General features: G+C 41.5%; 1 pseudogene; it reads left to right on the plus strand.

Annotated features, from left to right (window-relative positions):
• The first annotated feature begins 7,329 nt into the window (after positions 1-7,329).
• On the plus strand, positions 7,330-52,122 carry LOC138225115 (arachidonate 12-lipoxygenase, 12R-type-like; annotated as a pseudogene).
• Positions 52,123-60,948: the final 8,826 nt, after the last annotated feature.

Raw genomic sequence — 60,948 nt, forward strand, 5'->3', positions numbered from 1 at the left:
AGAGTACTTAGATTTTAGTCCTAAATGATCTTTAAGTTAATTCAATGAATTTCTGTTTTAACTAATAACAATGGAATTGTTCCATGTCTTTGGAAATTGATTTAATTGTGATCTACAAAACCTGCTGTAGGGGCTCCCCTGGACACATCAGGTGCAAAGGCAGAAGTTTAACAAATAATTAACTGAAATGTAATAAAATTATATATGCAGAAAAAGCAAAAAGCAAAAGAAGAAATAGAACGCCTTAAGACAGTATATGGGAGAAGGGTGGGAATTAGTGTGGAGATTTTTGAAAGAGCATTACCCACCGAAAACAGATTGAAGAAAAGTAACAGCATGTCAGCTGAAGGAAACTGAGGATGTTTCAGATTTTACAGAAAAGGTTATAACTTTTTGGATAGTATACTTGGGGTTAGCCGATGAAACGGAAGTGAATGAAGATACTTCCACAGTAATAAAACAAATTTACCAGAGTGGCTTAAAACCTGATGTGGCCGAGAATGTACAACTATGCTTTCCTGATATTTCAGAGAGTGGAGACAGATTTTATTTAATAACTTGTGTAGCATGTTTGCAAAAGTGCGAGGGCTGCAAATGGGAGGTAAAAAGACTCCCAAGAAAAAGAAAAAGGAGCTGACAGTAATCAAAATTATACCCAGATATGAAGACTTGAATAAATATCCTGATTGGGCATATCCAGATGGGGGCTGTGTGAACTAGCTCTTTGGGAAAAAGGGGACAAAACCCCAAGATAAAAATACTAATAAACTGGTGTACAGTTACTGTAAAATAAACAGAGCATTTTTGGTACAATTTTAAGAAATAGAATTGATTTCACAGTTAAAGAACATGTCAGAAGCTGAAACAAGAGCCTTGTGTGAAATAATAGATTTAAAGGATAAGTAACCCCTTTGTTACCTCCGTAAATTTATCTCAGGATTTAAATAAAAGAGAAATAATCCTACAGTGTACAGTAATTGGTGTCCAGATTCCCTTGTTGGGGGACACAGGAGCACAGAAAAAATATGTGATATGAAATTTTCTAAGGGGTGGCAGGAGACTACAAGAGTAGGGGGCCAAGGGTTGTGTTTAAAAGAGATACAAGCTGCCACAATAAACTTGGGAAAAGATGTACAGATGCAGCCATTCAAAAAGCGCGGGCAATACCGCATTATTTTGCGGTACGCTGTACGCAGTCTACCGCGAGTTACCGGTAAATACCGCTAGCAAAATAATAGTATCCGGAATTTCCGCAAGGTGGAGCTAATAAAGCTCAACCTCTCATGTTTGAGCTGTCGCCATCAAAGTCTTTAACGAAGATATTACTAATAGTATTAATAATGAATTACCTTGGACAAGCTGTAAGTGTAAACTCAAAGTATTGCCCTGGTCCACATTCTTTTTTTCATTGACCATCTTTGTAAAAGTAACACCACAGCATTTCGCAATCACGCATTTTTTTCCAATCATGAAAAATACAGTAATTTTTGAGAATCGATTCACCATGCCTTTCACATGCTCATAAAAGAGATTGATTTAGGAACATAAACATATTACTGTATGCAAACTGTACTGTATACAGTATGTATTTTACCACTGAAGGGAAATCTTAGTGCCTGAGCATAAAAAGAATAGGAGCATACTGCAACGCGTGTGAAGGCCATAAACGATATTAATTTTGGAACATAAACATACAGTATATGGCTGGTCTCGGTACTTTAAAGAAAACATACACGAAACATGGTTTCATTATGACCAGAATCAGTCTTGAGATATTTTTAACTTGATTTACAGTATTTGAGAGGTATGTCTTGACACCGATACTACGTAAATACTGCTCACGTATATGTTTCTAGGTTTATATTATGCATTTCATACAGTCAAATTACTTTTGAGCAACTGATAAGAAGTGCGAAACGGTATGCCCAGGGCGTTTTAGTTTTCGTTTTGTTTTAATGCAGTTCAGTGGATTGATTAGAGATATCAAGTACATACAAGTCATTTTTTAAATGTTGTAGTTCGTCTTGTAAAAATGTTACGAGTACATCATCTGTCAACAATTACACAGGTTCTGTTTCCATATTGCGGATTTTGGTTACGTAATATTATTTTCTAATTTCACGTTGTGAATATATGATTTGGGCAAACAGAGCCGCAAAGAAGTACATTATGGGTTGTTGTTGTTTTTTGCAGTTTTATCTAGAACAAGCGATGCTTAAACCTTTGTCTGATTCTTGTGAAACTATCCAGACGACAGTTGACTTCAGTGATGTCACTGATGGGATGTTTCTAAAAATCCATCCACTGTAAAACGTCTTCTCTAGTTGTCCTGCATATGTATTCGCTAATGAAGCTGTGTGTTCTGAGCCTGGTTCTCTACATTTCTGTATGAACCAGCTTAGAGGGCTAAAAACAGCTTGTGTTTAAATTGAGTGTAAGGTAATTTATGCTTCTAAAGTCATGGTCACCATTTATTATTGTACTGTGCTGTAAACTTGTTCTGTGCCTAATTACATTATTTTATAGCTTTATCAAATCTGTACATTGTCTGTCGATAATGTTTCTGTAGTGCTTTTTCAGCCCTCAGCATGCGACCGCGCTGGTAGCGCTGTGGGTTAGGTTCCTGACTCCCATGTCACACGGTCTGTGGTTGAATCCCATGGAACTATGACTTTATTATAGGTTTAGTTTTTACAGGACATCACAAAGAAATAGGATGGTATAATTCTTATAATTGCTGAGTGATTGTATTTGCACAATGATCCACTGGCATCCCTGAAGTCTGTTTAGTCCATAATCTTCCAAATACAATCACTAAGCAATTATAAGAATTATATCATCCTATTTCTTTGTGATGTCCTGTGATTTTTATTCCAAAAATCAAGTGACCTCTTTGCTGTAGTTTTTTTAGTATTATTTATTTAGTATTAATAAAGAATAGATTTATTAAAGCCGTGCGATGTGTAAGCGGGATATGTAAAATAATGTTAAATAAAGTTTTTTATTATTGTTATAGAGAAACATGATCAGATTTTCCCTGGTTCAGAAAAAAGACGATTAAAATCTGTAATCTTTCCACTTGTATGTCATCGTACATTAACGAGTACAACCCCCCTCTCTGCCGGAGTGCTGGCTGTGACGAATTAAACCGGTTTCACAGGTATTTTCAAAGTAGGAAGTACAGTGTTAACTAGTAGCTAGGCTCCTCAATGAAATCGCTTTAATATGCTAATGCATTGGTGTAACAGTCCGGGTGTGGCAAGCTTCCAATGTCAACTCGACTCGATTGGAAGACAATGAACGTATTTTAGCCCTAAATGACTTAATAGCAAACATGGTTTACATAAAAGACATTTTTCCAGGAAAGTTTACAATAATACAATCTATAGTTGAAATCTGAGCCTAAATATAAAGAAAAAGCATTTTCAGAGAGCAATCACGCTGTGTTTATGTAGAAAAAGCGATTAGGTTTATGAGCAATCTAATTACCTATTCGCTTAAAACGTTATATAAAATAAAGTTTATTTAAAGATGAATGATAAGTGTCGCAGTTTAAATAATTTTCGTCATAGGGCTTGGACAGATTCCAAGTGCATTTTTGCAATTTACGTTGCATTGTCCAATGTGCTGTTATAATACAGTTTAGAATACAGTAAGTCTAAACTGTATCAGCTTTATATATGGGTTGCAATTTAGAAAAAGTCAAAAACCGTACTCAAAATGCAATTTAGAGCTTTCTGGCAAGAGGAGACACCCAAATTATAATGTAACATGCCACTGTTTGTGCATGAACAAAGTGATACTGCAATTTTCCTTAGATACGCGATTAAAAAAAAATTTTTTTTGAATCCCCGGCGGAACACATTCCATAAGAATCAGCGCTTTTATACAATATATCGCCTTTAAACACATATATTTAAACACATGTTTACGATTTAAATCAAAACGCGATTCAAATCAATATAAATGTTTATTTTGTAACGCATAGGTGACTATTCATTGTTATTAAAAAGACTTAAATTCGATCATGTTGTGATATTTAGAAATATAAATTTGTTTGGTGCGACTGAGGTTTTATTTAATCTCTGACCAAGGGAAACGTTTAATTTTTTCAAAGAAATGTTTGTTAAAAAATAAAGTCATAGTTCCATGGGATTCAACCACAGACCGTGTGACATGGGAGTCAGGAACCTAACCCACAGCGCTACCGGCACGGTCGCATGCTGAGGGCTGAAAAAGCACTACAGAAACATTATCGACAGACAATGTACAGCTTTAAAGCTATAAAATAATGTAATTAGGCACAGAACAAGTTTACAGCACAGTACAATAATAAATGGTGACCATGACTTTAGAAGCATAAATTACCTTACACTCAATTTAAACACAAGCTGTTTTTAGCCCTCTAAGCTGGTTCATACAGAAATGTAGAGAACCAGGCTCAGAACACACAGCTTCATTAGCGAATACATATGCAGGACAACTAGAGAAGACGTTTTACAGTGGATGGATTTTTAGAAACATCCCATCAGTGACATCACTGAAGTCAACTGTCGTGTGGATAGTTTCACAAGAATCAGACAAAGGTTTAAGCATCGCTTGTTCTAGATAAAACTGCAAAAAACAACAACAACCCATAATGTACTTCTTTGCGGCTCTGTTTGCCCAAATCATATATTCACAACGTGAAATTAGAAAATAATATTACGTAACCAAAATCCGCAATATGGAAACAGAACCTGTGTAATTGTTGACAGATGATGTACTCGTAACATTTTTACAAGACGAACTACAACATTTAAAAAATGACTTGTATGTACTTGATATCTCTAATCAATCCACTGAACTGCATTAAAACAAAACGAAAACTAAAACGCCCTGGGCATACCGTTTCGCACTTCTTATCAGTTGCTCAAAAGTAATTTGACTGTATGAAATGCATAATATAAACCTAGAAACATATACGTGAGCAGTATTTACGTAGTATCGGTGTCAAGACATACCTCTCAAATACTGTAAATCAAGTTAAAAATATCTCAAGACTGATTCTGGTCATAATGAAACCATGTTTCGTGTATGTTTTCTTTAAAGTACCGAGACCAGCCATATACTGTATGTTTACGTTCCAAAATGAATATCGTTTATGGCCTTCACACGCGTTGCAGTATGCTCCTATTCTTTTTATGCTCAGGCACTAAGATTTCCCTTCAGTGGTAAAATACATACTGTATACAGTACAGTTTGCATACAGTAATATGTTTATGTTCCTAAATCAATCTCTTTTATGAGCATGTGAAAGGCATGGTGAATCGATTCTCAAAAATTACTGTATTTTTCATGATTGGAAAAAAATGCGTGATTGCGAAATGCTGTGGTGTTACTTTTACAAAGATGGTCAATGAAAAAAAGAATGTGGACCAGGGCAATACTTTGAGTTTACACTTACAGCTTGTCCAAGGTAATTCATTATTAATACTATTAGTAATATCTTCGTTAAAGACTTTGATGGCGACAGCTCAAACATGAGAGGTTGAGCTTTATTAGCTCCACCTTGCGGAAATTCCGGATACTATTATTTTGCTAGCGGTATTTACTGGTAACTCGCGGTAGACTGCGTACAGCGTACCGCAAAATAATGCGGTATTGCCCGCGCTTTTTGAATGGCTGCATCTGTACATCTTTTCCCAAGTTTATTGTGGCAGCTTGTATCTCTTTTAAACACAACCCTTGGCCCCCTACTCTTGTAGTCTCCTGCCACCCCTTAGAAAATTTCATATCACATATTTTTTCTGTGCTCCTGTGTCCCCCAACAAGGGAATCTGGACACCAATTACTGTACACTGTAGGATTATTTCTCTTTTATTTAAATCCTGAGATAAATTTACGGAGGTAACAAAGGGGTTACTTATCCTTTAAATCTATTATTTCACACAAGGCTCTTGTTTCAGCTTCTGACATGTTCTTTAACTGTGAAATCAATTCTATTTCTTAAAATTGTCCCAAAAATGCTCTGTTTATTTTACAGTAACTGCACACCAGTTTATTAGTATTTTTATCTTGGGGTTTTGTCCCCTTTTTCCCAAAGAGCTAGTTCACACAGCCCCCATCTGGATATGCCCAATCAGGATATTTATTCAAGTCTTCATATCTGGGTATAATTTTGATTACTGTCAGCTCCTTTTTCTTTTTCTTGGGAGTCTTTTTACCTCCCATTTGCAGCGCTCGCACTTTTGCAAACATGCTACACAAGTTATTAAATAAAATCTGTCTCCACTCTCTGAAATATCAGGAAAGCATAGTTGTATATTCTCGGCCACATCAGGTTTTAAGCCACTCTGGTAAATTTGTTTTATTACTGTGGAAGTATCTTCATTCACTTCCGTTTCATCGGCTAACCCCAAGTATACTATCCAAAAAGTTATAACCCTTTCTGTAAAATCTGAAACATCCTCAGTTTCCTTCAGCTGACATGCTGTTACTTTTCTTCAATCTGTTTTCGGTGGGTAATGCTCTTTCAAAAATCTCCACACTAATTCCCACCCTTCTCCCATATACTGTCTTAAGGCGTTCTATTTCTTCTTTTGCTTTTTGCTTTTTCTGCATATATAATTTTATTACATTTCAGTTAATTATTTGTTAAACTTCTGCCTTTGCACCTGATGTGTCCAGGGGAGCCCCTACAGCAGGTTTTGTAGATCACAATTAAATCAATTTCCAAAGACATGGAACAATTCCATTGTTATTAGTTAAAACAGAAATTCATTGAATTAACTTAAAGATCATTTAGGACTAAAATCTAAGTACTCTTCAGCTCTCAAGAAACCTTTTTTACATCTATCTCCTTAATGTGAACTTAACTGATTTTGTGTTTAATTCGTCAATAAATTACAGCTGTTGCCAATCTTTAAACCAGATGACCTATAAGACTGCCTTTTATATGTATGAAGTCATAAACACAGACACCTGTGATGTCCTCATTAGGGTTCGTCAGCATGATACTAATAAAGCTGACAAATGAAATGGATAATTGGGCATTCAAATGACACTTCCCACATCCAGCTTTCTGGTTTGTGAAAGATTTAAAAACAATTTGATTGGAATGACATTTGGATTCGAACATCTTTTTCAAAAACTCTGAGAAGGTTCCATAGTTAAAAGAAACTACCTATTCTTAAAACATACCTTTACCTGAAATGTTGTCCTTATAAGTGATGACTGCATATGGTTACCGTAAGGCAGGTTCTGAGATTTATTTGACCATTTCATTCCACCAGTCTAGTGGAGCTTGACCTGGAAGGAATTGTGTGTCCCGGGGGGTCCTGGGAAAGTATGCAGTTTTATGAGAAATTCTACAATCATTGCAAACAGACAGATGTGTCAGGTACTGTATAATCTGAGTAATTGTTTTAAAAATGAAATCATCATAATAACATAATTTTATGCTGAACTACCTAATTTCCTAATGGGTAAACCATCTAAACATTATTTTGTGAGAATGGTCCAGTAAATTGCCAAACTGTATAAATGTACATTGCTTGTTGTAAAAGCATTAATAATGCTAAAATACAAAACAATCCACAATAATTATTAAATTTACAATTTTGTTTTATAACGCTAAACCAGGATCTATTGCCGGGGACATTTTTTGCCCTCAAGTATAGTTCAATCACCAGTTGCTCATAGAATATCATCTTGTAAGATATAATTGGTAGTCTAACTCCCATAACACAGTAACTTCTGACTTTGGCCACAGCAGCAGGGGAGAACTTGAATAAAATCAGAGAGCACATTGCTTAACAATGCAAATCAGTTAGAGTGCCAGTGTTTTTTTCTTGAATGTAAAACATATTTCTTGTTAATACAGAGAAAGTGCAAAGTAATTGGAAGGAAGACTGTTTTTATGCATACCAGTATCTAAATGGCACCAACCCCATACTGATCAGACAGTGCAAACAGATCCCCCCAAACTTCCCTGTTACCAACGACATGGTTTGTGAATTCCTAGAAACTTCAAACTCCCTTCAGGAAGAAATGGAGGTGAGTATGACTGTCACATGGATTAATGTGAAGCCATCCTAAATTGACTTCATTACTCTGCTCTCCTCCCCACTGATAGCTGATGTGTGGTGAGTGTTCTGGTGGTTCTACATCTAGACAGTTAGGAGAAACAAGGCAAAACTCACCCAGTCTGTAGTAAAACAATGCAGTTGAAGCCTAAATTCTCCAGGTGGTGCTGCACATTGGTGGTGGTGGAGTCCCCATTACCTGTAAAGCGCTTTGAGTGGAGTGTCCAGAAAAGTGCTATATAAGTGTAAGCAATTATTATTATTATAATGGATATTTTTGAAGAAGGATGACCTGTACATTTTGAAACATAAAAGGCTAAATAATAAAAAATAAGAGTTTTAAGTTTCCACCTTTTCTAAGATTATCTTTGGTAGTAAATGGATGTAAGTCAGCAACACCCAGTGAACCTCTTTTTCCTGCCCCCCCCCCCCAATCTCTGTGATGCCACACAGGGTGACACAAGGCCAGGTTATCCCATAAGAACAGAAAAGTCCATAACAGCCTATTTGGAAGAAACAGTTTGTGGGAATTTTCTCCTTTTCCTTTCTCTCTTACAGAAAAAGTGTTGTGTTTCAGCCTCTTTTCAGGCAGTTTGCCTCATTCTTTACCTTACCAGCAGGCCAACATACAGTGCCTTGCGAAAGTATTCGGCCCCCTTGAACTTTTCAACCTTTTGCCACATTTCAGGCTTCAAACATAAAGATATACATTTTTTATTTTATGTGAAGAATCACCAACAAGTGGGACACAATTGTGAAGTGGAACGAAATCTATTGGATTTTTGAAACTTTTTTAACTAATAAAAAAATGAAAAGTGGGGCGTGCAAAATTATTCGGCCCCCTTGCGTTAATACTTTGTAGAGCCACCTTTTGCTGCGATTACAGCTGCAAGTCGCTTGGGGTATGTCTCTATCAGTTTTGCACATCGAGAGACTGAAATTCTTGCCCATTCTTCCTTGCAAAACAGCTCGAGCTCAGTGAGGTTGGATGGAGAGCGTTTGTGAACAGCAGTTTTCAGCTCTTTCCACAGATTCTCGATTGGATTCAGGTCTGGACTTTGACTTGGCCATTCAAACACCTGGATACGTTTATTTGTGAACCATTCCTTTGTAGATTTTGCAGTATGTTTGGGATCATTGTCTTGTTGGAAGATAAATCTCCGTCCCAGTTTCAGGTCTTTTGCAGACTCCAACAGGTTTTCATCCAGAATGGTCCTGTATTTGGCTGCATCCATCTTCCCCTCAATTTTAACCATCTTCCCTGTCCCTGCTGAAGAAAAGCAGGCCCAAACCATGATGCTGCCACCACCATGTTTGACAGTGGGGATGGTGTGTTGAGGGTGATGAGCTGTGTTGCTTTTACGCCAAACATATCATTTTGCATTGTGGCCAAAAAGTTCGATTTTGGTTTCATCTGACCAGAGCACCTTCTTCCACATGTTTGGGGTGTCTCCCAGGTGGCTTGTGGCAAACTTTAGACGAGACTTTTTATGGATATCTTTGAGAAATGGCTTTCTTCTTGCCACTCTTCCATAAAGGCCAGATTTGTGCAGTGTAAGACTGATTGTTGTCCTATGGACAGACTCTCCCACCTCAGCTGTAGTTCTCTGCAGTTCATCCAGAGTGATCATGGGCCTCTTGGCTGCATCTCTGATCAGTCTTCTCCTTGTCTGAGCTGAAAGTTTAGAGGGACGGCCAGGTCTTGGTAGATTTGCAGTGGTCTGATACTCCTTCCATTTCAAGATGATCGCTTGCACAGTGCTCCTTGGGATGTTTGAAGCTTGGGAAATCTTTTTGTATCCAAATCCGGCTTTAAACTTCTCCACAACAGTATTACGGACCTGCCTGGTGTGTTCCTTGGTCTTCATGATGCTCTCTGCGCTTTCAACAGAACCTTGAGACTATCACAGAGCAGGTGCATTTATACAGAGACTTGATTACACACAGGTGGATTCTATTTATCACCATCAGTCATTTAGGACAACATTGGATCATTCAGAGATCCTCGCTGAACTTCTGGAGTGAGTTTGCTGCACTGAAAGTAAAGGGGCCGAATAATTTTGCACGCCCCACTTTTCATTTTTTTATTAGTTAAAAAAGTTTCAAAAATCCAATAGATTTCGTTCCACTTCACAATTGTGTCCCACTTGTTGGTGATTCTTCACATAAAATAAAAAAATTATATCTTTATGTTTGAAGCCTGAAATGTGGCAAAAGGTTGAAAAGTTCAAGGGGGCCGAATACTTTCGCAAGGCACTGTAGCAACGACCAAAGCTGCACCATCTGAGTACATCTCATACACTCAACATATAATGTACCACTAGTCACAGTATCACATAACAACATTATTCACAGTCTCTGGCTTCTCAATCTCACACCGCAGACACAAATCTCAGAACTCACTGTCACTTCATCCTCGTGCCCAGGGCTGTCCACTTGTAACTGCCACTACACCACTGTCTTGTGGCCTGGCAAATTCTGCATTCACACGTACCCTGTATCACTAACCAGTTCCGGCGCACCTCTTTTGAGAGACCTCACTGTCTCACACACAACTCGGAGCTGCTGGCTGACCTTGCATTCCACAATTCTGTGTTCCACATACCATCCTGTGAGAAGTAACACCTTTCTCATGCCTCCCACAGGGTAGCACAACACATCCTGGAGTCTAACCAGAGGCCTGTAGATAGACAGAAGCTTTCACCACTCTGTACTTCACTTGTAGCTTGAGGGCCTCTCTATCACACACCTACTCTGGTTCTCACAAGTTGCCAAAGGTCAGCAGCTTTCTTCACTCTGTACTTCCCTTTTAGAGTGAAGGTCTACTTGTCAACACTACCTCACTCTGCACCTCACTCATTAACTCACTCACACATCTACTCTTTTACACATATTTATTATTTTTAATTTACACATGTAGCATCAGTCAACCAAAAAAACAGTAAACCAAACTTTTCACTGTACTGTAACTTGAAATCCCGTGTCCAGAAAGTGAGGAGAAACAAGGCAGAACTCACCCAGTCTGTAGTAAAACAATGCAGTTGAAGCCTAAATTCTCCAGGTGGATGCTGCACATTGGTGGTGGTGGAGTGGAGTCCCCATTACCTGTAAAGCGCTTTGAGTGGAGTGTCCAGAAAAGCGCTATGTAAGTGTAAGGAATTATTATTTTTATTGTTATTATTGTTATTATTATTTTGTCTTTTCACCACCGAAACAACAAAACAATAAAAACAGCAGAGTCTCAACACTTGGTCTGTTTTATATGACTTTTTCTAGGAACTAAATAATAAACAACCTAGATTTGGGGTAGAAAGTCAACAAACAATACTTCTAATTTAAACCTGTTTTCCTTGACTTCTGATGACATCTTCCTGCTGTCAACTTTCTCCTTTCTTCACATATCCTTTCCCATAATGCTCTTAGAACTGGCTTTTTAAAGGGCTTCTGATTCTCTTAAAGGGTCTGTAATACCAATAAATCTTAAATATTCATTTATCATAACATCTTTGGACAATCCTGGCCAGGACGTGGTGGTGTGCAACCAGGGATTACTTGACTTGTGTAACTTATCAGGCCTTAGCAATCTCTCTCCCCCTCCAGTGTATCACACAGCTTTTTAGAGAGGGACAATTAAGGAGCTAATCATGTCAAGTCAGCTTTGGATGTTGAGAGGAAACCAGCCCCCAGCACTTGGAAAAGGATTTATGAAACCAAGAGGAATTCCAGCTCCCTGGATCGAGGAGACAGCAGCGCCGATGTCGGGTCTTGTAGTAGACCCTGTGTGATGCGGTAAGAGCTGGAGAAAACAATAGGCGTGGTATGGGAGAACACACAGAGGTTTAATAGAGCACAAAATAATAGTGACAGTCCATGAGACACTGAACAGGGGAGAATGGCATCCAAATCCAAACAGGTCCAAAGGCAGGTCAGGGCACAGTCCGGGAGTCCATCAGCAAGTTATCCATCCTCACATGCGACAAGGTTAAAATCCCCGGGAAGGGGGAAAACACGAACATGGGCAAAAGATAGAGGTCCAAGGGAGATGGGGCCAGATCCTCCAGACCCCGGGCCCAGGAAATGGGAGGTGTCGGGGATAAGGCCTATGCCTTCAGGAGACGGATGTAGGGAATCCTGGTGCTAGACGGGCCTTGCGACATATTTACCCTAATGTTGAGCCCTGAGGAGTGGAGGAGCTAGTCTTTAAATAACAGTACACATAACGGTACACTGGGAAGCTTAGTCACAATCACAGGAACAATAACAGGAGTAGTGAAGCGCCCTCTAGGGAAGGGATGTCCGGCATGACAGTTAGTGTATAAGCATTTCAGTTTGAGTGTGAATCATGGTCAGTGTCTTGAGTGCTATGAGTCTTGGGATGTCTTGTATTTTCAAACAAGTACCGTAGCAACTCCAGTTTGTAAAGGCAGCAAATTAGTTATTGTGTTTCTACAGAAAGGTACTGTCACGATATTAGTTCCCCCTCTTTAAGGGTGCTCCAGCCCTTTTACTTAAGACTTAATTCTCTGCACCTGCTCCGTATTCCCAGCCCACCTTAAAAGCCAGGCGCTGATGCTCATCCGGACTCTGCATCTGATTTCCATATCATGCGAGTCCGGGACCTGGAAGCGCCTGGTCCCGTTAAGGTTTTAACCTCTGTTCCCGTTCCTGTTCCCCGTCCGCTGGTTCCGACCCGGCCTTCGTGGTTTTAATTCCGTGTTCTGATGGATCTCCTGGTTTTGGACTTACCCTTGTGTTTTGGATACTCTAAGGATTACTCTCTCAGATTGTTCGCCTCGGCCACACCTCCCCCGTGCACCAGCGCACCTTGGACACGCCCCCTTGTCTTCAGCCCCGTTTTCCTGCATGACGTTTCCCTAGGGTCCGGAAAGAACTGTTCGTTACAGGTACTATCTACCTGGTGGACTACAAACTGCTGGATGGCATCCAAACCAGCACCATCAATATAAAGAAGCAGTACCTTGCTGCTCCACTCTGCTTGCTGCATTTGTAAAGAGAAGAAATCCTGATGCCCATTGCCATTCAGGTGCCAGACTAACTGCAGTTACTAACTTGTCTAAAATGCATGGACTATCATTCAAGGATAAAAAAAGTATTTGGTGGAATTAAGATTAGTTGTCTGAAGCAGAGAGCTCTTTTCATTTGCAAATTAGTTCCATTCATCCATTCTCTAACTGCTTCTTCCAGTTCAGGGTCACACAGGAGAGCCAGTGCCTATCCCAGCAAGCAACAGGCACAAAGACACCGTGGACCAGACCCTTTCAAGGTAGACACAAACAGAGAGATGCTCACATTCATATCAGGGCCACTCTTTCCAGAAGCCAATTAACATACCAGTATGTTTTTAGACCGTGGAAAGGAAGTACCCAGGGGATGCCTACACAAACAGAGGGAGAACATACAAACTCCATGCAGATACCACCCCAGTGATTGAACCCTTGGCCCCAGTGCTGCAAGGCAGTAAATGCCAACCACTGCACCACTGTTCTATACTAGAATGATTATATGTTTTGTTGATTATAAATCCTATGCTAGTTTATCAATAATATCATTAATAATTAATAAAATGTTTGGGATTGGGTTTTGTGAAATTTCTAGGCATCATGGTACATGCATAGTCATTGATTATCTTGTGTATATACAGTATGTACTATCTTCAAGAAGCCAAAATGATTAGGTACACTAAATCATATGAGTCCTACTGTATTCATATTAATGCATTATCATTTCTTGTTATAGCTCAACCAGAAGGCAGGACCAGAAAACCCCATATTCCTGCCCAGTGACTCTGTCAGCTGGCTCTTGGCGAAGACCTTTGTGTGCAGTGCTAACTTTAACTATTTCGAGTTGGTTACTCACTTGTTACGCACCCACCTGTTGGCAGAGGCATTCTGTGTTGCCACGCTCAGGCAGTTATCCTCAGTGCACCCTGTGTTAGAGGTACTGCTCCTGTGTATTTTTGACATAAGAAATCCTCATCTTTTTGTATTTATGTAAGTGACTTTCTTCTTAGTCTATGCAGGTATCCAACAATAGTCAAGTTCTTAAAAGCAAATGTCTACAAGCATTAACTTTTTTTCTAATTTTAATTGTTATAATTGTTTAAATGAAATGTAAATGCATCTCACATGGATATGATATAGCCGGGTTTGACATTTAACTTTATTGAATTTTGTGCCTTGCACTGGTCTGTACCCTTGACAATAATGGATCTACAGCACATTTACATCTTTCATGAAAAGTAATTCTCTTTATTAATCCATAGACTTTAGAGGACCTATTTTTGTAGATAAAATGTTTGTCAGACTAAAGTTTTAGAAAAAAATAAACAAATTATTGGAATTATTTAAATATAAAGATAATGAATACTTAATTTACAGTAGATCTAGCCTTATATGAATGGGCATTGGTGGGTCTGAATCCACAAAAGCACAAACAAATTACAAATACCTCACATATCACAATTTGGAGTAAAATGCTGAAAGAACTATTTTCAAAGTGGTCATTACATTTGATCACTCGCAATTCAGGCTCACTGCGAACAATGGGCTAGTTATTGTGGTGTTCCCTTGAGGATCACCTCCAGCTGTGCATTAAGGTCACACCGAGTAAGACAAAAGATTAACAAACAATTAACTAATTCAGTAAATTATTTTCTGTTATTTCTTAAATTAGAGCCACAGGCCAGAAACTGTACAGCAGTTTTCTGTCCCCCACTGTGACAAGTGATTCTTAAAAAATCCCTTTAGATGCCATCAGTAAGATCATTCCCAAATATCCTAGACACTATAAAATGTGTTGCTCAAGAGCAAGATCCTACTCTGGCTTTTCAAAAGTTTTAATGTCAGATACTGATCTTCTGTGACATGTTTGGATTTTTAAATCTAAATATTTTTGTCAAGCTTTGATATTCTAGACCATAAAAAAGTAGGAATGTGAAGCTTAATTCACCACAAGTCATAGTCGCTTAATCATCCTAAAACCCCAAGACACAAGCAGTGCCTTGCCAGAAAATGGTGAATTCTGCAATGCCAAAGGGCCAAGCCCCCTGTTGTGGGGTATTTTAACACTATTCACATTCCAAAGAGATACAATCACATTCTGTAACCTTCTGTTAAGTACTAATATAGCCTCTATACAGTAGAGAGAGACTAAATATACTCTAATATTTAGGAAAAATCAAAAATAGCTAGAATGATCCATGTTTGGCAATTATCTGTATAGCCAAAGGTGGTTCAAGCTACTTAGAGCTGTGATCTGACAGGATTCAGGAAATCTGTCATCAGTTTCAAGCTTCACACTGGGGTCCTAGATCTCACTGTTTGTCTCTGGTGCTTTGCACAGTGTTTGTTAGTGCGAAACTTTATTCTTGTCCTTGCATTCTCTTCACCAGCCTGTCTCCATTACTTGCTGCGAACAGTGTGCTGCCTCTTCATGCTGTTGCTTACCTGCTTGCTGGTGTTTCTCTACCCACTTTTTCAGTTAATCTAACAAAAACAGACTGTTGCTCATACTATCTGTAGCAACACATCACATTCCTTCACTTAGTTTTAGAACAGAATTATACCTATGAATTGACAATACTATCAGTTTGTCCTTCTGAGCTCTAGCCAGGACACAATTGTTCTTCCTGACCAGACTCTTCTAAGCTGCATAATCATATAGAGACATGGCTCATTCCATGAAAGACCTAAACTTTTCTGTTTTCTGGAATTCTAGTCCTCACAAGTACTAACACGTACTTGGCCTACCTTCATTTCCAATGAACAGGTGGACATCTTGTTTAAAAACTACACTGTTGTACCTGCGTTTTTCAGCCAAAATGGAGACTCCCCCAAGGAGGTCCCCTCGACTGTATAATTTCTCATTAATATATACCCATGTAATATTAATGAATATTAATTTCAATTACTTTTAAATGTTACCATGTTACTATGGTGGGACAGATTAAATTTGTAAGTGTTTCAAGTTTATATTTATTTTGCAACATGCCTCCTCAAACTGCAATTTCCTTAGAACAGTTTTAGTATTTTTGAATAGAATCAGGAAAATGAACATTTACTTGATATATAGACCAATTGTTATTCTTTGTCAAGTGTTGTACAAATAAAATATTCTAGCGTTCACTTCAATAAAGATACATCTCTCGAACCTCTTAATTGTCTTGAACCTTAGGTTTAAGCCAATAAACAATGCACAATTGACACATTTGCTATTGTTTTTGTTGTAATATGTAATTAAGTATTTTTTGGTTATATGAAGCTCCTGATTCCTCATATGAAATACACCCTTCACATCAATATTGTGGCAGAAATACTTTGTTGTCAGAAGGTGGAATTTTTGACAAGGTAAGTCTCTATTGCTGCATAACCATTGCACCTGCACTGCATTTCTATTATTAATTTCTTATAGTCATATTCCCTATTTAACATTTAGATAAATGAAAAATACTAATGCAAGAGACTTGTTTAAAATGGTTGAACAATCAGACCAATTAATTCTTAAAATTGTTTTGGCTCAAAATAAAATATTTAGGTGGCTGAATGCACAAGTGTAAAAAAGGAATGTTATCCCAGCTTTATTTATGTGCATGTTCCTTTGGTATAAAGGCTGCACTCCCAGCTTTCCTTTGTGATTTAAGCTTTTTCAGTAATACTTCAAAGAGACACCTTTGGGAATTCATAAAAATCTATGCAGAAATGCATATTATTTAAAAAAACATGTAACAATGCTATAGTAAACATTTTGATTTATAACACTTAACACTAACCACCAAGTAAGTTGCAGTATTTGTGCTCTTCATTAGTGATTCTCACTTGAAGAATGAAACTATACCAATCTAGAGTGCCAATTACAGATTTTTGAGATGACTAAATGAGAAATACATCTGGATTGTTTCTGTTCTTCTGCAATTTCTCTTTTGTTTTTTAAATATTTCCCTGGAGCCAAAACAACAGTTTTCCATAACTGCTAAATCAAATTGGAATTCAGTATAATTGTTTGGATGAAAGTTAGACTAAAATCCCTTGTTTTCATTCTCAACTAGGCCTCCAGCACTGGAGGACCGGGGAAGTTTGAAGTGATGCAGAGAGGTTTGAACTCCCTGACTTACAGCTCCCTCTGTCTGCCAGATGACATCGCAGCTTGTGGGGTAGAAGGAATACCCAACTACCACTACCGCGATGACTGCCTTAAACTGTGGGCTGCGATCAACAGGTGGGTCTGACAGGCATCGTCTGAGCAGAGATGTGGAAACACAAATGTAATCATTATTAATTTGGACTCTTTGACTAAGGGAGACATGGTTATCATTTCCAATTCCCTCTCATTAGAGAAGAGCTTATACAATTTTCAGTGCTTAACTGATGTGGGTACTAGTTGTACTCAATCGAGAAATTAATCAGATTTATGTCATTATTCCAGCAGTGGCAGTGGTATTACCCTTGAAAATCACTCATATAGTGCCCATCAATATGAAGGGTGAAAAAACTTAAGTAATCATGGACCTATACCTCAAATGACTTCTATGGCACATAGGGTTATCAAAATGTTGGTAAAAAACTAGAGGATCAATACATGGAAATAATATCAGAGGGATAATACTCAATATGGATTTTGTGATGCCTACCCAGAGTTTCTTGACCAAGCAAGAATAGTAAATGTTAGCATAGAGGATACAGATGCAAGTATTTAAAACACACAATGTGTCAGGCAACATACAGCAGCAAGTGCCACACTATGGAGAACAATTATGTTTTGCTGCTTTTATTTAAATAAATTGATGCAGAGCTACACTACTCTGTAAGACAGTCAGGTGGCACAATGAATCCTTCATGTACCATACTGTACAATGTGTAGCTGTCACACATCTTAGTTTAGTCATAAAAAATTATTAATACTGTAGTTACAGTATTGTATGTCAATACTGTATAACAATTTTAATTATACAGTATACAGAATTAATGACAATTGTATATAAATAGTAAGTACAACATTTTTAGAGTTTGACTGATATGTACTGTATATAATATTATTCTTTTAAATTGTATTTTAAACAAATCCAAAATTGGAAAAAGGTCAGTAGTGATTTGAATGAATCTGATTTGAAGTCACTAAATTAAATTCACAGCAAATAAACATGATACAAATATTATATATTAATGCCTTCATTTAAAATGACTAATGTTATAATTGCTTGCAAGTGAAACCAAAGTATTTTGAGATAAAGCAATATGAATAAACACTGAATGAATACACAACATTACTGAGAAGCACACTATGAAAACAATTACAACATATTATTTATAAGTACCTGTTTAGCTTACATTTGTTCAAGTATGTTAGTTGATTGGTGTAGTGGATATAAAGAAGTATTGCAGTTTCCCTAATGGGATCAATAAAGTATATATTAAATGAAGCTACCATTTAACTAACATCAGATATGGGTTTTGACACTCAATCTGAATGGCTGAATCTGTATAATATGGCATATTTAGATTCTCAGAGGGCCTTTAATACATTTTCTTTTAAAATATTAATTTTCAGATTGAACAAAGTCATGCATTTAAATTGAAAACTGGTAATTCAAAATGGAATGCTGGTAAGGGGTTTATGTTCAAATTGGGGTGATTTATTTAGTGAAGTACCACAAGAATCTGCATTGCTTCTCCTAATTTACAGTTATCTGATATACATAGTAAACTTGTCATATTTTTTAATTATTCCATATTAGGAGAATTAGTGAACATTAAGCAGACAATTTTTCAAAATTCAGAAAAAATTAGACTGGACACACCCAACAGATATGTACAGATGCAGCCATTCAAAATGGGTGGGGTATTTCACGGTATACCCCAGTGGGCGTGTCGCATCAAAACGCAGTATAACGCGGTAAATCGCGTCATTTGACGTCATGCCGGAAAGTATCCGGAATCACCTTGTAAAACCGCCAGGAGGAGCCAATAAAGCTTAACCTCTCATATACAGCATTTGAGCTTTTAAATTTAAACTGTGTATTACAGCATGTTAATCATCAGTCATTAAAAAGTTGGTATATTTTATGAAAGCAAAATTGCTCAGTTGGACAAAAGTACACAACCTACCTTTATCAGAAATATTTATGCATCAAAGCCTTTACCGAAGATATTACTAATAGTATTAATAATGAATGACTTTGGACAAGCTGTAAACTCAAAGTATTACGCTGGTCCACATTCTTTCTAACCGTCATTTTAAACGAAAATACTTTTAGTTTTTTCTTTGACAAAAAGGACATTAGCTAGCCAATACGATAAAGGAATGATAAAGGAATGACTTTTTTTGCTAAAGCACATTTGCACATTTGCACAAGCACTTGGAATCTGTCCAAGCCCTACTTTGTCAGGCATTTTCTTTTACTGCAACGGAGATAAAAACTCCCTTGCTTTTAACAGAGCATTTAATAATTTCATAATTGATTTTTCATAAAATCAACGCTTTCTTTTTAGTATACCAGATATTATGGAACCACTTCAGAAGGGTGTCAGCTGGTCAGATTCCAGGAATCGGTACTTTAAAGGAAAAATACACACCGGTATTCCATTTCTCCCTAAACATTTTAAGCATTGAAGTCTTTAACTAACGTGAAATAGCATGTAAAAAGTCGGTAGTTTTAAGCTTTTCTGCTAATATAATATGGAATCTTGTATCTAAAGAAATTAATAGCAATATGATTATATTAGTGTACTGCGACATTTCTTTGAAAAAATAGAATAGCAATATTATGGACAATTAATTGACTTTTAGATTTCTAAATATCACAACATGATAGAATTTAAGTCATTTTAATAACAATGAATAGTCACCTATGCGTTACAATATAAACATTTATATTGATTTAAATTACGTTTTGATTTAAATCGCAAACATGTGTTTAAATATATGTGTTTTTTGATTCAGAATCAGACAAATGCAACATAAATTGATATCTTTGTCTTCTAAGTATCTTAATAAACTTTCAGCATAGCTTTCTCCCCGTTTAGATTTGTTTTTCTTGGGATCTTGGGATCAAACGTGGAAAGATTAGATTGTAATTGTTTTTATTTTTAAATAAATTCTAGCAAAGGCATTTATTTTAAAAATCTTATGATTTCTATATTTAGTGGTTTCATTAGTGACAAAGGCTAAACTTTCTAGGAAAAATGTATTTTATGTAAACCATGTTTGCTATTAATTCATTTAGGGCTAGAATATGTTCATTGTCTTCCAATGAAAGAAGGGTTCCTTCCGCCGTAGTCGGGAGACATTAGAAGCTTGCCACGCACGGACTGTTACACCAACAGTTTAAGCGATTTCATTGAGGTGCCTAGCTTTCTTAACTAGTAAGTACTGAACTTACTGGGTTTTGGAGGGGGGAGGTGTCTTTCACTGGAAATCTCGCCCCCTTCTGCTTTGAAAATACCTGTGAAACCGGTTTATTTCGTCACAGCCAGCATTCCCGCAGAGAGGGGGGTTGTACTTGCAGTGCATCGGTATAGATGGGAAAGCCAGAGCCGACCGCTACGCCGCCCACGTGTTATGCTCTTTGTTAATGACTAAGCCGGAACACATCACCCAGATAAAATAAAATGTGTTTCATTCACAACCACCGAAATTTCTCCAATTAGACAGAATATTCAACCCACAACAATTGTGCACTTTAAACTCAAAATACTTTATTCATCCCCAGTCGGGTGGGGGTGGGGGGACGATTTCCCTCCCAGGCTTTGACATACAGAAATGTAAACCTGAATTGGATAATGGCACATAACCATGGAGGTAGAAGCACCTTGCTTTTCTCATGAAATTACTTTCACAGATCCGTAAATGTTTGCATAATCCTTTCAAACTGTTTTATTTTTTGTAAAGGCTGTTGCAGCTTAATTGTTACTGCACACATTTTCATATTTCAGTAAATTATAGATCAGTTCCTGATTGTTTTAGTTCAGTATGTCATATGCATACGTGCAATGAAATGCTTATTTACTTGTAAGCTCTGATACAAAGACATTAAGGAATCACCAAAACAAACAGAACAACAGGAGCAAGTTAAATCACATACAACTTAAACACACCCAAGACCAGCAGTATGAGAAAATAATAAAAAACTGTGAGTCAGTGGTAGGAGTAGAGTTCAGTAATCCAACAGCCTGTGGGAAGAAATTCTCTGAATCTGAAAGTTCATGCCTTTGTTCCTATAATGCTTATCAGATAGAAGGGGAGAGACAAGTGAGAAACCAGGATTGCAGTATTTGGAATACTATCTGTCACGGACGTCCAAAGGGACTAACCGTGGGGAGCAGGAGAGTGGAAAAAGACCCATATGCGTAGCGGCGAGACGGGAAAAAGGCCCGGGCTCATTAGTGCAAAGAGTTCAGGAATGCCGTATAGAAACCTATGCCCTCAGGGAGCGGACGTGGGGCGCCCTGGTGCTAGGCGGGTCTCACGACATCCGAACATCAATGCTGAGCGAGGACAGAGTGCAAGACCCGGAAATATATAGCCCAAGGAAGAGAGGGACAGGAAGGACAGCAGACCAGAAACTAGGGACAGGACAGAGAAGGAGCGCCCTCTGGCTGCAGAGGGCGTGACAGTACCCCCCCCTTCATGGGCGGCTCCCGACGCCCAAACAAATAAATAAGCTGCACAGCACTGGGGGGAGGAAAAACCTCATTTAACTGAAAGGAAACCTCCGGGAATCCACGGCTGAGAGCTACCCCTTCCTCCGGGGTATAAACCTTTATTGGGTGGAGGGAGGGGGGGTAGAGAAGACCTCCGGAGACTAAAAACAAAAAAGTACACAAGCACAAACACAACAGACAAAAACCTGGGAAAGACCAGGGAGACAAACCACACACAAAAAAAAAAATAGGAACCAAAAACAGGTAGGACCCAAAGTTCCGAGACACAGAGAGCAGGGGGGACCAAAAAGGAGGGGAAACCAGGAAGAAAAAAATCAAAACAAAAGGCAAAAAACAAGAAAAAAAAACACAAAAACCCCGGGGAAAAATACCGCAGACTGGGCAAATGGCACGTTCACATTCTAACGCTGATATCGGAGTGGACAACCTGAGGAAAGCCAGACCGAAGTCCGCTCACAGAAACAGATGCCCGGAGTGATATCCAGCGAAAAGAATGGAGGAACGGCAAATGAGCACGTTCACATACTAACGCTGATATCAGAGTGGACAACCTGAGGAAAGCCAGACCGAAGCCCGCTCACAGACACAGATGCCCGGAGTGATATCCAGCGAAAGGCATGAAGGAACGGCAGAAAGCTTACCATTCTATCACTGATATCGGAGAGAGCAAGACCAGGAAGAGCCAGGCACGAGAACCCGCTCCAGACACAGAAGCTCGGAGTGATATCCAGTAATAAGAATAGGCAAGCCAGCTCAACATTCAATCACTGATATCGGAGTGATCTACCCGAGGAAAGCCAGGTACAGGACCCGCTCACAGGCACGGAAGATCGGACTGATATCCAGTGATTAGAATAGAGGAACTGAAAAAAAAAAACAGCCCAGAGAACAAGAAAAAAAAAACTGCGGCAAGACAAAAAAAAAAACGCCGCTCGCGGGGTCAGTAGGGGGCTCAGCATTCTGTCACAGACGTCCAAAGGGACTAACCGTGAGGAGCAGGAGAGCGGAAAAAGACCCATATGCGTAGCGGCGAGACGGGAAAAAGGCCCGGGCTCATTAGTGCAAAGAGTTCAGGAATGCCGTATAGAAACCTATGCCCTCAGGGAGCGGACGTGGGGCGCCCTGGTGCTAGGCGGGTCTCAGAACATCCAAACATCAATGCTGAGCGAGGAAACAGTGCAAGACCCGGAAATATATAGCCCAAGGAAGAGAGGGACAGGAAGGACAGCAGACCAGAAACTAGGGACAGGACAGAGAAGGAGCGCCCTCTGGCTGCAGAGGGCGTGACACTATCAAATGTGTCAGTAGCTACTTATAGCTGTTAATCTACATACTCATTACTGCAGGTCATGGTAATTAAATCACTAATTAAGATGACTAAGGTACTGCAATTAGATTGTTTGTCAATACATTATGTGACTATGAATCTTTGATACTAACATACATGCCAGGAAATCAGTATCTGTTGTGCTAGAGGCACCTGCTTTGGACAGGTGGACAAGGCGGAGCACATCCTTTGGGGTCCTTATTCTCCCTGTGCTATAAAGTGGTTGTAACCACAAGACAACCTAATGAACACTTGATATTTCCACAGACATATCAGCACTGTTACTGGAATTGTACTGGTGTTATATTCATAAAGCGAAGTCAATGTGGTAATACCGAATATAACATTTCTTTCAGGTGTTCCAGAAAGCTTCCTCACTGTTCAGAAACTGGATAAGTTTCTCACTATGGTTATATTCACCTGCTCAGTGCAACACAGTGCAGTCAATAGTGGACAGGTGAGATCTGCTTACTTACCAGAAATTACTTTTTTCTTTTGGTTAAATCCTGCCTGGTCAACTTAACCTGGAAAATGCCAACTAAGGTCAAGCCTGTTACATACTCTGACAAGGTGTCACCAAGGTAAAAAGTCACCATAGGACAGAATAACTACACTTTATGTAAAGGAGAAATTTAAAACACACCAAGCTAATCAAAAAAGCCTAGGCTCCATTTTGAGCCCCTCACGAGACTTCTTCAGTACATACTGAACAATAACTGTGTAGCAAGTTGCTTAGCAGCCCCCACAAAGTCTATGTTTTTTAACACGTACAAATGCCCTCTTCTTACTCTCAATCAGTTGTCTCCTTACTGCTGCTGTCACCTGTTTGCATGCCAGAGAACCTGCTCTCGATTTCCAGATGTGGACTGACATGAAAAGCCTCTGCTTTCTGTCTTGTATCATCTTGCATCAGCTGGTTAATTTGGCTGACTGTTGATGTTAAAGCACAGGAGTGAAACACTTCAAACACTCTACAATTCAGGAAACAACTAAACACACTTTCCCTGCCTGAACTACAGGATTTTAGACACAGCTCTCTGCAACTGACTGCTCTTATAGTGCCTGCTGCTGCTCCTGAGGAATGTCCCAATTAAGCACAGTGTCACGGATGTCCAAAGGGACTAACCGTGGAGAGCAGGAGAGCAGGAGAGCGGAAAAAGACCTATATGCGTGGCAGCAGAATGGGAAAAAGGCCCAGGCTCAGAAGTTCAGGAATCAGGTAGAAACCAATGCCCTCAGGCAGCAGACGTGAGGCAACCTGGGTGGTTAGGCGGGTTTGAGGACATCTGAACGTCAATGCTGAGCGAGGGCAGAGTGCAAGACCCAGAAATATATAACCCAAGGGAAAGAGAGGGACCGGAAGGACAGCAGGCAGGAAACTAGGGACAGGACAGAGTAGGAGGGCCCTCTGAATGCAGACACACAGGACCAATCAAATGATCCCTTTTCTGTTCAATCAGTCAATCAATGTAAGTGTGTCCAATTTACTGAAGAAAAGGGAAGAGGCCTTATCAAAGGCTCAGCTCTTGCTCCAACACAGGCACATTCATGTACAGCAAAGAGACTGTCACTATATTAAGGCATTACCTAGGAAATTCAGGTTCAGTGAGAAGAGCACCACATGCTGGTCCACTAGTACTACTCACCTCTATACTGAGACAACAGGACGCTAAGTGGCTTATCAGTTTAGCTCAGTGTGCTCAGACCTGAGTCAGCGTACTGCTTTTCATCACATGACCTCTTCTTAAATAGAAGTAGAAAACCATAATAACAAATGTCACTTTGTTTATCTAAACATGTACTATTATTACCACTAACCTAATACTAAATTTGAAAGTTCATACCCCTTGAAATTTTAAGAAACATATGTTTACTCAGCTAAATAAAGACATCTTCACAAAAGAAATCATGTGCTTTTAGATCAAAACTAATCACTGTGTATAAATATATGGGAAGTCCATAGTCTATGAGGCCATTCATTTCATCATACAAACTTCCACTATGAACAGGGCAGCTTCTCATAAGATTCCAAACCAGATCTGAGGGAGACTCCATTCTCACCCCACCTCATGGTCAGTCACCCTTCAGCCAAGTGGTTTAAAGCAATTTTAAAAATAAATGCTTCCCAACCAACATTTTATTTTTTGATGGTCCTGCATCTTCTTAAATACATTGATAGGGGATGTTTTGTTTTGAAGAATGTGGGCCTAACAGTTGTAAGAACTAGTAGAAGCGAAAATATGAAATTGTACACAAAATTGTTTGCATATTTTTGTGCCACCTCCAGTTTTAGTCATATAAATTCTTCAAAAGATTTGTGATATGAAAACATGGAATACAAATGAAGAGATCATCTGTATTTATTGTAAGTTCTTTTAATTCTACAGTATATATAGTTTATAGGTTCTGACTCATGCATGGTTGATTCCTTTTACACACACCTGATCTACAGTATATGTACTTGTGTATACCAGTTCATGTTCATGATTTTACTTGTATTCATGGGTGCTCGTGAATATTTGATGTCATCCAGTTTTTTTTCCTCAGATCTCACTAAGCTTGACTACTTGGGAATTGTTGTTTCTTTAAGTGAAATAACAGGTTTACATTTATACAAAAGTCATCCACCCATCCATTTTCGAATGCTTCTTCCAATTCAGGGTGGAAGAGGAGCTGGAGCCTATCATAGCAAGCAACTGGCACAAGGCAGTCCATCACAGGGCATACACACACAAGTGCAGAGGTGTACACACTCACACACATCAGACACATGTATAGACACTTTGCAATAATCATGCTGTTTTTCTGTCTCAAAGTTTGACTATTGTTCATGGATGCCTAACGCCCCCTTCACAATGGCCCAACCTCCTACCTCCATGAAGCAGGACCTCCCCTTTTCTGAGATCATCCGCAGTGTAGCTGATAGCAGGAGAACCTTGACAACTGTGGTCGTCATAAGGATGCTCAGCCACACTTACTTTGAGAAAGTGAGTTTCACCCTCCTGCACAGTAAGATGTTTTGTTTAGACATTTGACTGGAATATGCATTTTTGCTTTGTTTATAAAGCTTAAATCAATTAGATTATAATATTTTTTTATTAATTAAATTTATATAGTATACAGTATATCATTATATATTTAATTTGTATTTTTCATCACCAGTGTTTTGGAATCTGTATGTAGTGATATGACCATACATACTGTATGTATGTAACACATCTATATCAGACATACAGTTTCTGAAAGCTATAGACAGCAGATACTGGAAATTTCTCTTTTTCTCTCTATGACATATGGTATATGATTCATGACAGCATTCATGTGTGCATCCTGCATAATATCAAAATATCAACATCAATTGCATTTTGGCAGAAGGTTAAAAAAAACTAGTTCAAGCTGAAAAAATAGTTTTCAAATTTGCTAACCTCCTCATCACAAACCAGACATTCAAAAATTACTTTGCGATACAATTGGAGCCCCAATTGATTTGTTTGCTGCCAAAGATGAGGTGGCAACATACTGTAGTTATTACACTTAATAACGCATTCATAATATACCTGTCTTGGCGAAACATAGGATTGTGTCAATATCTACATTCCACTTTTGGAGCAAATCTAGATATTTAAAAATTATAATGAGAGTATTTACAGTGTATATGTTCTAGAACATTCAAAAAATAAAATCAAAGGGGAATTAATGTCTTGAATTAGCAAAGAATACATAGTTGCCATGTTAAAAACTGAGAGATGGATTGAATGTAAACATGTCTCATTTAATTTGTTTTAAATTCTTTATGATTATTTGATATACAAATTTGCATGTTTTGCCCAAATGCAACTTTTTATTTATTTTTTTTAAATATGGACTTAACGTTACATTTTGATCACCATGTAATGTATGCTGTCTGTGTGTTTAGCATTGCAGTTTAAAAATTAAACAGTGTTCTTGTGGTTTTTGCTCCAGCTGCTGCAGGGCAAGTATTTTTCATAGTTTCAAGTACATTTTGTCTGTCTTTTTCTAGATACTATTTTCATATGATCTCAATGGGTTTAGGTACAGCAGTGCAAATGTACATTATGTTTACAATATTGTTACAAATTGGGGATTATGAAAATTGAGTAATATCAGAAATAGGCTTAGTGCATTAATCAATAATTAAAATAAATATTCATATCCCCAGACTTGATTGCGCCAAGAATATACCGAAGCTCTTGGTATGATTAGAGGCACCTGAGTTCTTTGTTCTTTGTTGTGCTTTGATGAAAAGATTAATAATTCAGGAAGACCAGGTTAAACAATTATTTATGAACAGTGGCAATAACACACTAAACAACACACAAGTTACGCTAACAAGGTGTCCCAGAAGTCTAAATTCTGATCACGTAGAAAAAAAAGACTGCTGCTACATAAGCATATCTTATATAACACCTACAAAGACCAAAATAAGATAAAGCTGCTTTCTAAACTAAACTTGATATATCCTATGATGCGGCTACATACATTCTAAATTCTAAATTCTAGTTTTGCAGTGGAAAAAATAATGATGCAATAAAACATACCCGAACGGTAAAGCCCCTGGCCCAAATGGAATGAATTTTCTGAATTTTATTATAAAACCATAAATCCTTTGTTATTATGTATGATAATAATAATAAACTTTATTTTATATAGCGCCTTTAAAGGTGGCTTCTCAAGAATACACAAGATAAAACACAATTTCAGTATATAGAGGAGAGTGCGGATGGTGGTCCTAAGAAAAGCAGAGGGGTGAAGAATGGAACCAGTAAACTAAAAGGCTCTTCTAAAGAAGAAGGTTTTGAGTCTGGATTTAAAGGAGTTTAGAGAAGGTGACTCTCTGATATCCTTGGGCAGAGAGTTCCAGAGCTTGGGGGCATAACAGGAGAAGGCCCTGTCACCCATACAATGTAGACAGAATTGGGGGATAGTAAGGAGAGCAGAATTAGATGAGCGAAGGTTGCGAGGTGGGCAGTATGGTGATAATAGTTCAGACAGGTACTGAGGTGCCAAGCCATGTAGAGCCTAATAAGTGAACATGAGGATTTTAAAGTCTACAAGGAATTTGACCAGGATAGGAGTAATGTGATTTACATTTGCACTAGACCTGGTCAGGATTCTGGCTGCTGATTTTTGGACATACTGCACTTTGTTTAATGTAGATTTAGATACCCCAGCGAGTAGAGCATTACATTAGTCAATTTGAGATAACACAAATATGTTGATCAGCTTTTCAGCCACAGTTAGTGATAGCATAGGACGTAGTCTAGCAATATTTCTGAGATGAAAAAAAATATGTTTTGACAGTATGCTGCACATGAGGGTCAAATGTTAAGCCAGAATCGAATATAACCCCAGGGTTTTTCAATTTAGATTGAAGTTCAAGTACAAAACCATCTACAGGTAGGTTTAAAGGACTGGCTTTATGAAGTTGATGGGGGGTGCCAATAAGCATGACTTCAGTCTTGTCGCAGTTAAGATGAAGGAGGTTTGAGTCATCCAAATTTTTATGTCAGAGATGCAATTACATAGAATAGAGACAGCCACATCAATGTCAGGTTTGGTATGGATGTTTATTTGAGTATCGTCAGCATAGGTGAGCTGAGGCCATGTGATCTTAAAAGCTGACCAAGTGGAAACATGTAAATTCTGAAAAGCAAGGGGCCCAGTATTGAGCCCTGGGGAACACTAGACTTAACAAGACTAATTTCAGACCTGTACTCATTAAGAGAAACAAAGTGGCAGCTATCAGTGAGGTAAGATTTGAACCATCTGAGAGCAGTGTCAGAAACTCCAAACACAGTCTCAAGACAAGAAAGTAGGATGTAATGGACAACAGTGTCAAAAGCAGCACTGAGATCAAGAAAGATGAGTATAGAAAGAGAACCAGAATCAGAAGCTATTAGGAGATCGTTAGTGACTTTGACCAGGGAAGTTTCCGTGCTGTGAAGTTGACGGAAGCCAGATTGGAGGGGTTCAAAATGGTTGTTTGTCATGAGCTGAAGTGTGACAGCACTTTCTAGAATTTTTGCAAGAAAGGGTAGTTTGGAGATGGGGCAAAAATTGTTAAGATTGTCGAGAGCCATATTAGGCGTTTTTGGCATGGGGGTAATGGTAGCAGTTTTGAAGACCATTGGTACAATGCCAGTGCTCATGGATTCATTTATAGTTTTGAGGACAAGGGGACAGAGAGAAGAGAAACAGGGATGAAATCAAGTGGTGGGAATGGGATCTAAAATAGATGTGATGGGTTTCATGCGTATAACTAGTTTATTGAGGGATGCTGAGTCATGAAGAGAGAAGCTGGAGAAGAGGGAACCAGAGAAGTTGGATGAGGAGGGAGGGGGTATGGAAATGATATTCGTAGTGGAGAGAATGTGATGCCAGATGTCAATCTTAGAACCAAAGAAATCTAAGAATGTGTTGCAAAATTGCGATGAGGCAAGCAGTGTGGTGGGGCAGTCTGGCTTGAATAGTCTGTTGATGGTGGAGAAAAGATGTCTGGGGTTGTTTTGGTAATTTTCAATGATGTGAGAGAAGAGGATTAAATAGATTATATAATCTATTAATAGATTAATGATTAAAATAAGAATGGCATGTTCCATAAATATCTGTCTCCTACTTTAGTTAGAAGGCCGGGATGAGACAGATTATCCTATTACTCATTAGATTTGTTGAACTCTTGATTTGAATAACACCCACCAGAATAGCAAACACACATATCATCCCTTGTACAACCCGATCAGGGAGGATCTGTGTCCTGGACGGTTTTCTTTTATTCCCAAATAATACCTGTTGAATATTTTATATGCTGATTGTAACAAGAACACCTGGACCTGGAAATGCTAAATAGATGCATTTCATGAAATGTTTTTTTTTGTTGTTAAAATAAACGTTTTGGCTTTGAGGACTTACTTGTGAAGTGGTTTCAAATGTTAACTGCCTGTCTGGAAGCCACAATTTTTACTTATGACAATTACAAGAAGTCACAAGGCAAAGATGTCCTTTATCGCTTTTGCTGTTTGACATTGATTCAAAGTGGATTCAACCCTGTTGTTTCTGAGCACACAGCACCAACAGCACAACCAGACCCTTCACACTCAATTCCATTCCAGCTGTATTGAGTGGAATAAGGGTTTAGCTGGTTGTTTCTTATCAGCTACACGTTTTAAATCTGCTCTCTGTCTAGTCCTGTTGTCATGGGAGTGTTACTGCTAAACTGATCATCTTGCTCTGTCACAACACTTTATGTTTCTTTATGATATTTCTTTATCAGGAAAGACAATTTGAATTAAAAGACATGGCAGCACATGCTTCAGTGATCTGGGAGTGTTTAAAGCCCTGTGAGTTTAACACTTCATGAGTAAGAACTGCTGCTTCGCGGCAACAGAACCCCCAGAAAAAATGACTTTCATCACCATCTTCATCTGGACACTCCTCATCTGTCCTCGGGGTAAGAATGTGTTTAGGGAATGACTATTTACTTTTTACCGGCATAGATTTTTTTTTTAAAATCTCATAGGAATAGGAAGGAAGCGTTTTGTACAATTCAAGAAACAAAATGAGAAATAGCACAAATTGTGGTAATTTTAACATGGATCCATCCATTATCTATATATTTTAACCAATTTTGAGCCTATCCCTCCAAATAATGTGTGCAAGGCAGGGTACACTCTGGATGGGATACCAGTTAATCATAGGGAAATATTGTAACATGTTCTCTTTATTTAATTCTGTATATTTGTTTTAGTTTTCAGAGACTATTGGACAATTTAGTGTGACTCAGACACCTGTGATATTTGCTCAGACAGTTACCATCACTTGTAAGACCAGTCCTGCAGTCTACAGTGACAATTGCCTCCTCTGATACCAACAGAAAGCTAATAAACTCCTGATCTATGATACAATACTCGTCAATCTGGGATCGCAGGGTGTTTCAATGGCAGTGGATTGGGAACTAACTTCACTCTGAGATTTAATCCTGTCTGAAGATGCAGCAGATTATTACCGTCAGATTTTTCACTTCCCTTTATAATTCCATAGTACTACACACCAGTACAAAAACCTTCCTCAGTAGGACTGCACAGTGACTGTACTGGTGCAGCTGAGACCTACTGCAGGTGCTGAGGATGAACATAAAGACACAGGCCAAAGACTGTGTATGAACTCATCTAAACACAAACACTGGATGTTTAACATAAATGTTTGTATTCGTAAATGTTTGTATTCAAGATAATAAAATAATGTACTGTTTTCTCCATTTCTCCATTCAAAATGAACAAGGTATGCTGTGGAAAAACGCTGTGGGCGTGGCGCATCTTACCACATTATGCAAATTAGATTATGATAAAAGTATCTGGAAGCACTTTGAAAGACCTTGTAAAAGGTGTAGCTAATAAAGCTTAATGTCTCATGTATAGCATTTGAGCTGTCACCAGAAAACGCTGGTTTCAAATCCTGATCAGTGCTGAGGAACAATCTTTTTCCAATTAAGATTTTTTGTTGTATACTCTTTAGACTTTTAATAATTTTAAACTGTGTATTACAGCATGTTAATCATTACACATTAAAAAGTCAGTATATTTCATAAAGGCAAGATTGCTCAGTTTGACTAAATTACACAACCTTCCATCTCCATCATAAATATTTTAATTATGCAGAAGTATTTTATGCAGCAAAGCCTTTATAGAAGATATTACAAATAGTTTTAATAATGAATGACCTTAGACAGGCTGTAAGGTCAAAGTATTACCGTGGTCCACTATCTTTGTAACCATCTGCATCAGTTTAACTGTTGCAACATGAAAAACTTTATTTCTCCATTGACAAAAAGTAACACCACAGCATTTTCTTGATCCGATCATGTATTCCTTTCCAATCATACTAAGTAAGTTTTGAGAATCTCCGATTCACCATGCCTTTCAAATGCTCATAAACGATATGTATCCTGGCAAAGAATAACCAGCACAGGAAACAAATATATTTTTGGGGTTCTTTATTTTAAGGTAAGTATGGTGTCTGATCTGTTTTGTTAGTTTGGAAAATAATAAAAAACAAAAGAAATGACATATAATTCTATTTTTCTCCACCACCCTATACACAGTACGTCCCCAAGCATCCTGTATCTTATTTCTGCCCAACGGTCTTTGTCTCAGATAAACCAGCTGACCTACACTGACTGGGGGACTGAACACTTTGTCTTCTTGCAGTGGAACTCTTTCCGCAGATTTTTGTTCTGCATACTGCTTGGCCCCGGCTTGTGCTGTATTCAACTGTTCCTGGTGGACCGCCAGCCAATCATGTCTTTTATCCAGCACCTCCTCCTGGCCCAGCAACGCATCAACAGGTAAGTGAGGATGCACTCCGTAAAGAAGGCAATAAGGCGAATATCCCATACTAGTGTGAGGTGTCACATTGTAGGCATGGACTAACTCTGGCAGATGTTCCAGCCAACGGTGCCTCTTCTCAGGAAGCAATGTGCGTAAAAGGTCATGTAGAATCCTGTTGAACCATTCACAGTTTGGGTTTCCTTGAGGATGGAAAGGACTGGTGCGTGTTTTCTTCACACCGTAAAGTTAACACAGCTCTGCAACTACCTGACTCTCAAAGGTTTTTCCCTGGTCCTATGCAACCTTTCAGGACATCCAAATTTCATAAGCCATTCTTTTAGGAGGACTTTCGCCTTAGTGTCTGCATTCTGATCACGAGTCCGGAAAGCCTGTGTAAACTTGATAAACACGTCAGTAACTACCAACACATTCTTCCGCCCATCAGAGGCAGGCTCGAGGACCGTGTAGTCGACAGCGACAACCTCCTAAGGCCTAGCAGCTGGTTTGATGGGTGCCTGGATTTTTGGCTGTGGCATTTTGGTCAGGATGCACCTTTGACACTTCTTGACCCACTGCTCCACATCATTATACATGCCCACCCAAAAGCATCTCTGCCTCAATAGATTCTGAGTGCATTCGATTCCTTGATGGCCCATCTGGCCATGTACACTTTCCAATATTTGATCTTTCATACAATCAGACAGGAGGATGTGGAAACACTCATTGACATGAGGATCTCTGATCACCTTGTACAACAGCCCATCACGCTCTCCCACCTGATGCCACTGCTTCAACAAAGACAAGGTAGGTTTTGTAGTTCAGGTGGATAGCTGCGTCAGCATGCATAGGCTGCAAAAGAACAAGTAATAGGTTTATTCCGTTCTGAAAAAAAAGAAGAAAGAAAACACAATGTTTTGGCCGTGGAGTTTTCTTCAGGTGTGAGAAAGATAAGGCAGTAAGTAAAGGTAATGTAGTGAGAGAACAAAGGCTGGGAAAGAGGAGGAGCGAGAGGCGGGAGCAGGGGACAGAAAGAGAGATGTATCAGGAGGTGTGAAGTCAGAATGGGTGTAGAGAGGTGTGAAATGAAACTTCCAATGATTGGAGAACATTTAAAAGAAAAGCAGTCTATGGGAAGGGGAAAGGTGTGATCCTAGCTGCAGGATAATTTTGGTTTTTGTAGCCTTTCTGATGTATGAGTTCAGAAAACCATCTTTGAGAACACAGACGTAGAGATTAGACTGGTCATGGTCGTCAGAGGTGAAATGAGAAACAATGGGCTTGGAGAGATCTTTTATCTTCACAGCCCTGACATGTTCTCTGAAGCGGTCTCCAAGTCTCCTTCCTGTTTCTCCAATGTAAATGGCTGGGCATTTACTGCAAGAGATACAGTAAATAAGGTTGCTGGAGGTACAAGATGCCATCTGGGTGATCCGGAATTGTCCTGAGGGGCCTAGAATGAGTGTGGTGTTTGGTGTGTACTTGCGGGTGATACAGCGAGCTGTGTTGCAAGGCAAAGTGCCTGGTGTGGATGTTTGCCGAGGGTGATCAAGGGAGCTGTGAACAAGGAGGTTGCACAAATTAGGTGATCGGCAATATGAGATGATGGGGCCGTCAGAAAAAAGGGCCCCAAAGGAGGGATCATCCTGTAGGATGGAAAAGTTGTCGTTAATAGTCCTGGGGATAGGAAGTGTGTTTGGGTGGTAGGAAAGCACCAAAGGAATGCAGTTGTTACGGCGGGAGTTCCTGATTGGGTTGATGGTCCGGGGGGTGTTTTTGGCTCAGGCAAGGACCCTGTCAATAATACTGCTGGGGTATCCTCTGTTGATGAAAAAGGAGTACATTTTAAGGGCTTGGTTCTCGAAGTCGATGTTGTCGCTGCATAGTCGTCGTAGCCGAAGGAACTGTGAAAAAGGGAGAGAGTTTTTAGTTTGTTTGGGGTGAAATTAGCTATACAGGAGACAGCTGTGTGAATCTGTGGGTTTGTAATAAACCGAAGTGGAGAGTCGGGGGTAGTTGATGGAGAAGTTGATGTCTAGAACCGGAAGAGTAGTGGAAGATATGTTAACCGTATATTTGAGGGACGGGTGGCAGTTGGTGAAATGGTGCAGGAAGCACTCAAGCTGATTGTTGGAACATGTAGCGGCACCAATGCAGTCATCGATATATCGCTTGTACAGATCAGGGACATAGCCAGAGTAGGAAGCGAAGAAGCGTTCTTCTCCCAGCCGACAAAAATATTGGCATAGCTGGGTCCCATTCTGGTGCCCATGGCAACTCCACTCACCTTTTTGTAAAAAAGATTATTGAAAGAGAATGTGTTCAGTGTGAGGACCAATTCTGCAAGGTGTACCAGGGTGTGGGTGGGTGGATCAAGCACTGTGCGTTTGTCCAGTGTGTGCTTGAGGGCTGTAAAGCCATCATTATGGGGAATGACGGTGTACAGAGATGTGATGTCCATGGTAAAAATGTAGCATTCGGTGCCCTGAAATTGGAAATCATTAAAAAGTTGGAGTGCGTGGTTGGTGTCTTTGATGTGAAGTACGAAGAGATAAGAGAGATGCCCAGGAAGTGGGATAATATCATTTTCATGTTTTTGTATGTTTTTTGCAAACTATGCAGTCTAGTGGCTTGACGTAGGCTTTGTGCTCAAATATATATAAAGATGCTGCCTGACAGACATGACAGAGTGACTCCACCAGTCACCAGGTCTACAGTAGAACATCTGCCCACAGCATGTTACAGTAACTTGGCACAATCACAGTCAGGTTTGCTTGTGCCTATGGTTTTCCCCCAAATTGCCTGGCTCATTACAACTGGAGGCTCTCGTTTTCCTGCACTACAGGGATGTTTGATGATGGTAGGCGCTTCTGAGTACAGTTTTTTGCTATTTGCCCCTCCTCTTTACACTTAAAGCAGATAGGCTTGCCATCATCACTAAACTTGGGTTTAACTTTATGTTTGCTCGCAGTTTCATTACTGCTTCTCTCCCTCTGCATAGTGAGGTCTCTTACAGCATTAGCCAACTCCCCAACTCTACCCTACTCTACTACTACTTTAAGGACATCTTCCAAAGTGAACGCCTTTCCTCTGTGAGCATCAATAACAGAGCATTGTGTCAACTCGTTTGTGTTACGGCTTTTAAATGTTTTGGAACTACAGGACTTGTCTTCCAAAGTCCACATAACAACTTCATGTCCCTCGCAAACCCCTCTACATTCCCAAGCCCACTGTTTCACGCTCTCATTCCTAACTTAACCCATCACATTCTCTCTGGCACCGGATTCCACAGATTCTAACTCCTTAACCAATTATCCAACCACGTTCCTCTCCCTTCAGTATTTAATGCTCCCTCACACACCCTACCCTGCTCACTAATGAGAAGCCTCCTGGTGTTTTCTAGTGTGCGTTCTTTCCTTGTTGACTTTCTTGGTTTTTGGACTTGACTTTTTCCCTTTTTGATCTCGTCTTTGGATTACGATTTTGGATTGTTTGCCTCTGCTTCCTGCAGAGTTCTTGGCTACACACAGGATTCTCAGAGAACTATCTACCAGACTCCTGACACTTTGTCCCGTACGTCGATGAGAGTAGACTCCGGTTTATCTCTGATATACTTGGGAAGCTCCCTCCGCATAGACAAATCCCTAACCCCCTCTATGAAGTGATCTCGGATAGCTCGCTTCTCATCCGACACTGTATCAGGTGATACCTTTAACACAGCGTTGAACATGAGAGAGAGAGGAGAGTAATCGCAAAGATCTTCCCCCTCCCTTTGCTTACAGCCATAAAAGGCTTGTAATACTTGGGAAACACTGCGCTTCTCTGAAAGCATGTCTGAGGTAACTGAATATATCACAGACCTGTCTAGTGACCTGTCTAACTCCATCAGTTATCAGATTCCTTTGACACCTGTCTTCACCACTACCGTATTTTAAGCACTTCACTGCCTTTACTTTGAGAGTCAGAACTAACAGACTATCAGAAACCCTACTCCTGATACCAAAATTGTGTAGTCCGGCAAAGAATAACCAGCACAGGACACAAATATATTTTTGGGGTTCTTTATTCACAGGTTAGTATGGTGTCTAATCTGTTTTGTTAGTTTTAAGGTTTCAACATTCCATCAAACTGTTACAAAATCGCATCTACACTGAACAAAAAAATAAATTACAATACAGTTTAAATTTAAACAACTCAACACGCATAACATGCAGAAATAAGTTGCTCACAGGCTCCACAAGTCACCTCTCAGCTCTACCCTCACTGAGAACTACATTACAAAGATAATTAGTATAATACTTACAATTGCATACACTTAACAAACTATTCTATACCCATTTCACAACTAAACATAAGTCTCTGTAAAGAATAAAGGAACATAAAATACAAGTAACATGCGAAACACATTACTTACAAATGAGTAAACAGATATTCCAAGCCCGAAAAGATGTCTAGAAACTGGCTACGGCCTCAGTCCACTCGGTTTAAATCTAATATCTATTTTACTAATCTTGTCTTAGTCCTATAAAATACCCCTTTATACTCGTTAATACGTTTGATTTGATACCTCAATTAGGGTGTAAATAGGAAATTAACACAGTATTTACCATTACAACACTCTGCACCAATTTAGTTTTTTTCACTGTAACTCACTGCTTCCTGGTCCCTAGTGCCCATGCGCAGAAAACTGAAATTAACTGGCAGGAACTGAGACACCGAGATCTAAGAGGCAGTGCCATCTAGTGGATTTTGCATAACAGACAGCTTTTCACCACTAGGTCACCCATACAAACAAGAGAGAGACAAGAGAATATTTATATGTTTCATGTGGGCTACGTGTTGATGCACAGATTGGAATAATTGAAACGTTCAGGTTCATAGCCGATGCAGTGTGTGCTAAGCTTGTGTTGTTTGAGGGGTGTGTGAGTGCCGAGCTAGGTGTTATAGGCCCTTACCACCTGCTCACTCTCCAGCTTTCCCTCCTCCTCCCTTGGTCTGGATAAAACTGGCTCAGCGACCCCTCACACCTCCAAGTATCAATACCTAATTGCTTCCTGAACGACTTGGGTGTGACTGTTGTTACTGACTGTTCCTGCTGGACTGTATTCATTAGAGCAACTGTAGTCGCCATCCTTGAGTGAGAGAAAATCAACATAACCTAATCAATCCGAGCCTGCTACTGCCTCAATAACCCACATCCTGTTTCACTCCCCACCACCCGAAGCATGGTGGTCCCGACCACAGGCTACTCTCTGTACCACGCAGGCTGAACACTTTGTGGATCTAGTTGATCTGCGCAGCATACCCTCATGCTCTGTCGCCTTGAGTTCTACTATCCTACTTTCTTCTTCAGCGGTCCTCTCCTCAGGCTCATGGTGGGTACTGGGCCCTGGTTGTGGCCCATTCCGTCCCTCTTGTGGTTCCCTGCAAGTAACCTCAGGTGGAGAAGCTGCTCGGGGTGCAAAAGTCCACAACAATGGAAACCCTCTGGTTGGAGACTTAGCTTCTCTTTGCACTACTGTTACCTGCCCTGTGCCTTCCTCTGACACTAACCCCTCTTGGTCCTGGCTGTCTTCTAACTGAGGGATGTTGCAGAGACACAGGTTATTGCGATGTAGTGTCCTCTCAGTGCCTTCCCTGCCCTCAGGCCTAATCCTGTATACCGGACTCTGGTCTGTCACGGGTCCCACTACCACATGGAATTTTGGCCCCCACCGAGGAGCTAACTTATCCCTGGCTTGCCTCCTAAAGTTCCGGATGAGCACCCTATCCCCAGGAAGCAAAGGCATGTCAACAGCTCTCCGGTCATAATGATGCTTGTCCCTTTCTCAACAACGCTGCATGTGGCCCTGGGCTTGTCGGTATGCCTGCTGCAGCATTTCGTGATGTGTATGCACCCAACCTTCCAAAGTTTCATCCCTATTCTCTGGGGGTGCGCCCACCATCATGTTCACTGGCAGGCGTGCATGTCTCCAAAACATCACAAAGAAGGGGGACAGACCAGACCTGTGCTCTCATGAACAGTGTTATTATATGCATGGATCAATTTTGGAAGCTTTGCAGCCCAGTGTTCCTGCTCCTCCTCCCTGAGTGACTCCAGCAAAGACAGTTCTACTGCCCCATTACCCTGGGGGTGGTATGGTGTAGTTCTGCTCTTTGACAACCATATATCCCACCTAACTGGGCTAGCATGGCAGACTCAAATGCAGGCCCCTGATCTGAGTGTATCCTTCCAGGACACCCAAATGACTGGATTACATGATTCCACAGGGCCTTCACTGTAGTCTCTGCAGACTGATCATTGGTGGACATGGCCCAAGCATATCTGGAAAATAGGTCAGTCATCATCAGCACATATGGATATGTGTCCACTGGCCTTCCTAATGCCAGATAATCTATGCCTAATACCTCTAAGGTGTATGAAGTCACATGGGGAACCAAGGGAGCCCCCTCTTGAGGACAGACCTTACTGAGGGCACACTGCCTACACGCATGAACACAAACCTTCAGGTTCTCTGCCATCCCAGGCCAGTAAAACCTCCGGCGCACATCCGAATGCACCTTTTGGCTACCCAGGTGACCAATTATCTCATGGTATTCTCGACAGAGCTCATTTCTATATCTTGGTGGCACAATTACTTGTATACTCTTACCAGCCCCCCCAATTCCCTCTGCCTCACCCCCCCTTGATCCTTCATCTGACCCCAAAGGGGGAGATACTTCTGGACCCCTGCTTGACAACAGTGTTGCTTTACATCCTGGCTAGATTTCCCCTGCTCAAATCTTCCTCATATTACTTGCAGGTCCAGATCCTTTTGCTGTCAGGGCCCCCAAACATAGAACTCTGGAGGCAACCCAGTCCCTGCTCCTGTCTCTACTGAAACTGCCTCCTGTGCTCCTGAGCGGACACCTTGGCAATAGTTGTTGGTGTAACGAACAGTTCTTTCCGGACCCTATGCGGACAACACAATCCGAAGAAGTGGGGAAACACTAGGGAAACGTCATGCAGGAATACAGGGCTGAAGACAGGGGGGCGTGTCCAAGGTGTGCTGGTGCACGGGGAAGGTGTGGCCGAGGCGAACAATCCAAAAGAGTAGTCCTTAAAGAGTATCCAAAACACAAAGGCAAGTCCAAAACCAGGAGATCCATCAAAACACTGAATTAAAACATGAAGGCCGGGTCGGAACCGGTGGACAGGGAACAGGAAAGGGAACAGAGATTAAAACCTTAACGTGACCAGGCGCTTCCAGGTCCCGGACTCTCACGATACGGAAATCAGATGCAGAGCCCGGATGAGCGTCAGCGCCTGGCTTTTAAGGTGGGCTGGGAATAGGAATCAGGTGCGCAGAATAAAGTCTCAAGTGAAAGGGCTGGTGCACCCTTAAGGAGGGGGGACTATAATCGTGACAGTTGGCCTCCTTGACAATAAATCAGCATTACGGTTTAGCACCGTAGCATAATATCAAATGAAAACTTTGCTAACTGAGTCACCCACCTCTGCTCAGTTGCACCAAGGTGGGCAGTATCCAAATGGACTAGTGGGTAATTATCTGTAAACACCGTAAACTCTGCTCCCCACAGGTAGTCCTTAAATTTCTCTGTGACTGCCCACTTCAAAGCCAGCAGCTCAAGCTTGAACAAACTATAGTTCTGATCGTTTCATTCTGCAGGATGAAGGCTACGGTTGGCATATGCAATGACCAGCTCAACTCCTTCTTGCTCTTGGGCCAACACTGCCCCCACAGTCCCTGGAGGCTGGCATCAGTGTAAAGCTTGAACAGCCATCTGAAATCTGCATAGGCTAGGATTGGGGCACTGAGCAGCTTCTCCTTCGGTGTCTCAAAAGCTTCCTGGCAGGCCAGTGTCCAATCCACCTCCTTTCCTTTTCTCCCAAGGGCAGCTGTGCCACACAATAAGGCATTCAATGGAGCTGTAATCTTTGAAATCTGCAAATCTTCAGTAAAATCCCACGAAACCCAGAAACAAGCATACCTGGCGTACTATCAAAGGACGAGGCCAATCTTCTACCGCAGATACTTTCTCAGGGTCAGTCTCAACTCCAGCTTTACTACCACATGATCCCAGGTACTTTACCTTTTTCCGAAAGAGAGCACATTTCTGAGGTTGTAGTTTTAAACCATGCTCTTTGAGTTTTGCAAACAACTGTTCCAGTTGCTGTAGGTGAGTCTCAAAGGTGGGCGAGTATACAATCACATCATCTAGATATATCAGTAGTGACTCATTTATCATTGGCCCAAGGCAGCACTGCATCAGGCGTTGAAATATCACAGGGGCATTACACAATTTCCCTGTCCTGTTCACTAACTTCCACATTATCTGCTGGCCAAGTACAAAGTAGAGTAACACTCTGCTTGTGACAGTGTTGTCAGTGACTTCTCAATGCAGGGGAGCGGGAAAGCATCTTTATGGGTCACCGCATTCAACTTTCTGTAATCCACACAACCTCCATGACCCATTCTTCTTCTTTACCAAGACAACTGGGGCTGCCCATGGACAACTGCTCTCGTGAATAACCCCCTTCTCCAACATTCCATGTAGTAACTGCCTCAACTCTTGGTATAGAGATGGGGGAATAGGAAGATACCATTCTTGGGTAGGAGGTGCTGAACCAGTTGGAATATGGTGAAGGATGGCATTTGTCCTCCCAAAGTCCTCCTCATGGGCTGCAATTACTTCTTGCCACTTATCCAAAAGCTCATCCTGTCGTCTTTGTTGAGCTGCCGTCAACCCTTCACCTTGGATTGAAAGGGCAGGCAGTGTTTCACCCCTTCCACACTGGGCAGTCCGCACACCCACTTCTACTACTCCTGGAGACACACTTTGTAAAAAGACATCCCGATCCCCGTAGACATTATCTTCTGTTATTCTACTCACTTCCGCCAGTGGCTGTCGTAAATGGAAATCTAAGGGATATGGGTGTAGGTTTTGTATGCGCATGGGGATCGTCCATCCTTGGTCCAGCCCACGGACCTAGCCACCTGCCACTCCACTTATGCCTCCAATGGTTTCACTAACACGGAGCGACTCTCTCGCTGGGAGCACTCTGGCACCCGGGCCCACACCACCATTTCACTGTTTGGAGGAATCTGAACTTTCATCTGTCATGTCAGCCTGGCCCTCCCGATTCATCTTTCTGATTCTTTTTGGCATCCCATTCACCTGCATATGGTGAACATACTCTCCCTCTCACTCTGGGACTGCCGAGGGACCTGGGCTTGAAAGGCTTTAAGATAAGAGGGGGAGCCCTTCCCTTGTGGTCGGTAGCCCAGGTGTTTCTGAAAAAAAACGTTCACTAAACAAGGTTACCTGGGACCCAGTGTCCAGCACGCAGGGGACCATGATGCCATCCACTTCCGCCTCAACACTAGGACATTCTCCTACAAAGACAGGTACTGCTCCAGCTGGTCCTGTCTCTGTCTCCCCACCCACGTGCCTTAACCTTGGCTAAAGGACAGGGATGTGTTCGTTTTAAGGGGGCAGTCGCGTCGTATATGTCCCGCTGGGTTGCACTGAAAACAGATAGGGCCGCCTAAATTGTCCCATTGTTCTTGCTTGTGAGGCACTATTGCCATTCCTGGCTGGTGTACCCTGCGTTGGTCTCTCTGTGAATCCCTGGAAGGAAGTGAAGAAAGTATGACCTAGCTCAACTAATAGCTATCTTAGTTCTTCATCCCTCCAAATTTTAAAGAGCTCACGCAAGCGGAGGATAAAAGCAGCCAAAGATTCCCTAAATTCTTGTCTGGCTGTGAAAAACTCATACCTAAGTCTTGCTATTGAAGGCTTTTCCTTAAACAGTTCATCTAGTGCAGTGAAAATCCCTAAAACTGTTGCCTGGTTCACGAAGTCCAAAAGTAAAACTTCTCATTTAGCAGTCCCCTCCAATGTGCTCATAATATAATCTATCTGTTGTGCCTCAGTTAATCTCTGTGCCCTCAATAATGGCTGCATCTGTGTCTTCCATTCCTCATACTTCTCTCCTTTCTCTCCTCTAAACTTAGGGGCTCACTGTACTCCCGTAAACCATACTCACATATGGGAGCCATATCTCCTGTTCCATTTCTTCTACACTTCTACATTTCTTCTGCGTGTGGGAGTTCCTGCCAATTCTACGCCAAACATTTATAAAGGGTGTCACAGTAAGGTGAACCCTATGGGCGAGGAATGTTCCTGCCTCGTGTACGACTACGCCACCTAGCACTACAAATGGGGTGCTAGTGTCCCTCTATATTACCACAGGTTCTGTTTATCTCCCAGAATCACCAATGCACACACAGACCAGCGACAAGCATTTGTATTGTATAAGTGCCCTTTTTATTTTCCAACTACATTCACATTCACTATCAGCCAAAAACACAATAAAAACAGCATTTGCAGCAGCAAAAGGTCCTTCACAGGGTCATAATGAATACAGAGGGGCAGGAGTCTTTCCTGTAAAATCCTGAAGAGAGGCCATTCTTAGCACCTGTAGTCTCTGATGGCCCACTTGGAGGAGAGGGGTATCACCCAGTCCTATTTCCCCAGTCTCCATTCAGGTAACAATAGAAATACTCTGCAGGCTGTATTACATTCCCTTCAGTTTGAATCGGCTAGCTGTGCCAGTTTCCTTGTTTCTCGCCTTCAGATGTTAAAAGGCTCTGTACAGTACCTCTCTTCCAATGCCAATGTCTCCCATGGTCGTCAGTTACTGAACCAGTAGTTCCTTGCCTTCAGGTATTAGAAGTCTCTGCAAAGTTCCTCCATAGTCTCGCACTCTGCAGCTTCCCTTGTGCTGCCTGCGTCATCTCCACGGTCTAGTGGGAATCGGGAGCCTCCTCTGTTCTGTTCTGTCTCAGGTGTTTTTATGCCTCTCCATAACCAATCCCTCTCAGGGGGTTTTCCACTGTCCCTCTCAGAATCGGGTTTGCCCAGTATTTTTCCAAGAGGAAGCTTGTGTTGTTTGAGGGGTGTGGGAATGCCAAACTAGGTGTTATGGTCCCTTATCACCTGTTCACTCTGCAGCTCTGCCTCCTCATCCCTTGGTCTGGATAAAACTGGCTCAGCGGCTCCTCATAGCTCCAAGTATCGATACCTAATTGCTTCCTGAACGACTTGGGCATGACCGTTGTTGCTGACTGTTCCTGCTAGACCGCATTTATAAGAACAGCTACAGTCACCACCCTTGAGTGAGAGGAAATCAACATAACCTAATCAATCCCAGCCTGCTGCTGCCTCAATGACCCACATCCTGTGAAATTTCCATATTTGCCCCGTGTTGCAGTAGTAGGATGAAGTCAAATACTGCTTCGACACACAATGGCAGTATATTCAACTGCAGCAGTTGAATGCTTTTGTTCTGTTTTTTTTTCATCGTGTTTGTAAGTGCGTAAATCAATGGCAATTCCTGTGACTAATCCTAATGTAAATGCTTTTCAAAGTGCAGTGTGGTGCAGCTTGTAAAATCCTTGTCCACATTTCTTTTTTGTTGATGTCTTTTCTGTCTGACAAAGATGCATTTTGACATCCGGAGGCGTTTCTGTCTGCTGGCATGTATTTTGTCAAACGTTTTTTTTTAACGGAGAGCAACTTTAAAAAGTTTTCCACAGCCACCTCGGACTCCGTGTTAGATTGTAGGAGGAATAAAGCATCAGCAGCAGCATCAGCAGCATGGGGGGGGGGTGTAGCTGTAGTCATGGCTCGAAATCTGTTGGAAACTCCCTGCGCAGGTTCAAATCCTGTTAAATACGGTGTAGTGTGCTCTCACGAGGCACCAGTTCTGTAGGGGTTTGGGCATTTACTGGGACAATTAATAATTGTAACAGTAAATCACAAAATGATTCTTTTAATGGCTTTAGAATCCAACCATGCGGTATAACTCAAGCAACGCACACACACAGGTACTAATACACAAGAATACATTTATTAATACATAAAATATGCATGTAAACCTAATAGATCTTATCATGAGGGTTATCAGAATACAAGAGATATATATTCAGTCAGTTACGAAGAGTTATATATATCAAGAGGACATACATTCAGTATATCATTCATTTAGACCGTTTCATAAATGAACTTGGTTATAACTTCTACACTACTAGATACTCAAAACAAGTACATAACTCTTAGGAATTCAATTGATATCAACTAGTTGGGATAACAATTGAATTCTCGAGCTGTAATGCAGTGAAGTTGAATACTCATCCAATCTCTGGGGATTCAGATCTCCTGTGGGCACAAAGAAACAGTTGCAGACTTGTTGCTTTCCAATCCGCGCTCCGTGGCTCTGTGCCAGGCTGTGCTGTGCGGCTTGCGTCGGTGCGCTGCTGATGCTCTCTGAAGACCAGCTAGTTAGTGTTGGCTGAAACTAGCAAGAGTTTGTGCACAGGAGAAAAGATGACTGTGGGTCCCAGCAGGTCAGGAAGAGGACCGGTTCGTTCCTGATGAAGCGCTTGTTCTGAATAGTGATTCAGCTGTCCACAATTCTGACCTGTTCTCAAGGCTTGCTGCTGATGCTAACCTCGGGTGGATCCTCTGGTTACTCTCTGGCAACCTCCGCTCTAGACTCTTAGAACAGAGGAAAGTTCTGGCACCCGGACACACTGGCCATTCCGTGGTTGTCCGGGCTGAGTCTGAGGATGGTCTGGAGGCACGCTGCGAGAATGTCCTGCCCTTGGGAGCCTTTCTGCTTCTGGGCTGTCCTGCCCTGGAATTGTCTCGCACCCCTGGAATTCTCCTTAGAAATTCCTTCGAATAGTCCCTTTGAATAGTTTCACAGGCTCTCTGTGTTGCCTGTTTTCCCTGGAGGAACTTCAGCTCGTTCATTGGCTGAAAGTTTCATGGGCATCAGAGGCCCACGTGGGTTACTCAGCCTTACCAGTCCCTGATTGGTTGATCAAGGTGAGATATGAGTCACTTACTCCTGACACTTAGGAATGCAGTCCAGATGTCCATCTGGCACTCCCTAGACAGATAGGCGCCAATGGATGACCATTGATCATGATAGACAGGCTTAGCTAAGTGCATCCCCATTTGGGAGCTGTCCCTTATCTTTAAATCAGCCTGCATGAATAGCTTCTCTATGGCTGCACCACAGAGATGAAGAGAGAGATGGGGCCTCATTTGGGAAAGCACAGCAACACTTAATTCTGTCTTATTAACAAGCATTGCCGCTACAACGGTGTCTCCTGCACATTGTCCTGTCCCTACACGCCAAAGGCAAAGTTCTGTTTCTCCTTTTCTGCTACTTTAAAAATGCTAAATCACTTGGACCCTCTGCCATGGAAATCAATTCTTCAGATAACAACACGTTTTGCGTTCGCACAGAAGCCACAGAAATTGCATAACGCTTTCATTTATACTATTGCAGACACCAACATTGCCTAGATAGAAAACCGAAACAGCTATGGGTTTGCTTGCTGGTCTGAAGGATCTCTCTTCTAATCTCTATCATTTGTCAGTGGAAGTAAAAGGCGTTGTAATCTGATACATGCTCAGATTCAAACCCACAGCTGTTGTTTGAGTTTATGTTTTAACTACTTACAACTGAGTGTGGCATGAGCAGTAACGTAAATGTATCTGGTATATTTTAACACAAATGCGGTTCTTAAATTAAAACAAACATTACTTTGTCAGGGACATTCAGCTATATACAAACAAGAGACACAGACAAGAGAATATTTCTATGTTTCATCTGGACTACGTGTTGATGCACTGATCAGAATAATTGATAAATTCGGGTTCATAACTGATGCAGTGTGTGCTAATCAGAATGGCAGCAACACTGAGCCCTCACTTGTTTTTCTAAAGCTGTCAGGTGCAGTTCATTTACATGATGGAAATCTCTTACTGGGTACACTTACAATACAATAAGTAGAACAGGCTCCTTACTGAGTAGCCTGATGCATTTAAAAGCAATGCAAGCCAGGCAGGAGTCGAAATACAAACTCCTGATTCCTAGTGAGACACATTAACCATTGCACCACTGGCCCTGCTGTAACACAAGTGGACTGTAACACAGTGAGCTCAGCAGTACTACTAGTAAACCATTACCCCCAGTCCATTTTTTTTCCAAAAGTGAGAAACACGTGTTTTCTAGATTTTGTCTGTTTTAAAACCATTTATCTTTAAACCAAACCAAGAGTTTGTCCTTTGCACATTCTGATTCATTTAGATTTCAAAGGAAAAAAAAACATTTTCTTCCAAAGCATCATGAAATTGTCACTTCTTCCAGACTCTACTTCTCTTGTAGTAGTAGTACAACAGACCTTTCCGGTCGAGCAGATCACAGAGTCCGAAATGAGTGTCACAGTAATGTGAACCCTCTGGGCGAGGACTGTTCCTGCCTCGTGCACGATTACGCCACCTGGCAAATCAGACAGGGTGCTAGGCCCCCCTTATTTCTCCACAGGTTCGGTTTATCTCCCAGAATCACAAATGCACTCACAGACCAGCAATAGTCATTAGTATCAGTTAAGTTCCCTTTTTATTTTCGACATACATCAACACAATCTACTATTCTAAGACGCATAAAAAGGAACATCCACAACAACAAGAGAATAGTTCAAAGGGGCACAATGAAATCCAGAGGGACAGCAGTCCTTTTTTTGTAAAGTATTGAAGGGAGGCCACTACCATAGTTCTTCTTTATATAGGTGGAAGTCGTTGATGGCTTGGAGACAAACAACCAGTTTAAGGAGAGGGGTTTCACCCAGTTCATTTTCCCGATCTCCGTTCAGGTTACACTCGAAATCCTCCAACGAGTTGCACTCTATAACCGCTCAGTTTGTATCCGTTTGCTGAGTCGGGTTCTTTGTCCTTTGCCTTCAGGTATTAAAAAGTCCCTGTACAGTACCTTCGTTACAATGCCAATGTCTCCCGTAGTTGTCAATTTCTGGATTAATAGGTGCTTACCTCCATGGTCTCGCACTCTGCAGCTTCCCTGGCGCTGCCTGTGTCGTCTCTAGGGTCCAGTGGGAGTTCCCAGGGCCCTCTGTCCTCCTTTCAGGTGTTTTTATCCCTCTCCTTAGCCAGTCCCTTTCAGGGGATTGCCAGTCCCTGGCAGAATCGCGTTTGCCCAGTATTTTTCCAGGAGGAAGCTTGTGTTGATTGAGGACTGTGGGGGTGCTGAGCTAGGCATCATGGGACCTTATTAGTTCATTGTTCACTCTCCGGCTCTCCCTCTTCCTCCCTTGGTATGGCTATTACCAGCTCAGCGACTGCTCACACCTCCAAGTCTCGATACCTAACTGTTCCTGCTAGACAGTATTCATTGGGACAACTGCAGTCGCCCCCCTGAGTGAGAGGCAACATTGACACCACCCTGGAAATCAACATAACTTAATCACTCCCAGCCTTTTACTGCCTTAATGGCCCACATCCTGCGACATGAGCTTCCTCCATCAAGCAAAGTACCTGAACTTGGCTCTGCCATCATAAAAGCACCCCTGTAATAAAGCAATTAAACCAGAAATCAAGAGGGGAATTGCCAACTGAAGTCATCAATTTTAACCTAGCAACACATTAAAGGTTTCATCCATACAAGTAAGATTCTAGAAAAGCTCACCAGATAACGTTTTAAGAAGGAACTGCGGCTCAGGTTTCGCCGAGATCAAAGTCTTTACCGAAGATATCACTTGTAGTATTAATAATGAATGACCTTGGACAAGCTGTAAACTCAAAGAATTGCCCTGGTCCACATTCTTTTTTCATTGACCGTCTTCTAAGACTTCTAAGCAACAGGAGTTTATGGCAGAAAAGGGGGTTAACTGATAAGGATTCCACATTCTTTTTTCATTGACCGTCTTTGTTAATGTAACACCACAGCACTTTGCAATCACGCATTTGTTTCAAATCATGCAAAGTACAGTAATTTTTGAGAATCTCCGATTCACCATGCCTTTCACATGCTCATAAAAGATATTGATTTCGGAACATAAACATATCCAGACACAGCTGTATGAGCTCCACCAGTAAAACTCAAAGTATTATGCGGGTCCACACTATTTGCAAACATCATTTTAATTGAAAATACTTTATTTTTTCGACAAAAAGTAACACCCACCACAGCATTTTGTTGATCTTAATAACAAGGATAGGTCATTAGCTAGCCAATATGAAAAAGGAATAACTTACTTTTTTGTTTATTCCTTTAGCGCATTTATTTGAACACTTCCATCGATTGTAAAAGCACTGAAAAACTGTTAAATCCCTATTTCGTCAGGCATTTTCTTTTACTATAACAGATATAAAAACTGCCTTGCTTTTAACAGAGCTTTTCATAATTTCTAACAACAAAAATTATTTAAACTGCGACACTTTTATCATTCAACGAGAGCTCAAAATATCACAAGGATCCTCAAGAGATCAACAAAGACAACAGAAAAAGATATGTGTATAAGATACTGTCCATGGGAATCCAAGCTTTTTTATCTACGCTAAGAAGTAGTCTTTAAAATTTCTTCATTACACAGTGAAGTCAAAATTACGGGATGTGCCTATATTAGTACGCTGGGCAAACGTTCCAAGGTCAAGCACTCGTGGTGCATTGGTTGGTAGTGAAAAGATTTAATCATTTAATCTCTTTACTGTGCACATTTTAATCCGCTTAGTATTGAATATTTATATGAAATTTTACCAATAAAGGGAAATTTTAGTAGCTGAGCATAAAAAGAAGAGGAGCATAACGCCTCTGAAGGTCATAAGCGATATTAATTTAGGAAAATAAACATATTACCGTATGTAAACTGTACCGTATAAGGCTGGTCATGGTAGTTTAAAGAAAACATACACACCAGTCTTCCATTTCTCCCTAAACATTTTAAGCATCAAAGTTTTATGAAATGGTTCCCAGATATGTGATTGCTTTATAGAATGAATTTTAATTAAAAAAAATATTTAAACACGAAAATTAAGCTGTTTACGTTCCTCCGCCTGAGATTATAGTCACTCGTTGCTACGCAATGCAGAAACACAGCCACAGGTAACTAGCAAAGAGAGGACATTAGCTAGCCAATATGATAAAGGAATAAATTATTTTTTATTTCTTTTGCACATTTTTCGAACATTTCCATTGATTGTACAAGCATTTGGAAACTTTCAAATCCCTAGTTCGTCTGCATTTTCTTTTATGCTCCCACTGGCGCCGGTCTGTGTCTTCTAGGATATAATGCCGCCGATTTGTGTTAAAATTGGGTTTCCAATAACGCCGCAGTAAACTCTTGTTTTTATGTCCACTATAATGGACAATCTCCCTTGCTTTTAACCAAGCATTTCATAATTTCCTAAAATGAAAATGCGACAGAATTCTGGGGTATCCCTATACCAGAGATTACGGTACTGCTTCAGAATGGTGATTGGCTGACACCAATTCAATTCAAGGTGCTTTATTAGCATGACCGATGGGTACAATCAGTGTTGCTAAAAGCAAATAAAAATAATAAAATTAACATAGAACAAAACAAAAAATAGAAGTAAAATAAAATCTACAGACATGTTACAGACATTTACAACAATTACATATTATAAAATATTTACATATACTCTAGGCGGCTGGAGCATTATTGGGAGGCGGACTCACTGTTCCTCAGGCTGTGACAGGAGATCACATACTGGGCTGCCAGATCAACTGAGTTCCCTCCTCCCTCTTCCAGTAAGATTGGGACCTGTTGTGGTTTTGGCAGGTGTGGGAACTCTGGGATTAGATTTCTGAATTTCAGGAAGAATGTTTCTCTAATCCCAGAGTATCTGTCACAGTGCAGTAGGAAGTGCACCTCTGTCTCTATTTCTCCCCGCTGGCAGTGGGAGCACAGCCTGTCCTCTCTGGGCAGCCAGGTCTGCCTGTGTCGCCCCGTTTCTATGGCCAGGTTGTGGTCACTGAGCCTGTACTTCGTCAGGGTCTGTTTCTGTTTGTTGTTTTTTATTTTGGTCAAATATTCAGCTAGTGTGTATTGTCTGTTTAAGGTTCTGTAACATTCCAGTTTATGTTGTGTTTGTGTGTGTGTGTCCCAGTGTGTGAGATACTGTTGTTTGATCTGTGCTGTGATGTGGTTGAGTCTGGGTTGTGGTGCTCTAGCAGTGCTGTCCTGAGGCTGGTTAGTGTTGGTGTGGCTCAGGACCAGCTGGCTCAGGGGGCTCTGTTTTGGGCTCAGCTCTTGGCTCAGCAGGCCTAATTCGGCCCTGCACCCGTTGTTAGGAGTTTTTCTCTGCACACGGAGGATGATTCTACAGATCTCCATGTGCAGAGTTTCTGTGGGGTGTTTGTCCCATTGGGTGTAATCCTGGTCTGTGAGGGGACCCCACACTTCACTGCCATATAGGGCAATAGGTTGGATTACACTTTCAAATATTTGGAGCCAGATTCTTGTTGGTGGGTTGATGTTGAAGAGCCTCCTTCTTATTGTCTTCACTGCCAGGTCAAAACTCCCGGAAGAGCTGATGGTGAGACCGAGATATGTGTAGCTGGATCTGTGCTCCAATATGTTGTTGTTCAGTGTGAATTTGTACCTGTTTCCCTGGGTCTGGCTTTCTTCTGGAAAACCATTAGGCTGGTCTTGTCCAGATTGACTGTCAGTGCCCAGGTCTGACAGTACTGCTCCAGCAGTGCCAGGTTCTGCTGCAGCCCCTGTTCTGTGGGCGACAGCAGGACCAGGTCATCTGCTTATAGAGCAGGAACTTGATTTCTGTGTTGTGTAGTGTGAGACCAGGAGCTGCAGACTGCTCCAACATTCCTGCTAATTCATTGATATAGATATTGAACAGTGTTGGGCTCAGGCTGTAGCCCTGTCTCACCCCGCGGCCTTGGGTGAAGAACTTGTTGCAACTTTGGGCTGCTGTGTCTCAGCATCTCATTTATGACACGATCATGGCCACAGGCTTTGCGTGGTCTGAGGGCCTGGAGTTTGTCCAGTAGCTCCTGCTCAGTGATTGGGGAGTCTAAGGGGTTTTGGTTGTCTTTGATAGCCAATTCCAAAATTTTGAGTTTTTCATAAATGGTGTTTTGGTCTGATTGATTTGTATTTGAGAGCTTTTCATAGAGATTTTCAAAGTATGTTTGCCAGATTGTTCCATTTGGGATGGCCAATTCTTCTGGTTTTGATTTGTTTAAGTTGTTCCACTTCTCCCAGAAACAGTTCTGATTTAGTGACTCCTCAATTTCTGCAAGTTGTTTGTCTATGTATATGTTTCTTTTCTTTTTCAGCGTGTGTTTGTAAAGTTTTACCATGTCACAGTACCTGAGTCGCAGATCTGTGTTGTGTGGTTGTCTGTGTTTTTCATTTGAGACTTTTCGTAGTGCATTTCTGATGTTTTTGCACTCCGTATCAAACCACTTTTCTTTTGCTTTTGTTTTTTGGTAGGTTTTTGATTTAGTTGTTTTTAGCTTAGATTTTGATGCTAGTTTGTGGAATAGGTGATTTAGTTTTTGTGTGGCCAAGTTTATGCCTAATTTGTTGGTTTGATACGGAGTGTTTAGGAATGTGTCCATCAGTGTCTGAATTTTGTTGTGGCCCAGTGCAGTTTGGTATCTGTCTAGGCTGTCTGTGTCCCATCTGTATGCCTGGTTGAGGTCATACAGCTGGCTGGGCTGTGTCAGTGTGTCTCTGTGCTGGTGTGCTCTCTTCATGTAGAGTGTGATCTGGCTGTGGTCGGAGAGGGGAGTTTGTGGCCTGACAGTGAAGGCACTGATACAGGAGGGGTCCAGGTCGGTGATGGCGTAGTCCATCACACTGCTACCCAGAGCTGAGCTGTAGGTGAACCTGCCTAGAGAGTCCCCTCTAGTCCTGCCGTTGATGATGTACAGGCCCAGCCCTTGACAGAGCTGCAGCAGCTAGCGCCCGGTGCTGTTGACCGTGGTGTCATGGCTGCACCTGTGTGAGGTGACCGGTGTGTGGTACAGAGGGGATTGTCCGAATATATGAGTATTTCCCTGTGTGCTGGTGAAGTCTGCCAGTGTGCCTGTTCGTGCGTTGAGGTCACCACAGAGCAGCACGTTTCCCTGGCCCTGGAAGTGACCGATCTCCGTGTGGAGACTGGGGAGAATTCCCTTACTGTAGTAGGGGGATTCTGAGGGCGGGATGTAGACAGCACACAGGAAAACCTCGTTTTCTGTACAGATGGTATTTCTTTTGATTTTAAGCCAAACTCGTGACTCTTCTTTCTTTACTAATTGTATGGAGTGACTGAGCTCCGCTCAGTACCACACAATGATCCCCCCAGAGTCTCTGCCCCGGGTGATTTGGGTTTTTTTGACAGAGGGCACCATGATCTCCTTGTAGCCTGGGGGACAGTGGGTAGCCAAGTCTCCCCGACACCATGTCTCCTGTAGGATCATGATGTCTGTCTCCTTTACATCCTTGATAAATTCAGGATCAGTGCTCTTCAGCCCAAATGCTGACCAGCCCAGACCCTGAATGTTCCACATACTTATCTTTAGAAATCTCATTGTTATCGTTTGAATTATCTTTGCAATTTGTAATTGTTTTCTGGAACTGTATCAAATTTGTGTCGGATATTTACATCATCAACAGAAACAAGTATTGTGCTGGGTTTTTGTCTGTCGCTGTGGGTTCAGCTCATAAGCCAGGTGCAGATGAGGTTCAGGAGCTGCTTCCTCCCAGCTCCAAACCGCCCGGGACTGCTGGCCTGGCCAGGGCTGCGGCGTAGCTGTGCAGGAGGGGCTCGGTCCGGCTCTGCTGTTGTGCGGGGTGGGGAGGGGTTGTGGTTCTGGTCCGGTTCAGCTGCTGGTCTGGGTGAGGGGCATGGGGTGGGGAGCTGGTTCTGGTCCTGTTCGGTCGTTGGTCTGGGTTGGAGGGCTGTAGGGTGGTGCTGGTTCTGTTCTTTGTGGGTTGAGCTGGTCTGGGTTGGGGGTGTGGGTGCTGGGGCGTTCCTCTAGTAGTCCTCCTGTTTCTCTCTGGGATGCTGTTTGGGTGTCTGCCCAGTGTGGTGTCTTTCAGAGTTTTTGTGAAGAGTCCAATGGTCTGTTTTTTGAGGTGTTTATGGTCGTGTAGATGCTGTGGTCCAAGGGTGGAGTGATGGGCCAGATAGACGTTTGGGAGCAGGGCGCAGCACCGTGAGATCTCAGCATTGATTTTCTGGATGGTGTGGTGCTGCTCGTCCTGTCTCGGCAGCAGGGTGGAGATGACAATTCGGGAGGAAACTCCTGTATGGCCCTCTCTGCCACTCTCCTGATGGACTGGGCCACCTGCTCCCTCTGGGTCCTCAAGTCGTTGGTGCCGGTGTGGATGATGATGTGCTGAGGGGCTCCCAGTACCGACCTGGACAGCAGCTGCAGGGCCTTCTCTGTCGTTGGACACCAGAGCTTTGCTGTTTGTAATTCCGGGAAGAGCCTGTGCTCATCGATGTACCTCCCGTTGGAGTCGATGAGAAGGGCTACTTCCATGCGTCTGCCTCTGGTGTCCAGTCTGCTGGAGGGGCGGGGGGCTGCTTGGGGGGGTGCAGTGTGTGAGGTGGAGGAGTTGGGTGGGGCCGGGTGTGTGTGTGGGTCACCCTGAGTGTTCGGCAAGGTGGATGTGCTTTTGGGCAGTAGAGTTCTGAGGGGATTTGGGGTGCCGGGGGGTGCAGTGGGTGTGGTGTTTGCTACGGTGGGGGTACTGGGTTAGTGGGAGTTGGTGGTGGGGGTTGTAGGGGTGTCAGGTTGTGTGGAGGTGGGTGTGTCTTTGTGGGTTGGTGGTGGGTGTTGTGTGTTGTGTGTTCTGGTTCTCAGGGCTGTTCTGTTGCAGTCAGGGTTGCAGTGGGAAGTAGTGAGTTTCCTCAGCTGGTCTTTGAGAGTCTTCTTGTCCTCTCTGCGAGCTGTAGCTCCTCTCTCAGCTCTGCTACTTCAGGCTGCAGCTTACTGTTGTCCCGCAGCAGCTCTTCCATCTGTGCCCTGAGCTGTTTGTTGGAGGTTTTACATTCGTTCCTGTGTTTGTTAACCTCGTCTCTTAGCTGTTGTGCTGTCTGCCCCTCTGTGAGTCTCCCCAGCATCAGCTCCTTGAACTCAGTGAAGTCCAGCTCCAGAGCAGAGAGTTTCTCTCTCAGGAGGCGCACTGTGCTGTGGTCACAGGGGGGTTGGTGTGGGCTGTGTGTGTCCAGGTGGTGTGTTTCCGTGTTGCCGAGGGCTACACTCTTGCTGGGCTGTTCTGTGGCTGAGGCTGTGTTTGTGGGCTCCGAGTCAGATGGAGCTGAACTCTCCGGTGTGGCGGGCATCAGGCTGCTGGGTCTCTCTCCTGTTTCTGGGGGAGGTTTCTCCAGGTCGGCCTGTGTTTTAAGGTCTGTGAACTTTTCCTCGAAAAGCTCCAGAGTGGCCTCTGAAGTGGAAATCTAATAAGTAAATTGATTCTTAAAAATGTAGAGAGCTTTGAAAAAAATATATTGGTGCTTTTAGATAATGTATTTCAAGGATGTAACTGCTGTGCTACAGTGCGTGCAGAATTTTAGAAAACAGTTCGTCAACAAAGTACACTGTTTAGGTTAGTTTAGAAGACAATGTACCAAAACAATATATGCTGTCTGGGTCATTAGAATTAGCTGAAAGTAACTGATAAGCTTTGAATAACAAATCTAGTTTTTCTTCTCTCGATCTATGATGTAATCTGTTTTCTCTTAGAGAAAGGGGAAGTTTTAGAAGGGACCAAGTCCTGAACTTTTTTACAGCGCAACGTCTTATAAAAACCCTGTACTGCTTGTAACAAATTGAGTCTCTGGTTGCACTTTGCGAAGTGGCAGCAGGGCTCCCAATATTGCAATATTGAAATAAAGACCTTACTCAGGTGAGAACTCTCTCTTGTGGCTTCCTTGATAGTTATATTTCCATGACACCTCACTGCCCTGTATCATCACTGTACCATTGTGGTAAGTGTTGACGGTCAGGACAGTGTCTTCTACCTCGCTGTCGTCCCCTATGGAGATTTGCCTGCCTTTGCTGATGCCCCTTCTGGTGGTGTTTGTATAATTCTTACACACAGCTGTGTGCCAGGCATTCGGATGCTCAGTAAAAAAGAGCAGGTTGGTTTTTATGTGTTTTTCTCCTGCCTGGCAGTAGTCAGCAATAAGGGTCTCTGGGTTTTCTTTCATCCAGGAGTCTTTGTACTGTTTCCTGGTCTTAACAGTTTTCACGTCCTCAGGGTACTGGAGTACTGTGCTAGGGGGCAGGGCTGGTCCAGTGAAGCTGTGCTCTGCTCTGTACTCATCTTGCTCTTTTAAATACAATGGGCCCAGGTGAGAAGAGCAAACAGACGGCCTGGCTCGGGCGTTTTGAATACAATCAGCCCCCTGTTGCTTGGGAACAGGTTCTTCAACTTTGGCCTTTTGAGTGTAGTGGGCTCAAGTGGTATTTTGTTTAATTTAAACTTTAAGGTAACTTTTTCTAAAGACTTTTTAAACTTTTATCTAGCAAAGCAGTTCAATTTTTTAGAGGCCTCTTCAAGAAAGGAGAAGAAAGAACAGGGCTTACCAGGTGTTTTTCGTGTTGATGGCTGAGTTCTTGGCTTCTCTTGATGCTGCTTGTATTTTCCCTTTCCTTCTTGTTTCCTTTGGTGTACTTTTTCTTTCTTTCTTTCTTGTCTTCTTATTCTTATTTCCTTGTTGTAATTATTCCTTTTCTTTTTGTTCCTCTGCATCTCTTGGGGATTTTTCTTTTTGGAGTTTTTCCTCAGGTCCTTTATCCTCAGGTTTAGCTGTGTCTTATAGTTGATCTTCAGTTTTTTAGATATTTGCTTTGTTGATTTTTTTTTCGATCTGACACCATCTGACACCCCTCTGATTGGAGAAAAAAGACCTGTTGATCTGTTCTACACACCAGGAAGACAAAATATGTTGCTTTTATTCGAAACCCGTATTTTAAAAGTTTAATTAAGAAGTAAAAGCCTTACAGCGTACGCAGATTTTTTAACTGCAGTCCAATACGGGTGCTGAAAGCTTGAACTACTCTCAATGTCATGCTGCCTTTCCCCGGAGTAAATCTGTTACATTGAAAGAACACTTCTCGCAGGTTCAAAAAGGGACCCTTGTTAATTGGAGAAATCAATGATTTCGAATGAATTCTGTATGCATTAAAAGACAGCTTTCTTGATTTCTCTAGTTCCTAGTTTCTCTAGTTCCCTTTAAAATAAACTATTGTTACGCCCTCGCCTGGTGGTGAGGAGGAAGGGCCCCTAGGCGCTCGTAGTACCGCTGGGCATGCTGGGAGTGGTAGCCGGGGAGAGTCTGAGGCTCAGCACGATGACCAGAGGCTGACCCTACCTGTGTAAATAATGTCCTAGTAGTTTGAGTGCCCTGTATAGTCTTGTAAAAGTATAGTGTGTTGTTAGGTAATTACCACCCTAACGATGTGTACGTGTTCTGTTAGTCTCCTCATGTGCGTGTATATTTTATGTGGTTGTTAACCAATAAAGCTAATGCTTGTTTGTTAATTGTGTCTCTACTCGTCCTTTGTTTTGAAAAGAACCTGTAAACGCTACACTATTATTCCACAATGCAGAGTATTACATGGCCAGTATTTACATATGATATTTGTGATTTAAAGAAATTAACACAAGCAGCTTTTGGGGATTTAAGTGTTGGCTGAGTTATTGCAGGATAAAAGACTAGCAATATTGGTAAAAAAAAGATAATTTTGGGAAAGTTGAGGAATACACTGATAACAAGAACACTTCCTAATGGGGTTAGGCATTCTTTTGATGATTTCTAGTTCACAGGTTTGCATGCATAATTTAATTTTGAAAGCCACTGAGACATCAGGTACTACCGTTGTAGTATTTATGAAAAAGAAAAAAAACAAAAAGCATACTAACAACTGTGCCATCCTACTCCTTAGTTAATACATTTTCTGATTTATAAACAGTTAACATTGTTAGCAAAATATTTTGAATTATATTTTACCCTCTTTTTTCTTTAGTTTTGTATTTAACTTATTATTTGATAGTCAGTTTTGATATGTAGCGGCTAGGCTTATTAATAAGGCAGAATTAAGTGTTTCTGAGCTTTCCCAAATTAGGCCTCATCTCTCTGTTCATCTCTGTGGTGCAGCCACAGAGAAACTATTCATGCAGGTTCCTTTGATAAGGACAGCTCCCAAAGGGGGATGCACTTAGCTAAGCCTGGCTATCATGATCAATGGTCATCCATTGGTGCCTATTTGTCTAGGGAGTGCCAGATGGACATCTGGACTGCATTCCTAAGTGTCAAGGGTAAGTGACTCATATCTCACCTTACTGGGTTACTGGTAAGGCAGAGTAACCCACGTGGGACTCTGATGCCCATGGAACATTCAGCCAATCAATGAGCTGAAGTTCCTCCAGGTAAAAACAGGCAACACAGAGAGCCGGGGAGATTCAGTAAGATTCAGAAGAGATTCAGTGGAGAATTCTGTGGACTGTTCTAAAGGGAATTCAAAGGAGAATTCCAGGGCAGGACGGCCCAGGAGCAGAAGGCTCCCAAGGGCAGGACATTCTCGCAGCACGCCTCCTGACCATCCTGAGACTCAGCCCGGACAACCACGGAATGGCCAGTGTGTCCGAGTTCCAGAACTTTCCTTTGTTCTAAGAGTCTAGAGCGGAGGTTGCCAGAGAGTAACCGGAGGATCCACCCGAGGTTAGCAACAGCAGCAGGCCTCGTGAACAGGTCGGAACTGTGGACAGCTGAATCACTATTCAGAACTAGCGCTTCATCAGGAACGAACCGGTCCTCTTCCTGACTTGCTGGGACCCACAGTCATCTTTTCTCCTGTGCACAAACTTTGCTAGTTAAAGCCAACACTAACTAGCCGGTCAGTGAGCAACAGCAACGCACCGTCGCAAGCCGCACAGCACAGCCTGGCACCTAGCCAGAGAGCGCGGATTGGACAGCAACAAGCCTGCAACTGTTTCTTTGTGCCCGCAGGAGATCTGAATCCCCAGAGATTGGATGAGTATTCAACTTCAATGCATTGCAGCTCGAGAATTCAATTGTTATCCAAACCAGTTGATATCAATTTAATTCCTAAGAGTTATGTATTTGTTTTGAGTATCTAATGTAGAAGTTATAACCAAGTTCATTTACGAAACGGTCTAAATGAATGATATACTGAACATATGTCCTCTTGATATGTGTAACTCTTTGTAACTGACTGAATATATACCTTTTGTATTCTGATAACCCTCTCGATAAGATCTGTTAGGTTTACATGCATATTCTATGTATTAATAAATGTATCCTCGTGTATTAATACCTGTGTGTGTGCGTTGTTTGAGTTATGTCGTAGGGTTGGACTCTAAAGCAATCAAAAGAATCAACTTTGTGATTTACTGCTACAATTAATAATTGTATCAGTAAATGCCCAAACCCTACAGAACTGGTGCCTTCAGAGAGCCACTACATTTAGGCTATGGCAACGTTACAACTGTATAATTGAACAGTGAATATATTTTTACAAGATGCGGGGGAAAGTGAAACAACTTATTACTTATTAAAGTGCTAAATTTTATTAATATTTTTTTAACTCAGCAGCATATTAAAAACAGCTCCAATAATATGCCAACCGATTTTTTACACAGAAGGCTGACACAGCTTTGCGTTCTGAATCTCTTTTTCTCGTGCTTTTATTTAATGTGACACTATGCACTGGGATAGGGGAATGCTGTTCACAAGACAATAGCATTTAAACCACAGCACCCACAATGCTGCAAGTAAGTGTTTTACACACTAAGCAGGTCCTCTGACCTTTCCAAGCCTTGCTTTGGCTTGTGAAACCTTTTTGTTTTATATTGGCACCATTTTTGAATATAGCACTATAGGTAATATACTAAAATAAGGGGGTCTTCTTTAAAATGCATTTAGTTTGAAGGCGTTCTGTGTTTCCATTGTGTTGATATGGACAAGAGAATATTAGTGAGTTGACCAAAAAATGTCATAAAAACGACAAAGTGAAGGCTGTGAAAACAGTCACAATGTACTTTGTACACAAAGCAAGTGTTCTAGTAACCCTAGGAGGTTTCGTGAAAACGCTGCTGGTGTGCCAAAATCGTTTTCGAACTTTACCCCGGTGCATGCCGGGAGGAATTCATGCACTACAGAGGAAAGGGGGAGGCACGTACAGTTCACATTCAAGCCACAAGTACTCTTCTCGGATGTTGCACAAACAAATCCTAACGTCCTGAAAGCATTGCAGCATGTTTGTGTCCCACTTCCCGTGGCTGCAGGACGACTGACACGGACAAACACAGTCTGTGGCGTTTAGCACTGCATAGTCTTGCAGGCATGGTGCTGTCTCACTGCAATACTATACCGATGGAGGAAACAGCCCGGGTTCGATGAGCCTTGGAATGTGACTAGGAAAGTGAAGCCTTTTGAAAGCGCTAAAGCACTGCACAACGGAATTGAGGGAGAATCTTACAAGGGATTCTGAGCGGTGTCTGCATACACGCAGTCCGATACGGGTGCTGAAAGCTTGAGCTACTCTCAATGTCATGCTGCCTTTCCCCAGAGTAAATCTGTTACATTGAAAGAATGCTTCTCGCAGGTTCAAAAAGGGACCCTTGTTAATTGGAGAAATCAATGATTTCAAATGAATTCTGTATGCGTTAAAAGACAGCTATACACAGAAAACATGCAGGACACTGCTCATGATGTTTCCCGAGCCGAAACAGTGCGTTTTTCCAAGCCATTTGACAAAGCCCGCCGACTGAAAACTGCAGCAGATCATGTAAAGACGTTCAACTTTGTAACTACTGCACGCACAGGAAGCAGAATAAATTCCTCTTTTCAAAAAGGTTTGCTTTGCGAACGCTGCAGGACATCACACAATCTCTTTTGAACGGGGACAAATGATTTCTTATGGGGCGCAGTAAGTACAGACGTTTAAAAAGCTCCACTCATGCCGATGATGCAGCATGAAGAAGCGCAACCTAACGTTTGACAGACAAAAGCCGGGCGCCGCTACTAGCGAAATGAAATCAAATTGACAGCACACGGCGTTTCGCGCCTGCTCAAAAGCGATCTCGACAGACGCTGTTCCCTGCATAACGCTAAAAGAGCTGAAGAGCGTTTCTGTTGAGAAGAAACAAACCCGAGTTTATGTAACCAGGTGGTTATGGAAGGGATATTTGAAATAATTCTTGAAAGAGACGTACAGATGCAGCCATTAAAAATGGGTGGGATATTTCGCGGTAAACCCCGGTGGGCTTGTCGCAGTATCAAGCAGTATCACAGGGTTAATCGCATCATTTGACGTCATGCCAAAAAGTATCTGGCATCACCTTGTAAAACCGCCAGGAGGAGCCAATAAAGCTTAACCTCTCATGTACAGCATTTTAACTTTTAAATTTAAACTGTGTATTACAGCATGTTAATCATCAGTCATTAAAAAGTTGGTATATTTTATGAAAGCAAGATTGCTCAGTTGTACAAAAGTACACAACTTACCTTTATCAGAAATATTTATGCATCAAAGCCTTTACCAAAGATATTACTAATAGTATTAATAATGAATGACTTTGGACAAGCTGTAAACTCAAAGTATAATTTCTTTAGCACATTTGTACAAGCGCTTGGAATCTGTCCAAGCCCCA

Source organism: Lepisosteus oculatus, chromosome 26, assembly GCF_040954835.1.
Source record: "Lepisosteus oculatus isolate fLepOcu1 chromosome 26, fLepOcu1.hap2, whole genome shotgun sequence".
Taxonomy (NCBI): Eukaryota; Metazoa; Chordata; class Actinopteri; order Semionotiformes; family Lepisosteidae; genus Lepisosteus; species Lepisosteus oculatus.